Raw genomic sequence first — 61865 nt, 5'->3', positions numbered from 1 at the left:
ATACTTTATTTTCGCTTGGAATTTATTTTCGCTGAAGGGATGATTCCGTGAAAATAAAATCCAGCAAATATAATTTTTTTTTTCCCTATATTTCACATTAAACTCATCAAAAATCAGTGAAAATAAATTCCATGCCAAACGCCCAAAAAGCCTTTTCAGCGAAAATAAAGTATTTCACAGTATCACATGCATTCTTCTATTTGGGGTCTGTGCCCTGTTTTGATTTATATCAGATCACAAAGTTAGAATCACAAAGACTGGTGTAACATCCATGTACAGGGCAATAACCTGCCTGTTGAATCATTTTAGTTATTAAAAGTGCACTGACCTCACTTCAGTGTCTTGTGCAGAGCTGGTTTTATAAACAAGTCATTGAACTTACATGTCACAATTATTGAGTGTTTTCTTGTATACAGTTCAATTTTTAAAGGTCAACAATTTTTGAATTATTTTAATGTTTGTTTGTTGATGTTGAGGAGCTATCTTGAGAAATCTTTAAATGAATCTAAATACAAAATTATAATATGGTTGCTTGCAATTTTTTTTTTTTTAAGATAACCCCAATTATGTCTCAGTTGTGATTCTGGAAAAAACTATTTACATGATAATTGTGAATTCTACTTAATTCTGGTCTCTTTTTTTTTTTCTCTGCAAAAACAAGATCTTAATAAGCCACACAGGTTTGTGAATGTGTTTTTTTTTTCAGTCTTATTGGTTTTGAGTTAAGTCAGATCTCACTACTTCATCACATTATACCACGGCCACAAGAAAAGGAAGTCCAGGCAAACAACATAATGCTCTCAGATGAAAAATTCACAAATGTTGGATTCAAATTTTTGCACTGGTGTTTATGGTGGTATCGTTTCTTTGTATTTTTAAATTTTGCTGGATGACATGGATGAAAGTCGTATATTATTATTGATATGATTCCTAATATTGTCATTTCAAAACATTTCAAAAATCATGCAATTTAGTGATTTCCCAGGGTGATAAGTTTTTCATGATATACAAGGGGACATTCTCTCCCATAATGCATTTCATGTATGTGCAGTAACATGCTCAGTAGAGCAAAATTTGAATTTCTATCCCATAATGCATTGCATATATGTGCAGTTGCATGCTCAGAAGAGCAAAATTTGAATTTATATCCCATAATGCATTGCATATATGTGCAGTTGCATGCTCAGTAGAACAAAATTTGAATTTCTATCCCATAATGCATTTCATATATGTGCAGTAGCATGCTCAGTAGAGCAAAATTTGAATTTCTATCCCATAATGCATTGCATATATGTGCAGTTGCATGCTCAGAAGAGCAAAATTTGAATTTATATCCCATAATGCATTGCATATATGTGCAGTTGCATGCTCAGTAGAGCAAAATTTGAATTTCTATCCCATAATGCATTTCATATATGTGCAGTAACATGCTCAGTAGAGCAAAATAAAGCCCAAACTGCCTTAAATATGTACATTTTCTTTCACTGAAAAGATTGCCAGAAAATAAAGTTGATGTAATTCATATAATGTATCATGTAAACAATTTTATCATTCTGACTTGTACTTTAATGGTGCCATTTTTAAAAAAATTTAAAGACTGTATAATCAAAAATATTTTTTTTATAAAGTAGAAATTTGAGATATTTTCATACTATTTGTTCTTTTGTTTTTTGTTTGGTAGATAATGTCAAAAGGTCAAAAGAATGTTAGGTTACTGTGATCTTCACAATTTATGTTCTGTGGAGACCTTTTAACCTTTTCACCACCAGACATCCTTGCCCACATTTTTCTGCACTTTTTTCTTATATTCTTCAATATTTCTGGAAATGAACCTTAATTTTGGAGCCAAGAGACATCTTTTGAGTAAATTTTCAGTTTTTACTCAAAAAATGTGGCCAGTTTTGTTCCAATCTTCTGAATTTGTGATGAGAAAAGGGAACTGGTGGTGAAAACTAAACTGAGTTTTGAATAGAATGGGATTTCACCAAAAATATTTAGTTTATTTTTTTATTTTTTTTTATATATTGTATTTTTTTGTAACATTTTATTATTGTCAATGAATGGAAACTATTTCTATGGATGCAATACATTTATTAGTATATTAGGCAAAATTATTTGTGTCAGGTCACTGTCCAGTTTAAAAGCAAATGTATGGGTCCTATCACAATATTGTAAAAATAAAACAAATATAAGGCACATCATTTGGAGACCAGAAACATTTTCATTTTTAGCCTTATCATAGAGTGGTTTGTCATAGTACAGCAAAATGTACACCAAGGTATAGTTAAGTATGTGCCTTATGTAAACGATTTAACCTTTTCACCACCAGAATTTCTTGCCCAAATTTGTCTACTTTTTTTTATATTATATTTTCACTCAAACAGTTTGGCAATTTTTGTCCCAGTTCTGAAGGAAGGTGCAGACTATAGACAGGACTAATTTGTGAATTTGTAATGAAAAGAGGAAACTGGTGGCAAAAATGTTAACATTTTTGTATGTGATGCAAATTTTCTGTAACAGACCTTAGAATGCAAATGGCTGTTTTTTTGTTATTTTTATTGTTTTTTTTGTTTTTTTTTGAGAGAGAGAACCAAGTTTTTGACTCTCCTTTATGTATTCCAATCTTTTCCATCCTATCCACTGTTCCTACGGTAATACCATGGAGATGTAGATCTTGGGAACAGCCGATGTAATGACTGAGAGAATTGAAAAGGAGACGTAAGAACAAGTTTTGTGGCTCACTCATTTTCAACAAAATATCTCCTGCCATTTAATATACCTCCAAGGTCTGTTCAACACTCTCAAACACGTACTTGTAGTTTTTTTCTGCTGGATGTATTATACCTGTAACTTTCTTTGCGATCACATCAGTGGGATTTCTTGTTACGAAGAAAACAGAATTAAAAATTGAGGTCTAAGTAAAATGAACCTATAATTTTGTCAATATGAAAAAAAAATTGGTTAGTTACTATGGTAATGATATAAAAACCTTGTGGTTTTGTTTTGTATCAAGGGATGATATGCAAGTCGTCTTTGCCACTGGATTCTGTTAACTGTGATTTGATTTCATCTGTGATAGTTTCTCAATCTGAACTGTGAGGGCACTGTTTCAATGAATTACTGTATTATTAAGCCTCTTGGAATGTCGCGCACATAATATTTTTAATACTAACTGACTAAAGTGTATACACAGTGTTGCATTTATGTTACCATACTCCCTGTATTTAAATAGTATCCAAATGTTTATTTTTATAGTCTTACTCATTTTTTTTATTAATGTACGAGTACAGTGCCATGACAACGCTGTTGACTTTCGGAGCAATGTAACTTATTAAATATTATAGTATCTAGGAGACAATCTGGCTTCCTAAATATGTAATCATTTTCAATATTTTAAAAACTATATTGAATAAAAATATGGCTGGAACAGTCTTTAATATGCCTCTGTAAATGTTTGTTGTCAGTGGGGAATTGCCACAGGTTGGAACAACGTGACATACGCTCATATTTCTCGGTCCTGATTTCTGAATTAGAGATTGAGTGTAATTGATACAGAGAACGTCAGCTATAAATATTTTGACAATTTACCATAAATCCAGACCTACTTCTACCCGTAGTTCATCATGAAGACTGCGTCATATCTAAATCTTTATTGCTGTCATCCTTTACCACAAACCCAATCACTGTATGTAGCGGTTTAATTGCAATATGTCACAAGCGACCACAGTGCCTCATTATATTCTGATTACCATGAACCCAGACCTGTTATTTCTACCCACAATTCAATCTTGAAGACGACATAGTAGCAATTTATGATCAGTGCAGATTCAATGCGTGATGGTTTTATTTTAATATTTTCGAAATGCAAGCATTTAAATTTTCTTCATAATGACCTTAAATTTCCTGGACATAATTCTTTACACATCAAAGTAGATAAAATATTGTTAATTGTTGTAGTACAATCATTGAATTGTCTGATTGGAGATGTGTTATCATGTGACCCCAACACATGATAGTGAATTAATTCTCAGACATTCAATCTGAGATTAATTGTATACATTTTAGTAGTTGGTAAATAAACTACTGTATACATGCTTATACGTTGCTATGTGTAGTATGGGACCCATATTGAATGCACACCACTGAAAAGATCACCCATTAAACATATTTGATTAGCAAATTTAAAGCGAGAGGATCGTCACCTGCACATGCGTGGGAATTGGGTCCCAAACGAAGATAACAACACACACTAAAAACACAAAGACTCATGGGTACATGCTTGTTTGTAAACAATGACACACTATGGCCATCTGACACATGCGCAGGTGACACCTCCCCTGCTTTAAGAATAGATGTATTCATAATTAACCAATCACTGATCACTGAGAAGCAAAACATTACTGCGCGTACTGTCTGCGGTCTACGCACTTTGTATTCTCGTAATCGGGATGTGTGCTATTTATAACTTGAAATATAGTCTTGTTTAAATGCCTATAAAGTCAGACGTATTGCCTTTCTCAAATAATTCCTCGTAATATAGTTTTATAATTTTGCAAAAATGTCCCTGTGAGCAATGTGAATTTAACTATACCTGCTCCAAAATGACAAATTATGGAAGAAAAAAAAGAATATGCCAAATGATAAAGCGACAAATTTTGTCCCCCCCCAGACACTGCCCTCTAGTGGTATGTTTGCTAACCACAATGATTTACCCTTTTATTCCAAAAGTTCTCTTTGAATCCCAGCCATTTGCTGGTCGCTATGACAGTAGTACATGCGAGAAGACAGTTGGCGACGGAGCAATTAACACAAAGCCAGCCCGCTGGTCTGCTCCTAGTTCCCTTCTCCGTTGAGGAAATCACTAGCATTCCAATCATCCAGATTTTGGCAACTTAGGAACCGTATCCTAGCAACTAGAAGCAATAACAAACTCCAATAAGATGCCCACATCACCTGTCACTCATGTGCTCGCTACTTGAAAGGATAGGTCATTAATTACCGGTTACCATGGCAACAAGTATATCGGTCATATATTGTTCAATACGCACTCTTCAATTACTGTGTTTTTAATCAAGCGCTATTTACCAGAAGAGAATAATAGTTAAATTTACGGATGAAAAATAAAACTGCATGCAACTTTTGTCCCAAAGTACCTTTTCACATACACTGTAATTTGTAACACCCCTCAACCAACAGTTTCTATCCTAGACCAATGGACCCAAATCAGTAGGAATTCAATTTCTGCAACAATATTAATTGTATTAACTATTTCTGCCTTCACACATTTGGTGTTACTGTCTATTACTTTTATTTTAGTCAAAATTTATTTGGGCTGAAAAACGTCAAATTGTTTTGACAAACTTTTACTGATGTGACATAAATGTTTGTCCTGATGATGAAATTTTATTAAAAATGAAACAGATCAAATGTGAACAATGTGCACAGAGAATTTCATTTCCAACAGGTTACTTCTCTGTGGCTTTTGTGTGATTTGTGTTTTGAGCCACAGGGGCCTTTTAAATGCTTGAACAAAACCATTGTTAAATTATTTCGACACCACAAAAGTTATCAGTATGTGTGACACTGTTCTAGTTTTTGTTTACTAAATTTGATTTGTTTGTCTCAACCAAACTAGTTCATGAATAATTAATCATGTCATATTGTGACGTCATTTGAAATAAACGCTTTCAACCATTTTAACCACCACAAGAATTTCTCGCCCAAATTTGTCTGCACTTTTTTTTTAATTCCTCAATATTTCTGAAAATGAACCCAAATTTTGGAGCCAACTGACAAAATTTGAATAAATTTTCAGTTTTTACTCAAAAATAAATTTGTCCCAATCTCATAAGTGCAGACTATAAATGGGACTATTTTGTGAATTTGTGATGAAAAGAGGGAACCAGTGGTGAAATGGTTAAACTACATACAAACCAATGAGGAAATTATTTAACCCCCCCCTCCCCCTCTCCAGCAAAAATAGAGAGAATTTGAGTTTTCTAGTTTTCTGCACAAGCAGTGCTAATTTCAGTAACCTGATGTTCCAATTACTGATATTCACATTTGTAAGTTTTCTATTTGATTAAACTAAGAATGCTATAATTTTTCCCTCCATTTTTATGTTTTTTTCTATAATTTTTTCATTAATTTTACTTGATCAAAATCTTTGAAGAAAAAAAATTAAGAAATTTTTTTTGAAAAATGACAACAATTTACATATTTAGCGTTCAAAGGTTCGAAGGTTAAAGAAGCGATTTTTGCTGATAGAAGGTACAGTGACTAAGGCAGTAATTTACATAATGGCATGCACTACTAATAGAGCAATTACAGTATATGACTTTTTCATCCCATGTCACTGAGCAAAATCATGAAGAAATAATTTCACCATAGAAACCAATGCAATCATGTAAATTTTGTCCATTACATATGACATTTTCTTTCTCGAAAACTTGTCTGATGATATCGTGAACTCATGAAAACGAAAGCAAGAAAGAAATGCCATGTGGTCTTTAATTCAGACAGACCCTTCTTAAGTAGTGAATGAGAACGTTAGAGGTTGACCCCTACCCTGGGTGAGTGTGCCACAGAGTCAATGGGAAGGCCATTTCCACTGGCCGAGATTCATTCACTAACGAATGAGTTAGCGATCAAAGATAATTTTTCTCGCCAAAATATGTGTGCAGTGTTTTTTATGTATTTTTCTAAAAATGCAATTTTTTTTCACAGTGTCTTGTCTGTACATTTTTATTTCTCTTAAATTTTGCCAGAATTGTACCTGCTTGCAACACCTTGCATGCAATTTTTTTTCGTTCTTGGTGTCTTTTAACAAATGTTTCACCCTCCCCCAGATTTCAAATGGTCGACCCCTCACATGCACTAAATTGAATTTGTAATTACGCAGCCATTCTGAATAAATTCTGATCTTGCTCACTATCAGCGAGAAAATAATATGATTAAAATAAATTTGAAAAATATTCTTCTTCATCAAATACATTTTATGCGCACATTTTTTATGTAAGTAAATGAATTATCTTCAAATTGTTTTCAGAAATCGATGCATGGGGATGAATTTTTATTATTATTTTAAATTGACATTCAGAAATTTATGATTTTTTCTTAAATTATTGAAAAACAACAAAAAAACACACATTTTTATTGACATACACCAGAAACACAAATACTTTATTTGCTCACAAATATAAAAAAAAAATGTTCTCAAGTTAAAAAGGGTATAACTTCCCTAATACTACAATTTGCAGTATTATATGTCTTATCTCTGAACAAAACATTAGATCATAGACCATTTGATAAGAAATCATTTGGTTTGATTATTGACCCTATTAAAAACATATGAAAAATCAGTGAAGGGTGAAAACTTGAAATTTTCAACAAAGACCCAACATTTCCCACCTTTTCTGACATTGTATCCACTTCAACACATCCATAATTATCTCCATTCCATCTTTTCTTTATTTTCCTGACCCAGCAGGCAGTCGTTAATTACCCTATAAGCAGATATTGTTATTCGAATATATCCCATTGTTTCTATTGTTATACTAATGTTTCCATTGTTTCTATAGTTATGCTAATAATCCAAGCCTCTAACAGTGCCTAAATTGTCTCAAAGTCTTCTTCTACCCACCACCAAATACTGTTCATCATTGAACTGCATGAACGGCTTTAATTTTCCCGCCAAAATTATGTTGAAACATTTTGTACATTTTTATGTATTATTTCATAATATAATTGTTAATTTTGGACAAAATGGAAATAATAGACCATTTTCCGTTCACTGCGAGAATCACGCGTTATGCATGAAATCGAACTAATAACAGGACAAACAAAGGTCATAGCGTCGTAGTGGCGTCAAACATTGTGTGGGATTCGACAAACGCGAAAGTATTTTGGGGAAATTTCCATGCTTAATAATGTGCTGTACACATTCGATGATAGGCAATTTCGATTAAGTAAGGGTATTCGGAAGCAATATTCCTCTGTCGAAGATCGGCCGGTCAATGTAAGCTACGAAATAAAGAAATTCTAGTTCAAAATCAAATCGTTCGATTTTTGCGGCAGACGTTCGAGGCACGTCTTTCATGCATCTCGCGAGATCTCGCAATTGTACGGAAAATCACCTATTCCCCATTGGCTCCAAATCCTGATCAAAATTTTGAAGAAATATGGAAACAATTGATGTAGGTTTATTTTGTGAAAAGTGACAAAAGTTGAATTTGGGGTTCAAAGTTCAAAAAGTTAATCTTCCTAATATGCCACTAATCCTATATCCATTCCCCATGATCATTTTAACGAGTTAGCCAACAGTTTTTCAGACAGTGAAAGCAAGAATATTTATGACAGATTATTCCTTTCATTTCGCTATAATTTAGGTAATAATTTTTTTTGACAGCCAAATAAATGTTTATTGTTCCAGTTTAATAGTTATTACCTGTAACATATTGTTTTTGTAAATTTTGATTGGGGGAGGGGGGTGCTGATGGTTTATTTACGTATGTATGAATGTGCGCTGTAAATATGTTAAATTTTTCGTGCTAATTGATGATTTGAAAGTGTCTCCATAATGATGAAATTTCACAAATATACTGTGATGATCTTTGTCTGAAAGATCCCAAAAAATGTTTACTGAAAAACAAATTTCTTGATTTTCATTGACACCATCATTTTTCCCGCCAAAATTTGAGTAAATCATTGTGCATGTTTTATGTATTTTTTTTTATTTTTTGACCAAATGGTCACAATTTCCCTCTGTTTACGATAAAAAAAGTTTTGCAATTTTGTGAAATAGCAGCAAAAAATGGATTTGGCACTCAAAGTTTTTAATTTGTAAGAGACAAATGAATTTTCAGTGAGAAGTTTGAAATGTTTTGGACAGTGATTGTTGTGTTTTTATTTTTTTTATTTTTGTTGTGTCTTGGGTTTAATCATTTTAAAAACAGATCATTTTTATTTTTCTCCATGCAAAGGATTTATTTTATCTTGGTTTGAACCCCCACCCCCGTCCGATATCAACATCCCCCTCCCAAAAAAAAAAAAAACTCACTCAAATTTTGTCCCCATTAACGCTTTGAGTGCTAATGTCATTTTTTGCGCACCATTTACAAACAATTTTATAGTCTGCTTTTCCCCACTCAAAATGTTAATATAAATTGGCAAACTTTTTGATCAAAAACTAATGGCAATATCTGAAAATGTCTGTATGGGCCAAAATAATGATGAAATTTAATAAAAATTGCAAAAAATGTGAAATTATTTGTGCTAAATTTTGGGCGAGAAAAATACCTGACACTCAAAGAGTTAAGATCATAAATTGATCAAGTTTTATAGCAGCAAAATTTTATTTCATCGTCACTGATTTCCAGGATATAGGATTAGGGTCAGTTATCTGGATGATCGTTTTTTTATGTCATTACTTTTGGGGGACGAGAAAATTTAACGTGCGAATTACAGCAGAAAAAGTACGAAAAGATAACTTACAACTTTCAGAATCTTGGTAACTGTCTAAATGACATGCTGACTGAATAATATGTGTCATTAGTTTATTTATGCATTCATTAGTCAGAGAAATACATAAATAAAACTAGGAAAATTGCAATTAACATAAAAATGAAAAGGGAGTGTGTTGGTTAAAAGGCTACACATTACTTTTACTTGAGCATGACAGATCATGGAGACAACAAATAATACTCTTCACATACAATTAATTTCCAGCATTTTGTTACTTTGAAATTTGTGACTTAGAATCAGATGGATGATTTGCATATTGTGTATGGAGACTCTAACCAACAAGCATCCAAGGCATTCCAGACAGTGCTTGTGATGTTGCCTAGCAACCCCATCAATAGTACAATATCAGATTGGGACCTCTGGACTCACCCTCTCATTAGTGAATGTTTCAAATGTTGTAACAGTTATAAAGCTCCCTCCCCTAGATGAAGTATTTGTGTGTGTGTAGGTGGGGGAGGCCTTTTGTTACTTCAAAACATAACTATTTATATGCATTTTCCTTTTTTCTGCTCAGTGTTTTTGCACTAATTTTACACAATTCTATTTCTGCTATTGGTTAGCATGTTATGGAAAGCTATAAATTAAATTCATAATTATGTTTCAATTATTTGGTTGAATTATTATAGTACTAATATCTTTTCCAAAATAATTAAACTCACACTGATTAGTAACTAGGCAAATTTTACTATACCACTCCCCCTTTTTTTTTGAATAAAATATGTGAAACTATTTTTATTTTGTTTTTGCCGATTGACTTTTTAAAAAAAAAACATGTATAATTTGATTACTATACATAATTAATATTAATTTTATAAACACTTTTCAAATTTTGAAGATTAAAACATTTAAAATTAAAAATTTTGCTTGTAAATGAAAATTGTGAAAATTTCACTGGGACTCTTCAGCCAGGAAATCATAATGATTTTTGTAAAATAAAGTTCTCAACCTCAAACTGAATTATCAAAATTTGACAGATTTCAGTACTTAAACTTTTTTTTTATTACTAGAGTTTGTGATAATTTTTCTCAAGACTGAAACAAGTTGTTTTTCGATTTTAATTGAATTTATATTAATTTATATTTGTTTGCAAAAATCTAGTGTTGTTTTGCATTATTTTAAATTTATGTTAATTGTTGATGTGAAATTTAAAGAAAACTTTGAAAGTGGATAAATCTGATATCCAAATCTCTGATTGATTATCTACTTGTTTATGTTTGGTTGCATAGTTGGAAAATTGGCGGTCTAAACTTTTTGTAGTGCGAGGTTGAAAAGATATACATGAAAGGTGACGTCATTTTTGAACCAATGAAAATACAAGTGTCCGTTTACACTGAAGGGTCATCAATTAGACCAACATTATTTTGTGAAAGGGGTGTTTAAATTATCTATAATATATTTACTTTCTTTAGCGTAGCGATTTAATTTTCACGCTTTATTTGATTTCGGTTTATAATACTTATATAGGAGTTTATATGTGTAAACAGACCAAAGTGATTGATATATTTGATAAGGTTTGTTCCTCTCTTCTGGTCCATTCTACCCCACAACAAAGTGGTACGTTCTCTTGACCTTGTCATTACCTGTCAGTTTACCCGTGACTTGCTTTTGTACATGGCAACAAGAAAATGACTTCTAATCTAAGGGTTGTTGTCGCGATAATAGTGATGAACTGTAAGCGTTTTTGGCAGTTCACTGAAAGCTCTCTGAACAGAGCCAATTCCCATAACGTTTTAAACTACTAACGTGGCAAGAATCGTACTAAAATGAAGTCGCCATTGGCTTATTTAGAACGTTTGACTCATGGGAGAAGCTGGGAGACGTTGGTAAAATCATCACTTGAATTATTTATAATACAGATTTGTGAATAATCTGTTGTATCTAAAATGAATATTTTATAGAATTAATACTTTGTAATAAAGGTCATACTAAGACTACGCGACTGGGAAGAAGGGAGTTGACTTATACAAAAACTGGGCAGATGATCAATATGTAAATTCTCCCTACATAGTATTGTGTTCGTTGGCTCCGCCCACTGATTGGTTAATATGTAGTGGCTGAGGCTCTGGCAGACTGACATACCTTTTACCATTCCATGCATACCTCACAGAAAGCATCAAGTAACTCGACAAAACTTGGTTAAAAGCTGTTTTTCAATCGAAAAACTCGTACCAACTGCTACCGCCTTGTGCCTTGATTATTCAGCTGGGTGGACCCGTGGTAGGTTTTTATGAAATACCTATTTAATGCGAGTTTTGGATGTTGGAATGGGGAGCACTCCGCGCAGAAATTCGCACATCTTTGAAATTTTTGTCATTTTTCTAGGCAGAACTTCCGGGCCAGACTTGTAGCTATCCGTCCTGTGTCGAAATTTCGTTTAATTCGACCCCCTTAACCGGGTCGTTTGATTTTCGTGTTGTGTATAGTGGAGCATAATGTGGCTTGTATCTGGTTTTCAGGATTTCGGGGCCGATTTCGAGCAGAAATCGAAGGGTTTGCAACAATTGGTTGGTGAGCGGACAATCACTGCAGCAAGTTGGGACTTTGTTGTAAGGCTGTCTGTTTTGACGCAAACCAAACAAAGACCGTTTGAAGATACTCGCCATAGTTAGGTAAGATTTTCTATCTTTATCTGCTATATTTGATCAAATCAAATGCACTGTGTTCAGATCGGCGACATGCATCATGATTATATTGTCGATTGTGTGTTTGGTTTGTTGTCAAAATTAATACGTTGCAAGCATGGCGCTGTTAGGGTTTCAAAATGAAGTATAAATACACACTGTTGATTCTGAATATCAACCTAACGCTTTTACACGCCGCACCCAGTTTTAACTCGACACTACACGTATCGGTCCAGTGGACTCATCTTTACTGGTTTTGTAACACATGATTCGATCACATGTATAGCTTATAGTGTGGGGGAATCGACGGCGGTTGATTAAATGTGATAAAACGTGCGGACAGAGATCACCATTGTTTCTGACCAGTGCCAGTGGAGGTTTTGTTTGTTTTTCTCAACAACTTGTTGTTACGATCAATAAAATAAAAACATCCAAAAATCAAACTCTAGTGAATAATAAACAGCCGTGGGTTATCAATCCAGGAAATCGGATAGCAAAATTTACTCTTCGTGTACATCTCGTCTGTTTTGAATTTAGCGCAGTTTTGACAAATTGATTAACCGGTTTCTCGCGGTCGCCACACGCTTCATATAAACCTCTTTGTTTTGCCTGCACGACTCGACGCTTGCCGTTTTGTCTGCATCTCTTTCCTAGTTTGCATATATCTATTGTATACCCTTGCATAGCTGACAAAAAAAAAACAGTCACCTTTTGTATATAGTATATAAACACCATAAAAACGCGACCGTCTGGTGAATGCGCCGACGTCATATTTGAGCTGAACTCGAGTTTTCTAACTTCTTGATTGAAAATGCAGTCTCTTTGCCAACAGGTGACATGACCCACTGTGTGTGTATATGATGTAGCTAAGCTTATTGAACAAGATGACTACTTAAAATATTATAAATTATACAAACAATTTCTCTATCATATTTTATTGCTGCTAGTTGATATTTGTCAATTTAAAAATTTATTTCGATGACATTCCTCATCAATAAAACGCAGTTTTAATGGTTTTCTATTTAATTAAATAACCAGGAGGATGATTTTATTTATAGTATGATATTCTAATTTTGATATTGTCAGTTTTTCAAGCCCTTCTTTCGATGCTGAGTGTGTTTGAAACAAAGCAGCTGTGTATTTTTGTTGTTTGGTATTTGCCCTTCCCAACACACTCTCCCTCGCTCTCTCTGATGTCTGTTTATAATACAGCATGTTGACACTCCACTCCTGCAACTATCAGCTGGTTTGGTGATGTAAACTATGAAAATAAGCCACAAATCATCGCTATCTAGCACTATCTGCTTGGTGACTCAGACACACGACTTTATAACTTTCACTTGTTATTTCAATTTGTAATTAATTTTTTACCTATGATTGTTATCTTGTCTCCTTTGCTTGCCATGTCATAGGTAATTGAGAATCAATCAGTTTTTAATGGCTTTAAATTCTTTAGCTATATACAAAAAAAAGTGCAAATTTAATATAATTTGTTTGTTCATATGTTTAGTTGTCGAATAAATCTATTTTCTCAAATGAATCTATTTAATTTTGTTTCATCTTTTAAAATTTACTTTAACAAAATTAATTGACCCTTATGAGTAGTCGGTTCAGATTTTTTTTTTCTGAAGAACTCTTAACTTACCAGAAATGTCCAATTAGATGATTCTTAATGTTAGGCTAAATGCCAAGTAATACACACAGAATTATAGATACTGTATTTGCTCTATTAGTTGTTCATATCTAATAGTAGAAGTGCACAGAATCTGTTGTTGGTCTGTCATTCTTTGAAAAATAGAGAGAGAGAAAACATGATCATCTTGCACAATTCACAATTTTGTGACTTGAAATTAAAAACAAACCAATGGTTGGAATAGTCAAAAAAGCACAATAGAGAAATTTTGTTGGACAAACACTCGTACAGCATATGTAAGATGGCATTCAGAGTTTTTTTAAACAAGGGAACATGGGTGCAGCACCCGCATGCCATGGCCATGCGCCCCCTCACCCTGGGGAGCAGATCCTCTTGCAACCATAAAGTTCTGATTGACCAGGGATCACATGTGTTAAAGACTGTGGCCTGTCTGATAGTAATTTTGGCCCCAAGGAAGCCATAGAATGTTCCATTTTAACTTAATTATCAAAAAACTCCACACCCTGGTAGGTAGAACCCTACATGTATATCTCCCACTTGGTGGCGCCGCTGAATTGCAGTGCTCTCTCTTACAGTTTTGTTCTATAAATACTCCTGATTCACTTACATTTAAAGGGGCAGGTATACTATAAATACGCTCCTAAACAATAGGGATTATTCTCTTGCTTGTCACGCTGTAGTAAACAGCTCCAGCCAAGCTCCGGTAAAGACACGTTTTTTCAAACTTACAGGTCGATTATGTTGTGCCAAAGTGGATGCATGTGACTATGAATACCACAGCAGTGACTGTGTGTAGTATTTATGACAATAAATAGTGTACGAGCTAAGATTTTGGCGGATAAACGTCAAAAACAGGAACCGGGGAAAGAGACGCGCTACTAATCTTGAATAATTAACTACTGTCAATCAAAGTCACGAGATGTTGGACCGCTGAAACAGGATGCGTCATAGGCTATGCAAGTGATCAACAACACTCATTAGCATAGCCACACCTCCAATTCACACTTGCCCAGGGCAAGTGAATTGGGCCTTTAAGCTTTAAGACAATATGTAGGTTGTTATAGTAGCATTAGAGAAGATCTGAATCACAGATAAATTTTTAACAACTTTTCACCTTATATACGGTACATAATGTAGCCATCAAAATGAACTGTACCTTGCTGATGTTTCGCAAGTTTCTTAAAATAAGATTGCAATGATTGGACTATTCGTCAAGTGCAAGTGTGTAGATGTTTATGTACATGTACCACTGGTGTTCTGAGACTCTCAATTCATGCTGTCAAATTAGAATATTGTAAAATATTTACAGGGAGCGCAAGATATTTACGGACACCTAACTCCTGTACGCGGGAGGCAATTACCGAGGGACATTGCAACATCCCAAGACATTTTCCTAGCTACTCCAAAAACCGGTGTTGACACAATAAAGTTACATACCCACTCACGGGACAGGTATTCACTTGGAATTAATTTTTCGCTTAAGGAATGATTCAGTAAAAAAAAATCCAGTGAATATACCTTTTTTCCTATATTTTACATTCAACTCATCAACAATCAGTTGAAATAAATTCCATTCAAAACGCCCGAAAAGTCTATTAAGTGAAAACAAATTCCAGCTAAAATAAAGTATTCAACAGTACTTACTTTTTGAGCAAGGATGTGTGTGGCATAAAATAATACTTGCACGTGGTTCAGAATCATGGACACATGAGGTATGCATGGGTGTATTACTATTGAAAACATACTAAAATTTGAATACATACTGGATGTTTGATTATACACATGCAACGCTTTATTGCTATTCGCACACATTCTGCGACATTAGGTCAAAAAAACAACAACTTGTGTTGCCCTTAAGTCGAAAAATTAGGTCGGTCGGATTTTTTTTTTTTAAATTGTATCGTAAATATCTAAGGTATATGAAGTTCATAGTATTCGTAACATGTCAGATAAATACATATCGACCCGAGGTTCAAAGTCGCCACTTACGAGGACTCTGGGGATCAAACAACGGTCCGGGGTACTTAATTTTTAGAGAAAACACTTTTTTACTGCTTAAAATGGTGAGTTTTTAATATTTGGGCCTATTAAAAAAAAAAGACTTGGTTTTTTTGGCCTTAAGAATGTACCCTATTAAATAGCGAGGTGAATAAAATGATCAATATAATAAATAATCAAGAAGCTTTTCTTCGGAATTATTTCATTATTCATTTCATTGTATTCTACCCTAGATATGAAAGTAAAAAATATATTCTAAGGAGCCATATCCTACCCTTATATAAATATGATACTTATACTGTACACTCCTTATTTAAAGCACATCTCTAATAGAAATGGTGCATATTCCAAAAGTTGTATACTGAATCAAAAATATGATTTATTGAGAACGTAGTGTTACCATACTATAATAGATCAAATATGAGTGATCTAATAATTGTGATAGTTAAGTGTAGTGTATTACTTAAAATAAGCAAGGAGTTTAGAAATAGAGCTTGATGATTATGAACATTGTGCTGTGTCTATAGCCTGGTCATCTCTCATTCAAAATATGTTGTGGGTTCCATTCTCACACCCTCGGTGCAATACTTTTGAATACTTAATGTTTGCTTTCAATTTATTTTTCCTATTTTCACTGAAGGGGTCGAGTCAGCAAAAATCCAGTATTAAAAATTACTGTGCATGTAATTTATGACAAACAATAACATTTGTAATTTTGGGTTTCAGCAAAAATATATTACAACAAAGATAATTTAATCCTCTGTATTACTAGAGTATGTTGATTGTTCTGCCCATATTGACTCGGGATGATTTGCTCTGTTAACTCGTTCTCAGTCACTTGTCAGGATTATTTTTCCGGTTCAGAAAATGGGATCTTTTAGTTCTGAGTAATACATAAGTAAAGAAAAATCAGTGTAAATTAATCTGTTGGAATTGTCGCCAGTATGTTTTACTCTGGCTCTAAGGTATTACACATCACAATGTTTTTTACTCGGGAATAAGATTAGACGAAGACAAATACGTCATCAATGCATCAAGTAGAACCCTGGTATTATATACTGATGTGTCGAGTCATCTAGTAGGAAGGTTTAATTTCAACTTTGCTAAAACGTCATTTCTAGATTGGAACAGAGAAGCCTGTAGGTAAAAGATTTTCTAGAGCGCCAGGGACTTCTTCGCTCGATTAATTCCAGCTCATCTATGAGCCACAGGTATCGAAATGATTTCCTGTTCCAAATCTGTCGGCCATATATAACGGCAATGAAGTGACCTTTATATGTTCGCCTGGGCAATGCATAGTGTACTGATTTATTGTGCTGTTTTGACTTGGATCACTTGACTGGCTTAACAGCATATAAATTATTCTATGTCGACATTCAACAGGTATTACGCTTGTCCACAGAGGAAAATGTACAAAGGCTTCTTTGATCATTTTAATGTGCAGTTGTAGTCGATGTAAAATTGAACAAAGTATGACAGTGTTGTACAATTTAAAATGAAATGATCACGTACAAGATCAGATATTCCATTGATTGATATTGTCTTTTTTTTATGAAAGTGACTTATTTATCTTGAGCCTGAAGGCAGGAAATATATCAAGGTCACAATTTTATTATGAGTATGTTTGTGAAATTCAATATCAGTAGCATTTTAATGGTTGGTATTCTTTAATTATTCCCGGTGTCAAAATCCCCTTATTATTGTCACCAAAAAATTAGCATTTGTCCTCCAGCGTGTACAACTATAAATTGAATATGCTGCTGGAAATGATCACCTAACTTGTTTTGTCATTTTGGGGTAGGCCAATAAAAAATGGCATGAATGTTAGGTATATTGAATTGAAATTATCACCAATTATCACCATACTCATACTTATCACCATACCATATTGTTGTTTACCCCTTTCAGGATGTTTCTGAATACACAGCTACAAATTGTGGAGATATTTTCTTTGATTGGAAGGTCGGCTGCCTTTTATACAGACCACAAAGGGTCACTGTGCATTGCATGTGAGCTAGACAAGCTAGGGTGCAATATGGAATGTATAAAAACTTTACAAAGAAACAATACATAACCAGAATAATTAAACATACACAAGCTCATTGGTTTCCATGCCAACCAAACAGGTGTAGGCCTGATTTTGACCCATACTGCCCGCTCTTTAAGCTTTGTGTAATGTGCTTGCTATTGGCTCTGTAATCTCGTCAATCAATATATTTGTATCTTCCATCAAAGCTAATAAATTCTGGTTTGGATTTGATTAGTCTGGTGAAGAGCGCTCTGTGGAGGTTTATGCTTTTCAGGTCCACCAAGATTAATAAAGTTAATTTAGGTCCCCCAAGATTAATAAAGCTGTTTAAAATAATCTCTGGTCTTTGAATAATTACTGTTTATTTATGGTTACCATTTCTACAAAATATTATTAATGTGTTGGCATTTACAGGGTTTCTGCTAGGGGTATAATATTTGTCTGTGTGGTGGCTAATACTATATTGTTTTTATTATTTGCCAATTTTTAAGAATAAATATATATATTACGAAAAAAATATATATTACGGGGGGGAAAAAAATCAGAAAATGTATTATATTCTGTTAGTGATGGCTAACCAGTTGATACCTTGATAGAGAAAGTGACATACAGTATTTACTGTAAATGCATTAATTATTAACTGGGTTTTAATTTCACTGTTTTCATGGTAAGTAAAATTCTCTAAATTAAGTCCACAAGAACGTTCAAAATAACAATAGAACTTTGTTTCTCTGCTAAATCTAGGGACTTGAATTGCAGTGAAATTCATCAAAACATGTAAATTGTAAAATTAGGTGCCAGTGAAAATAAATGGTTTTACAGTACTCCATTTGAAGCGCATCCCCCAATGGAAGCTAATAAATATAAAACCAAAATCATATTAGTTTTATCCTGAATCATTAAAATATTCCTTATTTACGTTGACTACTGATTGACCAAATAGGATAAATTGTTGTATGTATATTTAAATATAATTCACTTTTGGCGGCCGGCAATGTGTTAGCGAAAGCCAAGAGCCTGTGAATGTTGTAAATATTTTAAACCGACCGACTGACTGACTGACTGACAGGAACATTTAAGTTAGGTCAAATAAAAAATCTGTTGTTCTGATAACCCTGCCCTACATATAACATGTTAAATTGGTGTTATAGTTTCACTGTAAACAACATTAAATATTAGTATTTATTATAAACGAATCAGCAACTTAGCGCAAGAAGAATAATGTCTATTTTAAGGGGAAAATTTAAATCCAACTCAATTTTACATGTTTTTGGGACCTCCCACTGTTCCCTTTAATTTTTTTGAATCTTGAAAATACTGTGAAAATTTGCCCATTTTTCCCTTGTTTTTTCTGCATACAAAATGCATGGAAAGTTTCTCAAAAGACAAACTTACACTGAGAAACTACAATTGAATCTGAGAAATTGAGCGAAAATAAGGCTTAGAGGGAACACTGGATCTCACAATCTTTTGTTTTGCCTTAATATTTGATAATGCCCCATTTGTTATTAACCTGGATATCTTGGTATTTACTGTATTCAACATGTCCAACTGTCTCATTGATGGAGTCTCAAATGTGTAATACATAGTCAGTTGGTTGTATCAGTTGGGGGGGGGGGGGGTGCTGGGAGCTTATTCTGGCAATTTGAGTCAAGTTCCACATTTGTCATACAGTCCATTGAATTCAAATTGTAACCAATGTTTTCTATAAGTAACACCTGTTTTGTCAGGCATGCCATAATTGTATTAATTAATTGTATTGCGCCATATTTGTTTTAATGGTAAGTTTACATGAACAAAGAATATGGCATCTTGCCCTCCCTGACCCCAAAAATAATATTGATTCTTAGTAATCTATGGGATCATAGTTCAATATCTACAAGTTTTGACAAGTTTTTTGGCAGTTGTTTCATTTTACAACAATATTTCCAAAATAGTGAGATCCTCGATCTCTCTCTTGTAATCCCAAAAGGTAAATGAGAGAGCAACAAAAAAAAACTCACAATTACAGTTCTTCTTGTACATTTTTTTTATTTATCTTGTGGTTTCATTGGTGCTTCAGCAGGGAATGGATTTGTTTTCTTGCAATTTCTGTGCCTGGCACAGACTTGCTGTAATCTCAATGTTTGTTACTCAGGATTTGTAACCAGGATTTGTTTCTTTGTTTGAGTTGTTGATTTGAATGCCCATTACACAACCAAAGAAATAAATGCCATGTGATAACGCAATAAAAAGTACCATATTTGCTCTATTGGAAGTGCATCTTCAATCTACTGTAAAATACTTTATTTTAGTTGGAATTGATTTTCGCTGAAAAGTCTTTTTGCATGTTTTGTATGGAATTTATTTTCACTGATTTTTGATGTGTTGAATGTTATATATAAGAAAAAGTGTATTCACTGAAGCATCTTTTTGGTGAAAATAAATTCCAAGTGAAAATAAAGTGTCATACAGTAGCCAGATTATGAACTGGATCATTAAAATACGAGTTATTTTGACCATAGACACACCTCTGTCATTTACGTAATCGATTGTACTGCTAAAAAAAAGCAATTATGGTGTTTTGGTGAGGAAAAGTTGTATTTGAAATCTGGTAAAGGAAGTTTTGCATCATTTCCTGTTCAATTCACTCCTTTCCTTTATATTGTTCTGGTACTAACAGTGGAAAGACTAATGACCTGGATATAGCAAATGACCTTTACCCATGATGCATTGCAGTTTGAAAGGCTTGGGTTGTGGTTCTCCTTCAGGAAATGAGCTATATAGTGGCTTGTGTGGGAATATCATTGGCCTGGTGGTACAGATTTCTGTTGATAATCTGAACAAGTTTAATTATGAATTAGTGAACTGGAAATAGGGCAGTATTTTACCAGCTGGTAACAACCTCTCTCTGTGTTGATGAAATGTGCTCCAATTTTTATCTGTTGTCCAACTTGTGTGTACCGGTAATGCGAGAGTAGATCCTGCATATTGTGAAAATTTATTTTCGCGCTACATTAGCAGTATCTGAATCAGTAAATGTTTTCTTTTGGAATTGGCTATTCATATGAACCAAGGGAAAACGGAAGTGCCCCTACACTACAGAGGGGTCAGGCCTTCTGACTCGTAGTAACCAGAGTCAAAAAGGAGAGGATGTGTGTGTGTATACATGATGCGTTTCACTCTCGGATAACATTTGATCCTCTCTGATTACTACCAGAAATTACTTTGAGATTTTAAGCATTGAAAATCACTATGATGAGGAGTTTTTGAATAATTTAAACAATTGTGATTGAAAAATAACTAATCCTATTGGAGAAATAATCCTAAGTCTCGTCCTGGAGCACTCCTCCGCATGTGAACGAATCAATACTATAATGACTGTCGGAAGAGTAGACGTAACAGCTATGAATCCGGCAAAATCAAATTAGGGAAGTTCCAATATTTGTTTAGAGGGACTCTACTTTTAAAGAGGTATGGTAGTTAAAATATTATAATGTGGATTTGGAAATTAATTCGCTTTTCAGGTTTGTGACTATTTCACTGTATAGTCTAAGGTCATTATGATCCCGGCATATAATAAATAATTTACAAATTTATTCTATTTGTGGTTTCTCTTCATATCTAATAGAGTAAGCATCAGCATTTAATTGTTGTTGCTAGAAAAGTTTGATTTGTTGATGTTTTGAAATGTTTGCGAGATTGAAGTTTTGTAATAAGTGTTCAATGCTTACAGAAGTGTTCTGAGTTTTGTGAAGTGTTCACTGCTGTAGAGTTTTGTGAAGTGTTCACTGCTGTAGAGTTTTGTGAAGTGTTCACTGCTGCAAAGTTTAGCATTTGATACACTGGGGTGGGTGATGGTTGAACTACTGCCTAGTACTTTATCTGGGACATATGCACATGCAGTGGTTAAGTGATTCGATTCAAAATGGCCGACTGGCAGCCATCTTGTTTTTTGAAAATGTTGTATTTTGGACATGCTTTGTCAGTTTTCATTCAAATTTGGTACATAGATTATACATGTTAGGATACATGTCCATGACGATTTATTTCACAATTGGATCAAAGATGACCGACTGGCAGCCATCTTGTTTTTGAAAATGTTGTATTTTGGACATGCTTTGTCAGTTTTCATTCAAATTTAGTACATCGATCATACATGTTAGGATACATGTCCCCGACCATCTGTGAGTTCCTGAGTCTGTCTGTCCGTTCGTGCGTCAGTCTGTCAATAGTAATATTTCAGAATCCTGTGGACCGATTCCGTTCATTCTTTGTATGTACCTAGTACCTTATGTGGGACATATGCACATGCAGTGGTTTAGCGATTCGATTCAAAATGGCCGACTGGCAGCCATCTTGTTTTTTGAAAATGTTGTATTTTGGACATGCTTTGTCAGTTGTCATTCAAACTTGGTACATAGATTATACATGTTAGGTTACATGTCCAGTACAATTTATTTCGCAATTGGATCAAAGATGCGGTTTCTTGGAAGTGCTCTCTCGGTTTTCATTCAAATTTGGCACATACATGTACTTTATACATGTTAGGATGCATGTCCATAACAATTTGTTTCAAAATCTGGTCAAGGATGGCCGATTGACAGCAATCTGACTTTTTGGCCTTACTACTATATTTCCACAATTTATGTACCATTTTCATTCGTATTTGGCACATACATCATACATATCAGTGTGTTTCATAATCAGATCAAAGATGGCTGAATAACGGCTGTTTTTATTTTTGGCCATATTACTACTACACGGAACACGTGTTTTGATGTAAATAAACAATCTGTTGTATACGCCACTTGTTTTTTGTAATTTGATTCAATATGACTGCCCAATGTCCAATTCTTGTGTAAAAGCGCTAAATCATAATTTTTTACAAATCCATCTTCTATTAATGGTTTCAATCTAATCTCAATGACTTCATCAGCATCAAATTGATATGTCAGATCACAAAATTTGGGACGAGGACTGTGTCATTAACAATGACTTGTTTCTGCTATTCTCTTATAAAATATTATTATTTTCTTTTTCTCTGAAGATTTTTTAAAACTTCTTACTGTTGATTTGTCACCTTAAATGTTTTACATTGTATGGGACGAATTTTGATTTGGAAACTATTCAGACCTTGACTTATTTCAACATCAGTGGTTATTGTTCACCTGCCAAATCTCTTATTCACAAAGTCTGTTTTTAAACTGCCCGTTGTTATGTTATCTAACTTCCTGTGCGTTGCTCCCACCTTACAAATCTCTGAAAAAAATTAAAAAAGCAATTCCACTTAGATTTTGTCTTTCAGGCACGGAACTCATCATCATTAGGTCCTTAGAGTACTCATAGAAATGTGTTTGCATTCACACAAGCCAATCCCATTTCTCATTAAACAAGTCCACTTGTATTTTTTTGTCAATACCCACCCCAGACCCCTGGGTTTCAAAAAAAGAAGGAAAAACTATTGAATTCTGTGAACGAGAGGATTTTGTTCAAATAATGTCATTATAAGCAACACTGAAATGACAATGGTGATTCAGTGTTGATGGCCTGTTATTGAAAAATAGCTATTAAACATTCATATCTTGATAAGTTACCCCTGGCTCTTTAAAACCTAATTACCCAGCATGCTATGGGCCTTGATTGATGAGGACTAAGGTAATAATGCTTTGTCAATATTGTCAGTTGGAAACACTGCTTGTTAAACTAAAAGGAATTCGTTGATTAAGTTCTGTTCGGCTTGGATGCTGTTTCATAATAACTGATGTTTCCAATGCCTGAAACGTACAAATGAAATGTTTGTGGATATTTTAATAAAAGTTTCTCAACTTTTTTTTTCATGGATGCTTGCAGTGTTTGCTGTTGGTGTTAATATTAGTAAAAAGAAAGTGCATACATCTTTAACAGGTTTTTCAATTTTATGGAAATTACCTTTATGATACTAGTATAGTTTTTTTGCGTTTTGTGGCTAATTAGTTTTTACTTTTACTGAAACCTGAATATTTTGCCTTACAAGGACAATCCAATTTGTTATTCTTGGCTTCATTTTTAAGTATCATGCTTGAATTTGTCAAATCTCGGATAGAACTGGTTTAGTTTTACATGTTTTGATCGAAATGCATCCTTTTTCAACTCCATCCATGTCCTATACTCATGGGATAGATAATCTTTACAATGTAAAGATGTATCTTCCAGTTGTTGCCATAGTAACTGTAAAGATGAGGATCACAGTTGATGAGTGACAATGCAATCAGAAAGAAAACATCCAATTTCTCATCAAATATGTAATTGTGACATTCACTATCAATCGCAAGCTTTCCAGCTTTCAATTATGTCTTGAATTTTTCATGAATTTTTAATAGCGTATTGAACTTGAAATCAAATTCCCAATTGTCACTCCGAAATTGTTTGTTGCTGGTTTTCACACTGGCGAATTACCAGCAATAAGTAAATTAATAATGAGAGTTGGCTGGTTTTAAACAAAATTTGTTTCACCCCTGAAGGCACAATTTCTTTTGTTGCTGTTACTGATTTGTAAAAACTTCTTAGAGGTCAAAATAAGAGGAGTCTGATGTCCTAAAATTATCTCTAAAGCTCTCCTATAAACTTAACAAGGAGTCTGCTTGGCTCCATGTATACTTCATTGCTGCCACATTAATTTCCGACTACATACTCAACCTCATACTATGATTTCACAAGATCTTCCTTCTTTCCTAGCATTTCCAATGGTTGCCATCGCTATCCTTACCTCCATATCCTCCTCATAATTCATGCTCCATCGTAATCTTATTTTGTCACATGGACCTTTTTGTTTTAAACCGCACTCAAAATGTGTACATTGAAATTTTAACAACAAGAATGACAATCTGGTATTATAGGTATTAATCGGATGGTTAGATTTTTAAGTACAAGATTTAAGCTTTCTGGTTTTCATGTCCCATGCGTTCTTTACGCTGTTTATAATCCTACTTGAATTTCAGGAAGATGGTCACTGGTGATGAAGCTATTAATCATGACAATGCCTTTATTATCACTGGAAAGATCTTTGGCGACTTTCTGACAAACTCGGTTCCTGCTTTCTTCAAAATATTGAACAAAAATAGTGAAAAAAGAATGGTTATTCTCAACCTAAAGTGAAAAAGATGTTATTTGTTTGTTAATTTCTACCATGATCAACTAAATTAAATGTAATAAAATTATAAGTAAAAGATATGGTAAAAATCCCGGCAGAAACATTTTAAATAGCTCTATTTAAACTAATGAATCGTTATGTCCCACCATTATAATAAAATAAAATTGTTCTCAATTATTGGAAATAGCTATTTTATATGCCACCTCTTGAACTAACAATTTATTAAGTGCTTTTCTGGACTCTTTTGTGAGAAATTCTTTTATTTTATTGACATTGGTAATTGGTTGCAAAGTCTTTTAATACTGTATATTATATCATCATGTTGGCAGTAAAAAGAATTTGGTGGTTGAACGAAAAATTTGAATTATTCAATTTAAGAACTTGTCTAGTGTTGTATGATTGTGAAAGTGGCAATCAATTACAACACCTTGCTCACAAACTGTGTCAATGTATTATTGATTTATCTCTGCTTTTAATATAATACGTGTGGAATACTTGTTTGTTTTGGTTTTACCATATTTACTGCATTAGCGTGTTTCACCAATTTAATTGCAATTTAAGCCGTCCCTTGAAGCATACTGTCCTATGCTTTGTACAATTTTTTTGATGAGCTTCTAATGGGATGATTATTGTATTTCATATACCGTATTAGCTCTATTAGCATATGTGCCTACGTAAATAGCAGGTGTGGGTCTGTGATCAAAATGTAATTTTTTAATGATCCAGGAAACAATAATGCAACTGTTAGCTAACATGCAATTCTATAGAGATGCACTTTTTATTGTGCAAATACAATACTTGAAAAAAACAGCTAGAAATGCAAAGCGAGATAGCTAATTATATAAAAATAATTTAGTCACCATGGTGACAGAGGTTCCTTTTTCTGAGTGGCAAAATACTGAGGTGTTGTTTGTTTGTTTGTTCAATTTAAGTGTTATTGTATTATTACATGAAATTATTCTAATTTATTTTTGTTCTTGATAAATTCATTAAAATATTGCTGATTATCATGGAAAACCAGCCCCCCCCCCCCCCCCAATATCTTATTGAAGGATTGTAATCATAGGATTGGCTGACATCTAAAAGCTCACCCACATTTTATTTGGCAGATAATTGTGATTTATTGGGTTTCAGTATTCTGACTTGGACGTAGGATTGCACATTTTTTGTATATCAGAGTTTGTCCGGAATTCTTCATTTAATGAAAACATGAACCCTATGCAGTATATGCTCACCATGGAGAAAACCAAATCCATTTGACATAAAACAATTTAGAAATTTAGAAAACCTGGGAATGTCTGAATTAAAACTTTTTTATTCTCATCATTCCCAGTGGCTGCTTTGGGAACAATAAACTAAAATGGTTTGGCATTCTGCTGAGGAGCATAAGTTTTTGAGTTCTTATAAGTTTCGCAGATTTCCACAAGATGCTTGCTTAATTAGGTCCTTTAGATTCAGGTTACTAAAAAACTATTAAAAATTTTAAATTGCAAATATGAAAAAGTATTCACCTGTTGCTTGGAAATTGAGTAATTCAAACATGAATTGACAGTGATACAAACTTCTTTCTAGAATGTCTGAAAAGTACAATATGTCACAAACTCTCATGTGGCTGGTTTCGAAGAATTACAATAAATCACATTCTGTCATGTGACTGGTTTTGAAAAAGTACAATATATCGCATACTGTCATGTGACTTAACTGCAATATACTGTTTGACTTAATTGTTCTTTCATTATTTGTTTACAGCAGTATTTGACAGTGTTATCTGAGCATCATGTCTCAGAATTGGAACGACCATGACCATGACGCAAACAACACATCTGGAGGAGCTGACAGTGATGATTTGTCTAATGATGCAGAAGGTGTCTGGAGTCCAGATATAGAACAGAGTTTTCAAGAAGCGTTAGCTATATACCCACCTTGTGGTAGAAGGAAAATCATACTCTCAGATGAAGGCAAAATGTATGGTAAGTGTGACCTATACCACCCCTTTTAGTACAGTGGTTGAGTCCTGGCTGATTTAAGTTGGTCATGTACGGTTATGGTGCGGTTACGGTGCGTTCACATGCGGTGTACCACAAGTAAAATACAATGCTTTCTCAAAATTTGTACATGGCTGTGCTTGAGTTTTACTGGCCAACCTAAGGCTGGTATCGCCCATTATGTACAAGACTTGAGCCATGTTTTACAAATCTTGATATCCCGCCTGCCAGGAGATCCCTGGTAAGAGATCTGAAATAAAAAAAAAACCATGGCTATACAGGAATTATGTTGCCAAACAATTATTCTAAGAAGTGAAATAAAGACCTGGCTGCTCAATAAATAATTGATTTTTTTTGGTGCAAATAGAGGATTATTATATAATTTGATAAATAAATGTATTAGTGGTTCCAGGGTGATTTTCTCATTTCTGAAATAATTATTAAATACTGTAGAATACTTTATTTTCGTTTGGAATTTATTTTCGCTGTTTAAATATACTTTTTTTCACATTAAACTCATTAAAAATAAGTAAAATAAATTCAATACAAAGCGCCCAAAAAGCCTTTTCAGCGAAAATTAATTCCAACGAAAATAAAGTATTCCACAGTATCACATGCATCCTTCTATTTGGGGTCTGTGCCCTGTTTCGATTTACATCAGATCACAAATTTAGAATCGCAAAGACTGATGTTAACATCCATGTACAGGGCAATAATCTGCCTGCCTGTATTCCACAGTATATTTGCTCAGATAGAAGTACCCCCTCCCTCCAAACAGAGATGTATGCAATACAAATTGATTTGATGATCCCTGTATGTTAATTTTTTAACATGTCCTTTAGGTAAGGATTCTCACAGTCGGAGCTACGTCACGATCCCCCAAACGTTGCCAGGACCAATCACAAACAGGAAAAGACAATGAATTTTCGGATTAACACCTCTGTTTTCCCCCACGCTAACCAAATTTTCCCCACGTTAACGAAAAAATCTTTTGTTTTCCACTGGCTTCCTGTTCCGGTCCGTCTGTAAGAATGAACACTTTCAACAGAAAATGTATTGTAATAATTTACCATTCGTTAAAGTTAGCAGAATGGAATGGTTTAGTTGTCAGACGGGTTATATCAAGGAGCTTTATAGGACTGACGCAAATAATTTGATTCACTCCTTTCTTTTCTCTTCCTTATAAGCTGACCTAAGCACTTAGGCAAATAAAGAGTATACAGCTCACTATTACTGGAGCAAAGAAATAACACACAAGTTAATAGGGGTCAATTCTACATACAGATGTTTTTCATTTCACTGTAAGCACACCTGTTAAAATTTATGAAATTAAACAAGCCCAGAGGTCGGTTGAAATGCGATCTCCTCTGTCAATATCCCCTTTTGTTGGCAGTTCAGCAGGGGTCAGGGTAGATAGTAATTCTGGATGGTTTGATTTCTTCCAGGAATGTGATCATGGTATGTTCTTTAGATGTATATGTGTAGGGGCCCCCATGGTGATCAGAGTCTTCCTTAGAAGGTGGGCTGTTAATTGCCCCTATTTAAAAAGGAAGCCAACAGCTGCATTCTGCTGCATGATCTTGTTCCACTTATGTGCTATGGGTATATTCCCAAATTGTTGCACATTTGTTTCTCTCTATGCTGCAATACATAAAGGGTCTGTGAACAAGTTTAGAATAGTGAGTGCGAGTTTGGTGTACTTGTGATCGTACAAGCATTTTGCGTCACCAACACCTGAATTTTTTCTTCTTGTACTGTATATTAGAAGCACACATCAACTAAAGTTGCTGGGACATTAAAAGATAATTTATTTTGGATATAGACGTACATACTGGGTCATTTATGCTACATATTCGCTACATCTAGAAAAGGGCTGTATTTTTTCCTGGTATAAATTATCCTTTAAATGCTCAAGTAAACAAAATAGTTGTATGCACCTCATGTTCGTATTAATTAAGCAATTTGCTTATTAGTAAACTTTTGAATTCTAAAGTCAACTTTCAAAATTAGTTCAATGTACTTGTTTGTGCATATTAATTAGATAATTTGCATATCAGTTACCCTTTGAATGCCTAAGTCAATACTCAACAAATAGTTCTATAAATTTGTTGTGCATATTAATTAGGTAATTTGCATATCAGTTTCCCTTGAATGCCTAAGTTGACCATCAACAAATTGTTTTATGAATTTTGTGTGCATATTAATTAGGTAATTTGCATATCAGTTACCCTGGTATGAAAAAAGCCATATATTACTATAGATAAATCTCATTGTTAAATTTTTTTTGAGTTTTCAGTATACTATTTTACTAATATATACATGTACAACAAAGCTTTCTCCCATAATGCATTGCTTAATATGTATAGTAACATGCTCAATAGTGCAACATTTGAATTTGTGGTCTTTGCCCTCGAACCCTCAAACTCTTGAATCAAATTTAAACTGTTTGTCGAAAACTAACCTCTAAATATTTCTGTGGGAGAGCAACAACTAATGGATTCACTGCCAGGGCCTCATTCACCTGATAGCTTGCAAACTATGCTAAGAATGTTCTTGTGATCAAGTAAAAAACTTACACATTCCTAACATAGCTGGGAAAATAACATGAACTCTTTCAATCTGAAAGCGGCATCCCCAGGCTATTAGGAATATTGACATTTGAACCCTTAAGTTTGTGTTTGATAGCATGTTCTCACAATACAGCTAAACCATCAAACCACTTTATCTGTGATAGTAGGGCAACCGAGTTTTTATTTCTGTTTACTTTTCCCCAACAGAAACTCAAGTTTTCTGTTCATTGTCTCTATTTGTATGTGTTTTCCTTCAATGGCGTTTTATGGCTAGAGAGAAACTCTACTACTACCATCACATAACACATGTTGACTCAATTAGTCTGGCTGCACATTTTATACAAAATTTTAAAAAGGAGTTTGTCTTTTCCGCTGTTACTGAACCCCCCCCCTTTTTCACCAATAAAAAATAATCAAGGGAATGTATGTACTTGATTTGTTTTTGTGTTTGCAAAGTTAAAATGTACATGTATAGGATTTCAATATTCAGAGAGGACTTGGAATACATCCCGATACTTTCACTGGTATGAAAATCAAAAATGAATTTATTTTATCAATATTTCAGCAGTTTATCCGTTACTTAGCTATTTGGGTAAAACGTGTCAGTTCAGAACAGAAAGATGCATTAAAATCCTCCAATTGTGCATGTTTGTGATGTCATAGCGATGAAAGTACCAGGATGTGTGACCTTTAGGGGTCACGAAAGAAGCATATTACCTCTGATGCACTACTGCCTTGGTGCCTTTAAATTTTCATCACGGGATGTCAATGAGATCAAGGGCCTTGAATGCATTTTTAAAATGTTTTTTCTCAAAAACGAATGCACTTATAATTAAAAAGTAAATCTCTTCAAGTATAGTATAACTGTACAAAGCTAAAAAAAAAAATAATAAAACACAAATCAGAATTATAGGTTTCCTGTCTGCTGTATTCATCATTACTTGCAGTGGCACAAACTTCTCCAGGCGGTAGTATGATACCCTATAACTACACGTTACTGTCTTGAATTATCACTGTGTCAGATCGGTTTTCATACTCTGATCTTATGCATGTTCATTTCATAGGAAATCAATTATAAAGTTACATTATTATATGAATATTGAAAACCGACCTGATCCTTTCATTGTATTTTGTCGCCTTCTGCATAAAAGTTCCGTATTGAATATGATTCCCATTATAGGTAGCAATCATAGCTACTAACTATAATATAAAAGCAGTATTATTTCGAAATTAATAATTAATTTTTGAGAAATGACGGTAAGCTTGCAATGATTTAAATCAGAGAGGGTTTACAATAGCCTGCAATATTTGAACATGTCAATTTTGACCCTCAATCCTGTTAGCTTGAAAACGATTAGACCACGCTGCCCAAGTTGTAATGAAAAATATAATTTTGCCATTTTCTTTTTATAGTATCAGAAGGGTATGTACAAATGTATCATGTTTTGGAAGAAGAAAATCAACAACACAGACACATATCAATCAAAAATTGTAGTTGCTGTATACTAAATCATTGAAATATTATTTATTTTTAGCATAGAAAAATCTCTGTAAATTATGCAAGTGCATTGAACTTATGTTTGATGTGATGACACGTTGTATTGATGAAGCATACCCTATTTTTTTTTTATCAAGGTGCATTGTCAAACAAAAATATTTCAACTTCCCCCAAAATCCCCCAAAATTTCATTTGTTACTTCATTAGTCACCCACAGTTTTCCTGTTAGTTTAGTCAAAGCATATGTATGAGACTTGATACGTCATAAAATAAGCTGCTCTCTGATTGGCCCGACTGTTAGGTGTTAGGGTTTGATAGCCAATCGGGTACAGTCTTGCAAGTACCTTCAGGGTTAAAGAGTATAAAGATCACACATCCTGGTAACAGCAACAAGTTCCTACTACTGTAAAATACTTAATTTTAGCTGGAATTAATTTTTGCTGAAAAAACTTGTTGGGTGTTGTGTATAGTATTTATTTTCACGGATTTTTGACAAGTTGAATGTAAAATACAGAAAAAAATGTATATTTGCTGGATTTTATTTTCACTAAATCATACCTTCAGCGAAAATTGCGAAAATTAATTCCAAGTGAAAGTTGATGATTTTTGATCTTCAATGATAACTGGTTGCATTTCATAGAAAAAAAATTGAATAATTTCCATTTACCGGTATAGTGAGAGCCCCCCCCTCCAATAATCAGGATGTTTTGATCTTTATGAGTCACTAAAACCATGTCTGTAGTGTAGCCAACATCCATGACGTATTCTGTCTGTCACTCAGGTGTGAAAATATCTTTAATCTGCTTGTGCATTCTGAGAATACCACCCACCATTCCAACTAAAGAAACTCACTCCCTTGTGACCATCTACTTCATCAGTGCAGAATACACTTGCCCACCCTGAAGGTATTCTCACTAATTTTTTTTTTCTTGCAAAAATCATGAATTTGTGAGTTTTCGTATGTTAAATGTTATGTTAGAACAAAACTATTTCAAACAAAATTGCAACGGTACTTAACAAAGCTTTACCTGTAAGTTTTTTTCTTGATCCCCCCCCCCCCCCTCAAGTTTGGTATTAATTTTATGCTTATATTCAATTGTTCATCAAAAGCAGCTGCAACATCGACAGAAAGTCAACATTTTGAGTTAATTTTTGATCTGTAAATTTTATTTCTGCTCTCTGCCTTGCTTGATGAATAGCTTTATACTATTTGCACACCATTTCACTAAATTTAACAGTAACGTAAAAATATTGCGAAAGACAATTATTTTTTCAATCTGAAAAAATAAAATATCTTGTTGTGGTGAGTGAATCTATCACTCGGGTCTCAATGACACCGAATCATATCAATTTAGCGAGACCAGCTACATTAAAAAAATCTAATTCTGAAATTACTAAGCGTTAAAAATATTTGACAGTATTCTTTCACAGACTGGCATTGTTAAAATCAGGTCAATTCGTCAGCATTTGGAAGGTGGTGTAAAACTGCTGTCATATTTGATGTTAATAGTACATCATTTTGTTGGCCATTCGACACCACAGCTTGAATAGCAATTAAATCTAGCAATCTTTTAAATTATAACAACCACACGCTTTCATCACAGATGGTTCAGAATCATCGCTAATCCATTGGTGGCAGAGAAAAAACATGCAAGCTTAAACAACTTGTTTCCGAAGTTGGAAGCATGTCATTCTCGTTACATGATTCTTAAATAATGATCGCATCATAGTTTTATAACTTTTCATCACAAAGTGTCTACAAAATATTACTCTTTCTTTTGCAAAATTTGTTACCAAACCTCTACACGCAATTTAATACCACTTTGTCCTTTAAGGTTTAATTGTTTGAATGTCTTTAAATTTTCCACCAAAAATGATATACATTTTTACCTTGCCCAAATCATAAATGACGAAGGGAAAAGTTTCTGTCCGCAGCGTCTGTCATCGAGCATGTTAACTATGGCTTGTCAGTGCAATAAGTCAAACAATATTTGATCAATTTGTTTCATTCACCTAAAGTGTTTTTGTAATTTTTGCCCAATACTATAGTTGTATATTAATCTTTGAAAATTAATTACATTTGACTGAACCAAATATTTCAAGCAATATTTTGCCAATTTTTATGTATTTTTTTTAATAGTTTCATACAGATCCTAATAACAATTTTGAAAAATAAAATGGAAAAAATAATGTGCATTATATTTTGTGAATCGTGACAAATGTAGACTTTAGTGCCTAAACAGGTCAAAAGGTTAATTTCCTTGTGCTCCCTACATGTAACAGTTGACTGACTTGTTGTGCATACTTGTATTGTCGCTAGAATTTTACTAGTATATGCTCAATAATAAAAAAGGATGGGATGAATCTGATAAAAATGATAATTAATTTTATGGCTTGGATATCAGCGAGTGTTCTGGTTTGATCGTAATAAAATAGTTTAGATGAATAATGCCAAAATTAATATTTTTTTCCATTTTTTTCTTCTCATAATCTAAATTTTTTATCATGATATTTAACATTTAGAAAATGATGTATGTTTGCTCCAAAATTAAAAAAATTGCAGAAAAATTTATACACTATAATGTGCAAAAACATTCTGGTGGGAAAAATCATGACAGGGTTAATATTTTTTTTATTTTTTAAATATTTGTGTTGTGATCATGACTAATCTTGATTTAAGATTATAATAGGATTACCAATTATTTAGCAGTGTACTAAATACATGCTACCTTCTGTTCAGTGTCATTTTCAAAATTATTATATTTATATTTTTTTGGAATTTATATTTTGTAATTTTCTTAAAATAGAATATTCGTTGGTCATTAAGTGTAGATACGGTAGTTGAAATAATACGGGCAAGCAGTGTAAAATAAATGCTTTGTAATTTTTCACATTTTTTTTCTGTAAAATGAATGCCGTAATTGTAGAGCACCTCGTTGGCAAGAGATTTGTTGCAGAGGAATAGTTGGAATTTTCAGAGTGAATAATTTAAAAAATGCAATTATTACCGGCTCCTCAAAAGTGTTAAACTTTACTTTGTTGTGGCTTGGGTACATTATTGGCATAGGTAGAATATCTCTTTGCCAGGTGAAGAATGCATAGTATGCGTTATTTACTGCTAGAGATCTAATAGGCCCTAATGGCTGGAATCAGCTTGGTGTGTCTGCTTCTTGCAGAACAGTCAGTCGCTTTGTGATGTGTACTTGAAAGGCAGTCACTGATAAAATTGAAGAAATCCATCATGATTTTAATAATAATGGCATTTATCTGCTGGTCACATGCTTTTATCATGCAAAACAAAGCATATATGGAGTGCCAAGCTAATAAGAAATATAGCTCCCGGGGAGGTTACAAAGAGTTGACAGAAAGCATCCTATGAATTAATAACACGCTGATTCAACAGGTTGACTGCTTTTAATCGTGCTCAGAATTAGTAACACGGTATTCAACTGGTTTAATAAACAACAGTACAGCTGCTGAGATGAGTTTTTGATTTCCATTGAGAATTTTATTCCTTCATTCATTCCGTTAAGTCCGATTTTGGGATATGCCAAGTTCACAGTCTAAATATAATGCTCCATATGACTGCCATATGATTGTAATCTGTTGGTTTTACCCCTTCTGTATTCATTGAACCATCTAATTTCTGTTAAAACAATAACATTTTATATTTCGCTCTAGTAGTTTAACCACAAGGTTGGAAATTGCAACATTCAGATGCTTTCAATTGATCATATTTCTTCTTCTTCTAAACAATTAAGACTAGTTACACCTTTCTGTATTTTGTTTCCTTCTTTCGTCATTTTTAAATCACTAGAAGGATTCTCCCAAATTTAATTTGAATTATTCAATTTAGCCCCCTCCTTCCAAAAAAAAAAAAATTAATAATTTTTTCATGGTTCAATTAATGACAGGATCACAATAACTTGTGAGTGGTGAAATGAATCTTAGTGAGATAGGAAGGAAGTATGGCATAACTCAATTTAAATTGTAGCAACTAAGTCTACTTATTTTACTTTACTGAACCGGAGAATGAAGATTTTATTTCAGGAAATGCACGCATGTCTAGCTTTGCTCAGAAAAGACACTAAAATACCACATTTAAAGGCTTTGTCCTGCCTTTTTGGATTTTTTCTTTGTCTTATACAATATTTTAACCTTTTCACAACCAATTCCCTCTTTTCATCACAAAATCTACTTATAGTCTGCACTTTCCTTCAAAAAATAGCAACAATTTTTGAGTAAAAACTGAAAATTTACCCAAATTTTGCCTGTTGGCTCCAAAATTATAGTTCATTTCCAGAAATATTGAAGAATATAAAAAAAAAGTGCAAAAAAAAAATAGTGTGAAAGTGTCTAGTCGTGAAATGGTTAAGCCATACCATGTTCTCACTTGACAAAATTACACCTGTGTAAGTTGTGCGTGGTAATTGACAAGATAAGGATATTGTAATCTTGCGCTCAAGAGGCGTTAACGTGGTGGCCGCTAGGTAATGCACACAATGGTACTGGATTGTACATGGGCAATGATACAATTGAACATGCGTTTCTTTGTATGCATTTTTAATTGAGCCACGCAAAATGTTATAATTATATAAATATATTTCGTAATCTCTATCATATTTTGAGTTTAACAATATATACATGCTAATATGAATAACTTAAACTGCCTTGAAATTTGACACGCATTGAGGGTATTTTTTTTATTTTTTTATTTTTAAATATGATGAACATAAATTCAATTGACTGTGGCACTCAAATTCAGAGCATCAATGCATTTGCAACACCCACTGTGAATGGTCACCGCTTTTTCTTCCTTTCAAGGTGGCTTAAGCTCAGCCACACTTAAGTCTCTTTAGTAACTTGTTCACATCTGTTTTTCTTTTGCACCTTTTTTTCTTCTTTGTATAACAGCGTAAAATAACACGTAAGGCAGATGTGTACACGATACCAGTGCGTTTATCTCTGAAAAATTCATTGAGAGCCTCTGTAGACAAATATTCTGTTTATAGTTTTTAAGCAACAGGGATGACCTATTGAGAAGAGATTATGTGCACTATTTATTGGCTAATTTATCGTATAATCAGCATCCTAATATATGTGATGTTATCACTCCACGGCGGCAATCGACTATTTCTCCTTTCCTTTCATCTCTGTGACTTCCATACCTGCATGTGGGGAGCACTTTAATCAAAAATCAAAAATACCGATTTCCGTTTCTAGCATCCTGATTGTGTTCTGTGTCTTGCACTCTATTGTCCTTCTTATTTGGTGCTACAGCCAACCTGACCTGAAGTCATGCTCATTACATCAATTTGAAGAGGAGCTGGCTGTTTCCATGGTAACATCTTGCTTTATGTGGTTTTTTTCTTGCGCGTTTTATCCTTTTTCTGTAAGATTCTCTCTGGGAGTGATGGCAATTGGTTGCTGTGGTAACCAATTCAAGGGTAATCACTATCTTGAGTTTCTTGAAAATTGCTGCTTTTGAATCTTGGTGCTTTTTGAAATTTAGTACGTTTAAGTCTTGCATTGCAGTTTTGTAGATTAATTTCTTGTCCATGGCCAGTTTTTACATTCACCTGAGTGGTCTGTGGCACGTTTTTGCATTCGCATACTAGTTACTATTTGATTGCCTATTTTTTTCCATTTATCAAGGTGTTCTATGGCCTGTTTTGCCATTCACCTGAGTGGTCTGTGGCCCGTTTTTTTCCATTCACTTGAGTGGTCTATGGTCTTTTTTCATTCACCTAAGTGGTCTGTGGTTTTTTTTTTTACTCACCTAAGTGGTCTATGGCCTGTTTTCTATTCACCTAAATGATCCAAAAAAAAAGTAGCATTACATCTTGTGTTACCTGTCTATATCTTTTATCCATAATTGTTAATTATTAAAGACTGTGAAAGTGTGTTAATGGATTGTGATACTGCCTCGGGGTGCTCACCACTTTGTAACTTGCCCTCCATTATCACCACGTACAGCTGCTATTAAGAATCTGTCGTATTCAATTAACGAGTGTACTATTGTTTGATTGGAGATGACCTCCGGCTCTGAAAACTGTGTGCAGTATTTGCTTTAATAAAAGTGCACATATTACATGTTTTGTATGCTGGGTTTATTTTGACAGTAAACTTGCGTTATCATTTACGAATGCACTACTGATAAAACAAATACTGTACTCTGATAATCCTGTTCACTGCGATATCTTGCATGCACTACTGATAAAACAAATACTGTACTCTGATAATCCTGCTCACTGCGATATCCTGCATGCGCTACTGATAAAACAAATACTGTACTCTGATAATCCTGTTCACTGCGATATCCTGCATGCGCTACTGATAAAACAAATACTGTACTCTGATAATCCTGTTCACTACTGATAAAACAAATACTGTACTCTGATAATCCTGTTCACTGCCATATCCTGCATGCGCTACTGATAAAACAAATACTGTACTCTGATAATCCTGTTCACTGCGATATCCTGCATGCGCTACTAATAAAACAAATACTGTACTCTGATAATCCTGTTCACTGCCATATCCTGCATGCGCTACTGATAAAACAAATACTGTACTCTGATAATCCTGTTCACTGCGATATCCTGCATGCGCTACTAATAAAACAAATACTGTACTCTGATAATCCTGTTCACTGCAATATCCTGCATGCGCTACTGATAAAACAAATACTGTACTCTGATAATCCTGTTCACTGCAATATCCTGCATGAAGCATGAAATCAAATGTAAACAAACGAGACAAACGAAAATAAATTCATGTTCCGAATCAAATCATTAAAGTTTTGCGACAGATGTTTGAAACCCCTCTTTCGCGCATTCTGGAAGATTTGTTTCTCAAGGAGTCGTCAATTATAAAATTTACATGCTTTCTTATTTCATATGTCTACTTGTGAATTCTGAAAATATTCTTGTACTTTCCCTTGATACATTGCATTTTTAGCTCCGTTGTCGACTTTGTGGAGCGGAGCTTATCATATGAATGATTGTTCGTTGACGTCCATCGTCTGTGCCAACTTTTTCAACTTTATCTTGAAAATTACAATTCTTGTTGCTTTGATACTTGGTGTATATGTACCTTGGGCAGACCTCTCTTAGATTTGTTCATTTCGTGATGGTATCTCTAATTTTGGTGAATATTTTTGTCATTTTTGGTAAAAAGTGATATTTTCAACTTGTTAAAAACAGCAAGTCCAGTTGTTTTGATACTATACATATAGAGACCTCAGGTAGATCTCTCAGATTTGTTCCATTTTCTAATGATATTTTCAGTTTTTTAATTGAAATGTGCATTGCTAACAGCAAAGCTATCTCAGCTGAGAGACTGCTTGTTTAATTTTATAATCATTAAATGTTTTCTTAGTTTTCTACTCGATATCTTTCTGAATACAATTGCCTGTTATGCGCTACATTTCCTTCTGTCTTATCCAGATGAATCCTGTTACAAAGAAATTTGAGTTGTTGCTTGCATCTAGGGACTCTCATCTCTGGCTCTCAGTAATTCACATTCACATGTTAGTGCGCCCTCTAGTGATTAACTCGTGCAACATGCATTAAAGTTGATTATGTATGATGTATTAAAATGGACAATGTTTCATAATATTGATGTGTTGTTGACAGCTTGCACAATGGAAATAACATTCCTGTTTCATTAGCTAAATGCATCAAATAGTCTAGAAAATATTTTTTTGATAAATGAGCTAATTTGTTTCTTACCCTGAGGTAACCTTGAAGCCTTATATCAGACACGCTGTGAATATCTGTTAAGTTGACTTCATTTTACTGTTAGTCAGATCATTTTCCAACTTTTTATTATTTTCACATTAACTAATCATCCTGTGTTTTGATGTCTTCTTCTCTGTAGGACGGAACGAGCTTATTGCGAGGTATATCAAGTTACGAACGGGGAAAACAAGGACTCGTAAACAGGTAAGCCTTGAGAATGAAATGTGACAGGCACAGAAATTCATTTATTGCTTTGTTATAAGTCGGTTATTTCTTTTTAAATCTGCTAATTGTCACAATGTTCTACAATTTGAACAAGTTTCTCAGTTTATTGAAGTTAATTACGATTGACTCTTCAGAATTGACTGGTTTCAGTTTTCGTTTCATCAAAAGGTTCCATTTAAGTTGTTTTAATCCTTGATGAATCTGTTGTTATTGGCTGACGAGGGTTTTGTGAAATCTGATAGATTATGAATATAGGCTTAAAAAGCTATGAAAAAGGAAAAATTGACAGATTTTTGTATTTATTTATTATTGGCAACTATTCGTATCATGCAAACAAAAGCTCAAGTCTGAATTGACTTCAGATTTGGATTCATTTTTTTATTCACCTTTTGTTTCATTTTAAGGTTGAGGTTACCTTATCGTTTTCCTGGATTAGAGTTTTCTGAAAAAATGCAAATAATGCCATTTTGGTATTTTTGGTAATTTGTCTAATGCTAAATACTACGCATAATTCAATTTCTTACAAAATGTTTCAATACTAGTAGTTAAACAAAAGTGATCTACATTTAATAAGTGTTTGTGGTTTTTGTTTTTTTACTTTATGGTGTACACTTTTACTGTGTTTTCTAAAATGGGTGGTTGTAAAAGACATGTGACCAAAAAAAAAATACTCAAAAAAATATTCTTTTACCCAACCTTAAACCAAAACCCAAAATAAACCTGAAACCGAGACAAAATTTTGAATTGTTGTAAACTAACATTTATTTCAGTATTTCACAAAACTTGTTCTTGTGTCTTATGATGTCACTTTTCCTTTTGCTGTTCTTTGTGTCAATCTATGAGTAACGCCCCCACCAGCAACCCCTGTCCCCCACCCCTACCCCGCAGATAAAAATACTCATGAACATGCCCCCTGTATTTTTTGATCGGCTAACCATGCATGTACTAACAGATTGCATGAAACCTGTGCTGTACCTCTTCAGCATATTCTACTTGATGTGTGTTATGGACAGTTAAAACAGCACCAAGGTGTTAATCTTACTGTCCATAACAATTTGTTTTCCTCATCTGTGAGTTGAAACCTGTGTTTAACGAAAACAGAGTTGTTTTATAGTTTTCCACTAAAATCTGTACAAGTTGTGAAGTTTGCACTCGTGGATTTGTTTACGTGACGAGTGAACACATTAAAATTATTCGTCTGTTAATAAATCAAAAACATTACCCATAATACTCTCTGATGTGTGATTTGTCATCTGCAAACTTAGAAATTAAATTTAAAAAAATTTTGCATTCAGTTTACATGTATGTCCCATGTAAGTTTTTTGGAAGTATATTTATGGCTTAAAATTTGTCATTTTAATGACATTTTTTTTTTCATTTACATTTTCATAACACAAACTTGTGGTAATTGAGAAAAAAAATCATAATTTTTATATCCCAATTTCATCAAACAAGTGCTTTACAAATCAGAGAGGATCATGGGTAATATATTGCACTGTCTGTTCAGAGACCCCAATGTACACATGGTGGGAACGTAACCGGGGATATTACAATTTTGTCGTTACTATCGCAGGTTTCCAGTCACATTCAGGTTCTAGCACGGAGAAAAGCTCGTGAAATACAATCAAAATGCAAGGTAGGCATGCAGTCATTACTGGTTGTGTTTTTATAGTGATGGTTGCCCCTTTAATTTGTTGCTACAGGTATCCAGTCATATTCAGGTCCTTGCGAAACGTAAATCACGCGAGTTGGCCTCAAAGATCAAGGTAGGTCATCTACCTGATGAGAAAAAAAATATTGTTCAAAATCATACTTCTGTGGTCTGCCTTTCTGAAAAAATAATAGATGTGTATAAAATTGATTCTGAGTAGCACCATTGTCTCCATGGTTCTGCATAGTTAAAACACAAATAACAATTTTGACAAATATTTTAAAATAATCCTGAATCGGGCATGCAGATTGTAATATTTACCTATTTTTTAATCTGGAAATTACCGCTAGTATTTTCTGTAATTTTGCATATTTTTGAAAAGAGACAAGATTTTCGCCATTTCGTTTGTGCGTCCTTATCTTGAAATATTTAGACAAAATAGTCGATACTGTGAGGAGGTACAATAGTTGGTTACCATGGAATTACATGAGGGAGGAATTGGCAGACCACAGAGTGTTTTTCTACTGTCCTCATCATTAGATGCAAGTAGCCATAGCAACAACATTCCATGCTTTACTTCCATATAGCTTCTCATAGAAAGTTCTCTGTAGCCATAAATAGTCATTGTATCATGCATTGCACTTCACCCCCCTTCCTTCTGGACAACCAACCCACCCTCACCGCCACCCCACCCTCACCCAAATACAATTTTATTAAGAAAATAAATCTAAGAAAGAAAAACAAAACAAGTCTGTGTATGATTATGCTTTAATTCACTGTGTTCATTAGAGTGAGATCTAACTGGGGAAATAATAAAATTTGATTTGATGCATTGTGTGTTGTTTATCATGGGTTTCAAATTTGAGCGTTCTGACAACAATCCTCATTTCTCATTGATGCATTGAATATTTAGCTAAACCCTACTTTTAAACTAGTTTCCATCACAATTTACTTCAACCAATTTACTTCGTTGCCAAGGGGTGTAATTTTCTATATGAGATCTATTGGGCAGTTCTAATTCTTGTTTTTAAAATTGCGTAAATTCACCTAGATTAAAAATTATCAACATTATTAAAATCAAGCAAAAACAACTAAGTGAAATTTTCACCTCGGTTTAGCGTTCTTATTTATGACAGCCCTTCTCGCCTATATTTGTGTTAAAATAAAATAGATTTTTTAAGACTTGCTCCCCTGCTACCCAAATGGTATGTCTCATTGATAATGCATGGTGATTCCATTCACTGAGTAGTGGGGACGCAGCATAGTTCCATGATGAGCACAAAGCTAACTTTGCTTGATGGCAGCTTTTGGCGTAGCATTGTCTCTGCAAAAAAAAATATCATGTAATTATATATTAAAGATGGACGTTGCTATCACTTTTGATAACTGGAATTTTCTGAAATCATGCTAGTTTGTTCTCTGTAACTGGCTATTTGAAAGTCTGGGGAAAAAAAGACATGGAATACTTAAAATATTATGAATCTCAATTGCACACATTTTGCTTTTCTATTCAAAATTGCTACCTGATAAAGCATTTATGATATGGAAACATCCCAAAGTCATTGTTTCCATGGAAACAAGTTTAAGTACCTACTTTTTGTTTGCTGTTTGTCTATTTGATAATAATTTCATTTAGGAAAATATAAAAAATATGTATTTGAATTTTTTAGCATTTAAGTAGTCGCTTCCATCTTTGATAAAAAAAAATAAACCATTTCACAGCATGACGAGTAACGTTTTCATCAGGGATTTACTTGTTTACAGGATCAAGCGACGAAGGACAAAGCGTTGCAGAGCATGGCGGCTATGTCATCGGCGCAGATTGTCTCTGCAAGTGCTATACACAACAAGGCAGCAAATAATCTGACTGGTCTTGGAATCAATGCTCCACAGTTGAGAAGTTCCTACCCTGGAGCCCCGGTAAGACTCGTTCTACTTCAGTTTTAATAATAGGAAGAGTTATTGTTTAGTTTTTCTAAATGGACCACTTTTCATGGTCTTTAGGCATTTTGAGAGATTAGGATCAGAAATTGACTTTCTCGTAGCTGGTCGAGACTTTATATTATTCTCAGATTTAAATCACAGAAATATGAAACAACAAAGAAAGGCATATAGTGTTGAATACCATTACTTGCATCAATTTTATAATTTAGTATGATCTTGTGATAGTGAAAAATGCAGTACTATCCTCGGGGCGGACATCCGGGCATTTTCACCGCTTGGCAACCATCACGGTGAAAACAAAGGCCAAAAACTTGTGGAAAACGGTACTTTGGGATTGTTGTTGAGAATCCCCTGAACAGTGTAACAAGATTAGCCCTGCATGTGTAACATATATAAATTTGATTGTTCAGGATTACTTCAAAGTTGAGTTTGTGTTGTTTTCTCGAATTTTCACCGGCTCGACCGGTGTTCCACAGCAGCGCGCACGGAGCTCATAGAAATGCATGGTACAGTGGTGCACGTTTTAGCAACATGGAACGTTCTGTGACGTAGCTCCGCCCCCGAGGATTGAATAGAGTAATCATGACTTCCATCAAGTCAAACTGCCACTAGTAGTACAGTGCCATCTAGTGGTGAAGTGTTTCTGTGATGCCATAATTATGATATACGGCTCTAAGCAATGTCTTTGAAAATGACAGTTGCATATTCTGATGATGTGAACGCTGTCAAAATTGACCTATATGTCACTGTGGTTCAATGCTTACTAAAACGATATATTCACCAGTCTCAAAAATTGTGAATTAGCATACATTTTTAGTTACGAAATATAACTGGTTTAAGTATGTTAATTTGTTTCGAAATTATTAGTTTTCAAAAATTACATAAAACACGCGAGATACTGCACTGAAATTATAGTGTTTCACAACCATTAAGGCCGATTCTTCTTTAGTTAATAAAATCATAATCTTACAGTTACCGTCTGTTGTATTCACTAATTCATCCAAATTGAAATTTTGTGGTTTTGTTGATACTAGATATGGAATCCTACTGCTTTGGGACAACCAGGAGCCTCACCAGAGTAAGTACATGTCATGATCAATAGTTAGTCTACAACCTTATGTATAAAAAAATGGTTGTAGGTACCGTAAAAACCCGCAAATAAGCGCCACCCTCAATTAAGAGCCACTCAGTGAAAATTTGTTACATATTTGACCCTCCATTAAGAGCCACCAAGAGTTGAGTGGTTTTGTCAATAAGAACCCTGAAATAAGCGCCAGCCGCCAGGTTGTTTACAATCAGGCAGACACCGAGCTTGTCGTGCCTCACTTCCACCCTGCATTGTTTATTGCCCCATAGAAGGTGTGAGACAAATAAAGATTATCCCCATAACTTGCCTGATGTCCTGTGTAATTGAGAACGGAAGAATGATAGACGAAAGAAATGAACTGAGAGCGTGAATGTGACTGTCAACTTGTCCATTTTATATTTCTGACACACAATCGACCAATTCACAAACTATTCATAGTAACTACTAGTATGTTTTTTGCCGAAACACCGAAGGATCACGTTGAGATATTCCATGGAGCTAAAAAAAGATTTTTTTTTTAGCTCCATGGATATTCATTGTCAATGTTGTCTTTATAACCAAGTAAAGAACGTCACGATTTTAGAACGCCTTTATCGGAAAATCGGAGGTATCGAAAATACATTCTCACAGACGGACCGGAACAGGAAGTCAGCAGAAAACAAAAGATTTTTTCCTTAGCGTGGGGGAAAACAGAGGTGTTAATCCGGTCCTGGCAACGTTTGAGGGATCGTGACGTAGCTCCGACCAGGGAGCTGTAATGCTCCGACTGTGAGAATGTAATGATTACGCAGCCCACTCTCGCTGATCGTGATTTTGGGTTATTTTTTGCATTTCATTTGAGACGTTCGTTTTGGGGTGATTCGAGACAAAATCTTCAGGGAAGTAACAAAATAACTGGCATTAGTTTGGAGAGGACTCTCTTGCCGAAAATAATCAAAATTGAAGTCGAATGGATTAGTTCCACAAACTTGCGCGATCAACTTGTCTTACAGCAAAGTGAAGTCTACGTGACCCGCTGACCCAAATATTTAAATTAGCTATTTGTGAGAATTGAAAATAATCTGAACTTGTACCAATCAGAAAATGCCTTGTAACAGGCCTGGGCTTTCGTGAATGATTTCGTCTCTCCGATTGGTCACAGGAAATTATTTTTAATACATGTAATTGTTACTTTCTCGGTATCGTTTCGTATTTGGTTATATATGGGTGGGGCTATAGTTTGACCCCGTTTGCGTGGACTGTGAAGTACGTGAATATCATTAACATATCATTATAAGCTGGCTTGATTATGAAACAGGAAATATAAACCAAAGCTGTACTGTCAGACGTCTAGCGCAATTAAAACAATGCCCAAGTACCCAAGCTGTAAAAATCTATAGAAAAACGTGTTTTTATTTATTGTTTTTGCCATAAATACAAGTGATTGGGCATCATTTTCTTCATTCGTTCCATGCTTGCTTTGCAAGTATGTCTTCTCCTGTCGCTGCTGGTCAGATCAATTCTATCCGAAACTATTTTATATCGTCACCAAATCAACCACAACGCCAGCCACAGCCACCCAAGTTATTCCCAGTTTTCAAGAAAAAAGTTTGCCGTTCCAAACTTGGTAAACAATTGTACAACGGAGGTACAAGTGATTCGAGTGTAGGGTCAGACACTGAAAGTGCTACCAAATCCGACTTCAGGCATTGCTACACATTATCGATGAAACGTCGAATCGTCGTATTTATTTGACATTTGTTATTCCCATAACAGTATTTTTACAGAATAAATTAATTGCAATGATACATCATTAATAATTACTTGTCTATTTTGGTTGTGTGTGTGTGTTTGCCTATCCCTTTCCCTATTTCACAATGAACAAGTTTGATGACCCTGGTTTAAGAGCCACTGGCTACAAAGTTGTCAACATGTTACCTCAAATAAGCACCACCCAGAAATGAAAGTGTTACAAAGTGGCTCTTATTTGAGGGTTTTTACGGTAATTGTAGCCTTCGTCAGTTATTCGATATAATCAATAACTCACTACTACAGTTTATGTGCTTTCTGACTAACCATTTAGAACCGTTTTTCGATTTTAGTTTATTGGCCTCACAAGTATATTCATATTTAACTAGTCTTAAATAAAATTATTGACAGAAAGATTTATTTATGTGTGTGCATAAAATTAACTCGAGGAAAACTTTTTTTTGTTATTCAGTATAAAGCCTTTCAGCTCACAACCATATCCTATTTCGGCGACTGGTGCCGGCGGTGACTATGGCATGGCTGCAGCGCCAGGTGCACCACCAGCTTGGGAAGGACGGTCGATTGGAACACAGAAGTTACGACTCGTAGAATTCTCCGCATATTTAGAGCAACAACGAGACCCGGAATCTTACAATAAACATCTTTTTGTTCACATCGGTTCTAATATAACATACTCCGATCCTCTGCTGGAAGCGGTAGACATTAGACAGATCTATGATAAATTTCCAGAAAAGAAAGGGGGATTAAAGGAACTCTACGATAAAGGATCCCAAAATTCATTCTTTCTTGTTAAATTTTGGGTAAGTACGCGCTAATTTGTTACGCATTGCTCTCAATAAGCTTCTTGCACTGGTGTTTCTAGGTATCAAATTAATTAGAAATTTCAAATTTATAAATTCTTCATTAGAAGTGAACATTTCACTGGGATCGTTCAGAAAGGAAGTCGCTATAACTATTGTTGTGGTGAACGCTTCATTACCCAGGTTTTTGAAGCACAATGATTTTACTATGTTTGGCTCCAGAAATGTCGTTCTTGAACTTTCAAGAAAACAATACGTCGATAATTGTAAAAGATATACAAATGAAATAATAACCTACGTCGACGTCAAACCAAAAGTGAGCAAAATTCACAGCTTTCTTATGCAAAGCATTGTGGATTCAAAAACTCCACCAACATTCCAAACCATATTTAACCAATTACAGTGGAGGGCGCTATTGAATTTAATATCTAAACCAAATACATTTAAATCTTTTTGTAATATTTTATATTTAATTTATGCCTTACATAACAATGCTACTGTTGCTTGTTCTTCCCCCTCAATGATGGTTCTGTTCTCTCTCTTTATCGCATCTACTGTTCAAATACTAAGGTTATATAGGTTGATGTCATAATGGACGAGGTGCAAAAACAAGTATCACTCTCAAACAAGATCTTAGCGATTATCTGTCTGAGGTCTATATCCTGTGGCACTAAGTAGATTATTAACCCTTTGCGCCCCAATGCGGCCATATACGGCCGCTTATTTCTGACCAAAGATAACCCAATTCGGCTGTAAAAGGCCACCCGTTAATGCACTGTCAAAATCCCAATGTGGCCGTAAACGGCCGGTATTTCATAGATTGAAACAGAAGTTGATTCTAATCTCCCTTGATCTTTGCATGAACAAATAAATTGTTTATGAAAATAATTCGAAATACAGGTACGTCCAGACTGAAAGTTATATACGAATTGTCCTCGTACTTTTCTTGTACAACAGGTTTTTCAGATGGTGTCTGTGAAGAGCTGTGAAAATTTGCATAAATAAACAAACACAGCGGCATGTTTGGTGAAAGTTTATTCTACCGCAGTTTTTATCCAAAATAAACGCATAATACATATAAAATTTATATTCATCTGAACTGAAAACATTATTTAAATAAATTACCTATATAAAATGTTGTTTTTCCTTGTCGGCGAGTTTTTAATGTCGAAAAATCAGACTGTCATCGCAATCAGTCTTGCTTGCCAGCAGAGGTCAACACATGAAAATTGCTGTAGTCGCTGGTTCTGTAAAAAAGGCAATCCCAGTTTCGTTGCTATTTTTCACTGCAAGTCCTTATTTCGCCTCTGTTGTATTTCCACTAGATATCCATGTATTTTTTTCATTCACAGTGTCCAAATATCACTTTAAAATGGGGGTTTTAAACGGGAATATCCAATGACCTCTGTAGGCCAAACGACACTGTCATCAATTACCGTTGCCCCGGTAATTCCCGCCCTACTGTTCCATATGAATATTCCTAATAAAGAATCCTGCCAAATAAGGAATACTTCTTCCGAATATGAATATGAATAAATTACACACTAATTTGACTGGCGGGAATATGCAAGGTTTTTCAGTGGTTGTCAGACACGATCATTCAGTTGACCTCCACTGCATATTTGCATTTGTTTGTAAACACAGCTGACTTGTAATCGAACGAATTAAATTCCTGTCGAGTATTTTTGGATTTTTTATGCAATTATTCACAACTATTTGTGTGATAGGTTTTAAGTTTTAACTCAGTGATGAATTTCCAAACTGTGAGCGAACAGCAGACTGCGGGCCCCAGTACCGGGATGCCACAACAACCGGCAGACTCGGAGCTGTCATCGCAAACTGATCGTGACGCAATTCTGAGATTTTTCGATGAGTCTGATTCAGACACTGAGTTTGAAGGCTTTACAGTGGAAGAAATAGACGAAGGGAGATTGAGATGTGAATTGCTATGCCAAAATACCAACTGTGGCAGTGACATCGATCCTAATGAACTGTTAGACTTGCTAAATGCCGATGCCGACAGTGACTCGGACTCTGATGCCGATGACATCGCCGATACACCAAACATCTGGTCAAATGAAAGGACCGACGTGAACATTCCAGCACATGACGACCAGTTTTCAGGACCAAGACATGGTGTTGGTTTCGGCGGGGAACCACTGGATTTTTTTAAATTATATTTTACGGACGATTTTTTGGATTTGTTGGTCGGGGAAACAAATAAATACGCTAGACATAGACAGGAAGTTACCGGGCGCGTAGACCGGCATTGGTATGAAATGAGTGCCTATTTCGGTGTTATCATCCTGATGGGAATACATCCGCTTCCAGAAGTACCGGATTATTGGTCTTCAGATGACCGTCTCCAAGTTCCCGGAGTGGCAAAAGTCATGCCACGAAACAGGTTCGTCAAAATTAGCCAGTATCTCCATCTCAGTGATTCTGTTAGCGAACCTGATCGGACTGACCCAAACCGCGATCGTCTTTACAAAGTTCGGCCTATCATCGACCTTGTCCGTAAGACATTTCCTGAACATTTCTATTCATTCAAAGAAATATCTGTTGATGAGGCAATGTGTAAATTTAAAGGCAGGTCTCATATGATCCAATATATGCCCGGGAAGCCAGTAAAGTGGGGCTTCAAAATATGGTCTGTCGCATGTCCCAGAACAGGCTACACATTTGATATGTCCCCGTACACTGGCAAGAAAAGCACTCCTGAGAAAGGTCTTGGTTACCAGGTTGTCTGTGATTTAACATAGCAATATTTTAATTTTGGTCACCATATTTATTATGATAATTTTTTCAGTTCTGTACAGCTAGCATTAGATTTATATTCCAAAGACACATACATTTGTAGCACCAATCATAAAAATAGTAAAGGGCTGCCAGGGGAAATAAAGAATTCTGTGAAAATGAAACAGGGTGACTATATTGTACGTCAGAGTCAGAAAGTTGTTGCTTGTACCTGGTATGATAAACGTGAAGTTCGAATGCTGACAACAAATTGTTCACCAGGTGGGAGAGATGTCACCAGGGGTGGGAAAACATTTTTTACTCTATTTTCTGTTTTGCAATATAATCAGTACATGGGTGGTGTGGATCTGAGTGACCAGTTGACATCTTACTATTCCATTAGTAAAAAGTATAGTTCTTCTTTATCCAACGAATGATTGTTAATTATTTTATATTCAATTGCTCACTCCCCTAATCCAAGAAGAAGGTATTGGCAATTAGATTTTCGTCTTAATTTATCAAGTCAGCTCATTGCTGGGTACTGTAGTCATAAAAAACGTGGGCCACAACCACAGTCACTCGGTGTTGAAAACAGCTTGAGTTACGCCAACCTCCCTACTCATAAGTAAGAAATGATGCAACCAAATTCCAACCGAAAGAAATGTTCTTGTAAATATTGTTCTAGAATTGGTAAGAAAACTCCTAAGGGTTATTCTGTGGAGACTTCATTTGGGTGCAAGTTTTGTAATGTATTTCTGTGTAAAGATGACTGCTTTATCAGGTACCATGCCTGTATGCTACAGCATTGAGTAATATTTTTTTATAATACATTAGAAACCAAGTGAATTGTAAATAAAATGTGTTGTTTTTTTTTAAATGAAATGAAACTACAGTGTCCTAGTCTTCTTTTCCCTGTGTACATGTCAACATACCTGGCTCACACTGAATTGGTAAAAAGTTTTGGGTAATGGGAGTAGAAATATGCAAATTAGTAATGGGCCCTGCAACATTGTTGCAACAAAGTATCTATAATATGCAAAGGGTTAAGAGAAGTGTGCCTAAGCTAAAATACATGTATGAGGCGTCACTGATGCACAAAGACTTACTGTGACGCAGATAATTCACGTTTCACTGGCATGTGACTGTTGCAGCCGAAAATGATATGGTGTTATGAAACATCATACTATAGAATTTGTTTTTCTGTAAAATGAAATTCACATTTTATAAACAAAACAAGACTGATTTCCCCATTGTCAGTTGACTCATCTTGATTTTGAGTATTCCATTTTGACCTGGAATTCCAACAAATGTAGGTGCTTTGACAACTGGAAAAACTTAATTGCTGTCATATTAGGCAAAATTTGGATCTACTGTCTTTGATGTATGATTTAATAAATTTCTACTTTGTTTTGCAGGCTGATCTCAACACTAATCTCTCTGATGAACCAGGAGCATTCTACGGAGTTACCAGCCAGTAAGTACAATCGCATGCCATTCAAATAAGAAAGTATTCGCTGCTTGCTTATTCCAAATTACTGTAAAAAAGGGTTAATTATTCACTGGGTTTTAATTTTGCTTATTTCGCTGACTGGAAAATGCGCTAAATTAAAACCCAGTGAATATGTCAAATTTAGCATAGAACACATTATCTAAATGATAAAACCGTTAATTTAAAACTCACTGAATATGTCTGGAATGCTAAATCAGCGAAAATTTAAACCCAGTGAAAATCAATCATTTTACAGTATTGCATTTATTATTACCATTATTCTTGCTTTTTACCTTGCCCGTACCATCAAAGATGGAAGGGAAAGGTATATTAAGGGAAAAATTTTGTCCGGCGTTGTTGCTGTTGTTGTCGTCGTTAATAATTGTTATTGTGTGCATAATAACTTTACTAATTCTATTCCAAACTTTATCAAACTTGGTCACCTTATTCATCAGTATAAAGTCTTCCCTGAGTTTGAACAACAGATGTCCTGTATGAAAATATCATGAAAAAAGTGAGAAAATCTGAAAAAATATTTTGACTGTTTCTACTTGACTGATCACTGGTGATACACATCAAAGGTCACTGATCTCAGTGGAAATATGCATTGTTGTATGTGTTCAATGAAGCAAATGATTTATCTTGTAATAATATCCTTGGTAATGTATCTCAGAATCCCATTCTGGGTTTCAAAACCAACTCATGGAGAGATTGCACAGTCTGATACACATTTGCAAACCTACCAATAAAATCTTTACAGAAAACAAGATGTCAGAAAATCAATATAAGCACTGCTATGAACTGGGTGCCTAACTTTGATCAAGATCTGAAGCTAATAGAAAATCTGTTTAGTTCAAAGTTATCAAATCAAAAACAATACATAAAAAATACATAAAAAGCAAAACATTTCATCCACATTTTAAAAAGAAAATTGTTCTAAAATATATGTATTCTGTAACAGTTCATTCAACAAATGAAAACTCACAGGAATATGTTTCAGCTATTAGAACAGAATGATAGAGCTTTTATAATACTAGTTTAAAAACGCACTTCAGAGATTGCAGTGTTTGAAGATGTAGATTCTCAGGAGGCAATAGTACTGTTGACTTCTCCCTCCACTGGACACCAACTATTTAAGTTGATTTGCATACAAAGCAGACCTTGCAACATGATAGCTATTCATAAAGGGTGGCTGTCGAGCGGAGCTTATCATATGAGTGATTGCCCGTCGTTGTCCGTGTCAATGTTTTACTTTTTCGACTTCTTCTTGAAAACTACAAGCCTGAATGCTTTGATACTTGGTGTATATGTACCTTGGGTAGACCTCTCTTAGGTTTGTTCATTAGGGGCCCAAGCCTGAAGGGCGAGGCCCCTATTCTTATTGTCCGGTTTTTTCTTCTTTCTTCTTTCTTTCTTCTTTCTTTCTTCTTTCTTCCGTAACTTTTTTCGTCAAGCCATTTGAGAAAACTGCTTAACTGAATAGTCTGAAAATGCTCTATACTGATAGTCCCTAATGTGAACTAGTGCAGCATGCTTTTAGAATTTCGATTGGTCGATTAGTTTGGCAGCCATATTGGATTGAAATAAAACCGGAAGTGGTTGTTTGACCACTTTCTGAGGGTCTAGGCGTCTAGATTTTTTTATGGTATATAGTACTACTCATGTGTAATAGATATCAGCAATAAAAACTTTAGCGGTCATGTGACTTTTTCCGCCATTATGTTTTTCCTAAAAACGGCAAAAAACACTAAAAAATCTTCTTCTTCAGAACCACCTAGCAGAATGCTCTCATATGTAGTATTTAGCTTCTATATATCAATCCCATTTATGTTTGAAAAAAATATTACGATTAGTCACGTGGTTTGGCCACCATTTTGGATTTCTTCTAAACAGGAAGTAGTTTTTTACTCTGGCAACACTTGAGGGATTATTTTCAATTTTGCTTCATGGCATCTGTATATCAAACCCTTTCAGAAACCTAAAAACTATTTCAGATTAGTCACATGGTTTGGCCGCCATCTTGAATTTTAAGCAAAATTGACCAAAAGTTTGGGCATTTGTTTCTCAGAGACGATTCAACCAATCTACTAGATGTTTTTATATTTACCATGCCTGGCCTTAGCTCCATATTAGAAAAATAATATTATTTTGATCAGTCACGTGGTTTGGCCGCCATCTTGGATTTTGTGAAAATAGAAATTATGCAACTACATGTTTTGTATTAGTCTGATTTCTTTCAAATTTTGTATGTGCATTTGTGTCATCAGATGCATCATTTTGCCCCAATAGCACACTGCTAGGCCACGTGGCTGGGCACCCATGGGGTGGGGGCTTCTAACCTCATTAATATGCATAACTGTTATAACTCAATCACTGTTGTAGTTAGGAAGATGAATCCTGTGTTATTATGACAACGTTGAACAAGAGATTTGATTAAAATAACAGATTGCCATATATGGTCATGTGAACTCATTAATATGCATAACCATTATATCTTAAACACTGTTGCAGTTAGGAAGATGAATTCTGTGTTATTATGACAACAGTGAACAAGAGATTTGATTATAATAACAGATTACCATATATGGTCATGTGAACTCATTAATATGCATAACCATTATATCTCAAACACTGTTGTAGTTAGGAAGATGATTCCTGTGTTATTATGACAACAGTGAACAAGAGATTTGATTAAAATAACAGATGACCATATATGGTCATGTGAACTCATTAATATGCATAGCAGTCATATCTGAAACACTGTCGCAGAGCAGGACATGTAACTAGTGTCATTATGAAGACATTGAATGAAAGATGTAACTGACATTAGAAATGGCTATATATGATTATGTAATCTCATTATTGTGCATAAGAACATGGTTCATTATATATCCTGAAAACCATATTTCGATAACCAAAGCAGGTAAATACATGGTACCAACTTCATTTCGACCTCGTGTTACTGATAATAAGAGCAACCTGATTGTCTAACATGTGACCTCATTAATTATGAAACAGAATCTTATCAGCTTGGGCCCCGGTGACGCCGCTTGCGGCTTTAATTTCATGTTGATATCTTCAATTCTCTAATTTTGGTGAATATTTTTGTCATTTTTGGTAAAAAGTGATATTTTCGACTTCTTGTTAAAAAATGCAAGTGCAATTGCTTTGATATTACATATATAGGTACTACATGTGGACCTCTCTCAGATTTGTTCATTTTGTAATGATATCTTTAATTCTCTAATTTTGGTGGATATTTTTATCATTTTTGGTAAAAAGTGATATTTTCGACTTCTTGTTAAAAACTGCAAGTCCAATTGCTTTGATACTACATATATAGGTACTACATGTGGACCTCTCTCAGATTTGTTCATTTCGTGATGATATCTTCAATTCTCTAATTTTGGTGAATATTTTTGTAATTTTTGGTAAAAAGTGATATTTTTGACTTCTTGTTAAAAACCAAAAGTTCAATTGCTTTGATATTACACATATAGATACTACATGTAGACCTTTCTCAGATTTGTACATTTCATGATGATATCTTCAATTCTCTAATTTTGGTGAATATTTTGGTCATTTTTGATAGAAAGTGATATTTTCGACTTCTTGTTAAAAACTGCAAGTCTGATTGCTTTGATACTATACATATTGTTCATTTTCTAATGATGTCTTCAGTTCTTTAATTGAAATGTGCATTGCTAACAGCGGAGCTATCTCAGCCGATAGGCTGCTTGTTTAATTTTCATATAATACAGTAGTCACACAATGAGGCAGTTCATATTTGTCTCAGTGAATCATTCATTTTTGACAGACACCTGTACAAAATACTTGGACTAAAGCCAGCTAAATTTTTCTGTTATCTTGCATGTTTTATGAATCTATTCACATCTAAATGCAGCACTTTTTTTTTGCAATGAGACATTTGTTTTTATTCTAAAATATCTCAATTACTTTCAATAAAGCTGGAAATTATGTTCCTTAAAATAATTAAACAAATAAGGCACCAATGTTTTTGTAAGATATTTACATCTTTTAAGGACATTCGGTAGACTGATTCCCCACTGTTGGTTCAACCCCAAAACTTGTTTGTATTCAAAATTAATTATGACAATGCATATTTATATTGAAACAAACTATGATAAAGGGAATTACCATTAAAGTCCTAATATACACCGCATACATAATAGTAACCGCACCCCCAATTCCGGCTTTGGGGTTAAAGAGTTCTTAACATAAATTGAAAACTTGAAAAGTGCCTATTACTAACCGCACCCCCAATTCAACAAGACCATGACTGACTTCATTGTTTCAACCAGCTGTTCCAAAACTGCATTGTTCCTAATCCTATTCATTTGTTTTGACAACATGCCTAAAAATATTCACACCTATTTATTGTTCAGCGGTGATAAGATGTCAGACAGGCAATGAAACTGCTTTTGTTCTAGCGGCGACCTCTGTCAATACTCTTTCTGAATACGTCTGTGTTTCGTAAGTTTTAGACAATGAGCTTTTATCACCGTAAAAGTGTTAAACTGAGCATTGAAGAATAATTTATCTTTCGAAAACAAATAATGTCTTGATTTAAAAAAAAAATCATGCCGTTTTCCCATGGAAATCAAAGGCAAAAGATCGCACTACATTATCATTAAATCTCTTCCGTGTTGCATTCACCATGAGGTCGCTGAACTGTCATCAACATATTTAAATGAGCTATGTAATTTAGACACGTGGGCACCATCCAGCATTTTGATTGGTTAATTAGCGACTTGACCTGTCCGGTCAATAATACGTCACGTGAGCATTCAAAAGCATGGCGGATATCGTATCGGCTGTTTACATGTGACTGAAATCATTCGCTTACGGGGAAACTAAGTTGAATTTTACTTGCATTTTATAACAATTCAACGAATTTATTTTTCGTGCATTATTGTAATCACTACTAAATAATAATCACCAATATCAACACTTCGAAAACAAGTAAGTTATTCACTTGTGACCAGCAGCATGGCCGGATCAAGCTACCGTTATGTGATCATTTGCTACTAAGCAGTGCATTCGTGTTTTTATTTGAAACTTCTGTTAGAATATACTTTTCGTTACCAAGAAAATTAAAAAAATGAATGCATATTACATTAAAAATACTGAGTATTTTTTGTGTCATGTGGAATTTTTTTTTGATTAACTGTAATTTTTCAACATTTCGTAACGCCTATTTTAGAACCAAAATAAGGCCTTTCACTCTTCCCCGACGCCTATTCAAGAGATTGTACGGTGTATTGTTTGTTTTGTGCATGTGTTGTGGACAAAAAATGACCACGCCCATTTAGTGATTGCAGTATGTACGTAATAGAAACCGCACCCCGAACTTGAGCTTTTGATCCCAATTTTTAAATTGATACATTGTAATATAAACCGCGGTTTATAATAGGACTTTAATGGTATATTATATAACAAAGGGCAAGGTCACCAGAGTTCAACTATGTTTACTCATTTGTAATAGTGTCATTGGGTTTCTTAGTAAAATACTCTGTATAATGGATACTTTCTAAATAATCACTTGTACATAAATTTCATGCAAGCGTATTGTTGAAATTAACTCTCCTAGACAAACATGAATACTGTAAAATACTTTCATTTTCGTTTTTGGGTGTTTTATATGAAATTTTGTTTCATCGATTATATAGGGGGAAAACAATTTTTTTTTTTTGTATTTTTTTTTTCTAAGTAAATTTGTAACAAAAATAAATAAAATAAAAATAAAAGGCTTAAATTTTCAACTTCTCAATTCCTGATGGCATAATGTAACAATGTTGTCATGCCATTTTCATGATAGCAAGGTCAAAGTTCAAATCCAAATTAGTAGAACACTGACATGCAATTATGCTTCAGTGGTGTCATTGTTTTTATCATTATTTTGAATCAGTTGACATAAACAATTTTGTTTACCATTAATTTTTTGTTGTTTCTTTCTTATATAGATATGAGAGTCCCGACAACATGACTATTACATGTTCAACAAAAGTGTGCTCGTTCGGTAAACAAGTTGTAGAAAAAGTTGAGGTGAGTCAATCAACTCATAAATGTAAAATGCCTAAAATTTTGCAATAATTTGTACTCTTGGTAGTATACGATGAATAAGTTTCTACACGAGTTCAGTGTGTGCATCATTTGAACTTTGTGTCACAGAATTCTTTTCACAATCGTCGGTAACTGTACTGTAAAATACTTTATTTTCGCTGAGAAGACATTTTTATGTGTGGAATTTATTTTCACTAATTTTTGACGAGTTGAATGTAAAATATAGGAAAAAAAGTATATTCACTGGATTTTATTTTCCCTGAATTACTCCTTCAGCGGAAAAAGTGAAAATAAAGTAATGTTTCGAAATGACTACTTCATGATTATATGTGCTTCTTACAGACAGAGTATGCAAGGTTTGAAAATGGACGATTTGTGTATCGCATCCACAGATCACCGATGTGCGAGTACATGATAAATTTTATCCACAAATTAAAACATCTACCAGAGAAGTATATGATGAACAGTGTGTTAGAGAATTTCACTATTTTACAGGTATTTACCACTAGAGGGCACTGGGTGTAACAAGTCCAATTTGATCTCGGGGAAAAAAACCAAAACTTTTACATGTATATTATATATTTTATATCATAATTAACCAATATTTCATAAAGTTGAGAGTGAGGTTTTTGCAAAATAATAATGTAGATAAGGGGTATTCATAGAATTTAATTTTAGTAGTTTTATATTAGGTTTGTAATTCACTCATACATTCTGTTAAAATTGCATATACTAATAGTGGGCTTTAATTTTAGTGCTTTTAGCAAAATAACAGCATATAAAACAGCATATAACAGGTCTTCTCCATCTGTGACTACAAAATCTTATTGCATTGCAAGTAGGCTATGCAGTTTACAGGAATGAGCCTTCTATCTTGTGATTGCTTTGATCTGACGTCTATTTGTATTTTTTTCACCCACAGGTTGTAACAAACAGGGATACACAGGAGACGTTACTGTGTATCGCGTACGTCTTTGAAGTATCAACAAGTGAACACGGAGCACAACATCATATCTATAGACTGGTCAAAGATTAATTAATATTGATTAGAAATCAATAGTTATGGTAGTGATAATAAATCCCTTCAAAGGTCTGATAACTCCCCAGGTGGAAAAAAAACGCCTTTTTAAATTTTTTAACATGAACCTTGTTGCATCCGCATACCTCAGCTGTGGTTGCTATGGTAACCGTAAAGCTTGAATAATTTGCAATAACATTCTGTAATTGTGTGTAATATTTTCCGAATTGAAGTTTCGTCATCAAAAAGCAGTTGAAAACTTGATAGATCACATGTGTACTATTAGTTTTTTTTAATTTGACCCTTTTTAAATACTAGTTTTGTAACAACGACAAAAATAATGTACCAAACAGATGCATTTTTTTGTTGCTAAATTCTGCATGATAATATGTAGTAGAACGTTTGTTGTAATTATGAACATTTAAATACCAGTTATCTTGGTAAATTTGAAGAAAACTATTTTTTTTTTATCAAAGGCTCAGGTATTTTTTGTATTGTGGTTAACCTTGAAAAGTCCAGGTGCTTTTCTAATTTTTAAAATGAAATCTAATTATTAGATGTGATTTTTTAAAAAAAAAATATAAAATAATACAACTAAAAATGAAAGGCACACTGGGAGGAAGTAAGTTATCTGACCTTTGAAGGGTCAAAGGTCGGGTCAAGTAACTTAAAGAAATCACTCTTTGTTGTGGTTTTGCCAAAATATCATAAAATTGCCTTAGTATTGAACTATTACTACTTTGTATACAAATATGGCATGAATATTATCTATTTTGTGAAAAAATAAACATATTTTGGAAGCAATAGCTCTTCGTTAAAGAACAAAAAACTATTTGTAAACCCTTTAGTGTATAGACTATCTTCATACAGAGTTGTAGAAGTTTTTATATCATTTTAGCTGGAAATGTTTTCTTCTGGAATATTTTTTTTTTTTTTTGCTGTTTTCTGTGTTATTTTTCCACTGATATATTTGGTTTTCTTTCTTAGGATTTTTTTTACAACCAGTGTGGGATTTCTGTTTTGAAACAAATAACTTAATCAATATTTTTTTTAAATTATCTATTATTATTGCTATACTATTTAATCGTGTTTCGGCAATCAAACTTAAATGTTATCATCTGAGACCCAGTCTCACCATCCCTCAATTTTTAACAATATTGGAGCCGTTGCTGCGAAAAACAGGTGATAAGTAGTTAATCCCAAAATGCACTGTTTATAGCTCATTTGGGAGGGGAGGAGTGCCCTCTCGGTATTTACCGAAACACTGAAGGATGTTTGTGCCAATTAGAATTGTACAGTGCATTGTGGGAGAGAAATTGTACAATGCATCATGGGAGAGAAATTTCCATGAAATGCAAGCCTAAAATACAATCCCACAAGATGAATGTCAGTAACAATGAAATTTCAGTAAATACCACCTTATTGATAAATTTTGCTCTAAAATGCAAAAAATATGATTAATTAACTTATTTTAGTCCATGAGAATTGAAACTAGGTACTTAAACGTTAAAAGTTTTTTCCCCCCTCCATTTTCTGCATCTTGATTGAAATCTAACAAGCAGTGTGATTCAAATCTCCTTGGAAACTATTGTCTCCATCATGGATACCAGATCATGTTGTTGAACTTTGACCCCCTTGAAACTACTTGGTATTAAGACTTATCCGCTGTACACTGGAGGGAAACCTTCACTGATCCAGGATTATTGGGTATGCAATCAAAGATGATAACCCGGTATCTGTTTTAACACTGATTTCAATGGCTGTAAAATTACCTGAGAATACCTGCATATCCACTGTAGAAAATACAGAGATTCCAGCTGACCTCATTTTGTACATTTTTTTTTTTTTTGCATTCTGATATTTTGCAAGCTGTCCAGACAAATTTGTGTATCTTAAGCTTAAAACAAAGACTGACACAGGGCTTGAATTTTGTGGAAACATTAAAGACAATTATTTTGGCACCCAATGAGTTTTCCTTGATGCTCAAGTCATCAATCGATCATCTCTCAACTCAATTCAACTCAAAATTCCAGTCCTGAAAATGTCTGTATTTATTCTATGTGAAGAATTTACTGCCTTTTTTCTGATCACAATTTGAAGTCGTTTTGTGGGGGGATGGAGGTCAAATGTGGTTGTAAAGATATATTTTTGTGTCATACTGCGAGTGAGATTGCCTTATAGGACTCTTTAAATGAGGGGGGGGGGGGCAAAGAGGAGAATAATGTTAAAGTTGTACTGTTAGGTCTTATTGAGCAGGAGGGGGTTAATTCTGTGATTAAGATTACAGTATGGGAGGGGGGGTCACATTGGGCCTGTGCTTCATGTTGTCTGTTACCAAAATGCTCAGTGGTTTGATTGGCTGCGATATCAATGCAGTGCTCAGATCAGTGTTCGATTGGAAATGCCATCTGTAGACAGGAATGATCTGAAATTTCCTGTAGTCAATTTCTGGTTTGTATGCATGATCAGTAGTGGAATAGTTTGGTCACATCTCAAGGTGTCTTGATTCATCTCCTGTCTAGTTCAAGTTTTCCATACCATATTTGCTCTATTAGTAGTACAATATTTTAAAGGCAAGTCTAGGCTTCACAAAGGCAGAATGCAATTAATTTTTCTATATCACTTTTGATTCTCTTGATATCCAAATTTAAATCAGTATATTTTGATTTTCCTTGAATTTTGAGAAAAATTATGAAAATGTTTTAATAATTTAAAAAATACTGATGCAAATACGAGTGTTACTTGCTGACTGTGATGTCATACTTCACCTATAATCTTTTGCTGGAGAATCAAGAAAAATTGAACATTTAGAAACTAACTAAATTGCATTTGTGGAGTTCTTATTTGGGAGTTGGCCCAGTCTTGTTCTTCTTGGATATAGTACACAACAGATTTGATTTCAAGCAATAACTTCTGAAGATGCACTTCTATTGAGCAAATACGGTACCAATGAAAAAAAAAAAATGGGCAACCACATAAGGAATGGTAGATTACACGTTTTGCTATGGCAGCTACAGATGTATTAAGTTTACATGTAGAATAGCAGACAACAGGACCTGCAGGCCAGGTCACATGTGGCACATTTTTACACAATCGTACACAGCCTTCAACTTTTAGAATTTTTTTATATAAATAAAATAACGAGAGTTTGGTCATAATTTTATCGCAGTATGTAAACAGTGCTGCCGCAAAAATAAAAATCTGTTTTAGATTCATCCAATCAGATTAGCATATTTTTTTTTTTTTTTGATGTCATTTGAAGGCAGTTGTTACGAAGAGTATAATCATTTAAGACACTGTTTCATTGATTGTTCAGAAGAGAAATGTGCCAAGATGCAAGGTGTTCACTCATTGGCTAAGAGGAACGCGTGTTTTTAGATTTAACCAATCAGAAAGAGTGTTTTATTATCTTTGTTGTTTTATAAGGTCACCATGGAAATACGATTCCACACAAGTGCCTGTGTACATATCATAATCCATCCTATTTAATCGACAACAAGACTTCACAAAGTGTACTTGAACAAATTCTAAACTTTGTAACAAATAAATACAATATACCAAACTGGGAAAGTTTACAATGTTGCCTGTTTACTTATTTCTTCCACTTGTGACTTGTCTGTGTTTAGATACTGTGAATATTTTACCTTGTTCCACTGATATACAACATTATTATACATCTGTCACCGTAACGCCATAAGTTGCAGTATTTTACGGGGCATTTTCGTCCTACTGTATAAGAAAATGCGAATTCCAAATATGAAATGATTACGCACGCATGTGTCCTCTAATAATAATCAAAGAAAGCTTAGAAAGAACTCCCATGTGCTGAGAGTATTGGAGACACATTAAATATAATTTGAAATTACTTAGCTGTAAACTAATTATGCAAATCAGAAAATTAACATGAACAGATTTGATTGTAAAACTAATGAGGTCTGCGCAATGTAACAAAAACTATGTACCAAGTTTAATTGAAATGTGATTAGAACCAAAAAATTATGAATTATTATGCTAATTAGGGAAATAATATGAACAGTTTTACCCCAAACTAATTAGGTTTGTACATTGTCCTAGAGCATCTTTGTACTAAGTTTCATTAAAATGGAAATTAGTACTTTAGATATCAGTGTGAAAGCTTAAAATTGGTTAATTATGCAAATTGGGTAATTAATATGTACAGATTTTAACCCACAATTATCCAGGTCTGTCTATTGTCCTACAGCGTCCATGTATAAACATTCATTGATATGTGATGATTAGTACCTGAGATATCAGTGTGAAAGTTGGAAATTGGTTAATTATGCAAATTAGGTAATTAATATGCACAAATATTTACCAAAAACTAATTTGGT

General features: G+C 34.2%; 1 protein-coding gene across 3 annotated transcripts; it reads left to right on the top strand.

Annotated features, from left to right (window-relative positions):
* The first annotated feature begins 11586 nt into the window (after positions 1–11586).
* On the top strand, positions 11587–60477 carry LOC100313723 (scalloped-like transcription factor). 3 transcript variants are annotated; one of them, NM_001168178.1, is given in 12 exon segments: positions 11587–11739; positions 11979–12131; positions 26685–26905; positions 38870–38934; positions 40529–40591; positions 42371–42526; positions 43585–43628; positions 45838–46186; positions 50338–50396; positions 56396–56477; positions 56838–56990; positions 57418–60477. In NM_001168178.1, coding segments are annotated over 10 exon segments (1278 nt in total). In that variant the 5' UTR covers positions 11587–11739; positions 11979–12131; positions 26685–26712; the 3' UTR covers positions 57532–60477.
* The last annotated feature ends 1388 nt before the right edge of the window (positions 60478–61865 follow it).

This window comes from Saccoglossus kowalevskii, chromosome 12 (genome assembly GCF_978046115.1).
Source record: "Saccoglossus kowalevskii chromosome 12, keSacKowa6.1, whole genome shotgun sequence".
NCBI lineage: Eukaryota > Metazoa > Hemichordata > Enteropneusta > Harrimaniidae > Saccoglossus > Saccoglossus kowalevskii.
The sequence above is the reverse complement of the archived record's forward strand: the minus strand, read 5'-3'. Positions and strand labels throughout refer to the sequence as shown.

Bases quoted from the DNA above. Each gene is read 5' to 3' on its own strand.
- LOC100313723 (XM_085505849.1), top strand. From the start codon at position 26,713: ATGTCTCAGAATTGGAACGACCATGACCATGACGCAAACAACACATCT. The intron at 50,397-56,395 runs GTAAGTACAATC...TTTCTTATATAG, and splicing joins TTCTACGGAGTTACCAGCCA to ATATGAGAGTCCCGACAACA. The intron at 56,478-56,837 runs GTGAGTCAATCA...TGCTTCTTACAG, and splicing joins AAGTTGTAGAAAAAGTTGAG to ACAGAGTATGCAAGGTTTGA.